Source organism: Mytilus californianus, unplaced genomic scaffold (assembly GCF_021869535.1).
Source record: "Mytilus californianus isolate M0D057914Y unplaced genomic scaffold, xbMytCali1.0.p SCAF_6, whole genome shotgun sequence".
Lineage (NCBI taxonomy): Eukaryota > Metazoa > Mollusca > Bivalvia > Mytilida > Mytilidae > Mytilus > Mytilus californianus.
In genome coordinates this window covers 28,397,931-28,465,275 of record NW_026262712.1, presented here as the reverse complement: position 1 = coordinate 28,465,275, position 67,345 = coordinate 28,397,931, and the positions used below count along the sequence as shown (strand labels likewise).

The window sequence follows — 67,345 nt, the reverse complement described above, 5'->3', positions numbered from 1 at the left end:
TACCTCTGCTGAGTCAAACAAAGTTTTACGAGGTGAGTCTTTTTCTTCTATGGGATATCCATCCTATTTGCAGGGTCGCCATATTAAAAATATATGCGTTTATTTTTAAATATAATTTACCTCGTTAATATAGTTATAAATGTTAAATTAAATTCATTTAGTGTATTTTGACATTTTGATACGGTCCCTCTATTTTTTTAGTCAGTGTAGGTATCGGTGTCGGTATAAGTGTCCGTGTAGATGACTTTTCGAAAATGTCTTTTAGAAGAGTTGTAGACTGAAACAACTTAGAAGAAAACATTGTCACAGGGAATCTGCAATGTACCAAAGTCGTGCTGATTATAAGGTGCACATTTATACACTTTATACTCTATATACACAGGTCATAATCATACCTGAACTTCGTCATTGTACAGGGATTGACAATACTTAATTCAATCACTGACCAAAACAAAATACAAACAAGTAGTTTACGGTTGTAGCAAGAAAACCAGGACGGGTTCAAACAGAAAGATTTTGAAAGCAGAGAAAACTGTGCACCTTACAATCAGCATGACTTTATCAGATGACAATACTAATACTAAAAATCCAGGCTAAAAATATGGCATAGGTACTTTAATTCAGTCACGGACCCGCGATGTCGCGGGTGTGTTCTAGTATATTACAAAAAAAATATAAAGGATTTTCACAGTTAGCACCCCTTATTTCATCACGTTAAATGTTCTTTTATGATACACACAATTGTTTAATTCTATAGCTTATTGAACTAAAACAGTAATAGAATATTAAACAAATGAAATGCAAATGAAAACAAAATAAAGTTTGTTCTTCATTATAAGTATAAATGCAAAATATAAAATGTTGAAATATCGCAAATTATGTAATTTTAAATGCTATAAATTGTCCATGTCTATAAATTTTACACAAATTGTACTAATACCTAAAGAAGGTTATCTGAAGGTAAAGGTACACAGTAGTGTCCTCTCCTATGGCAATACACAGGCCAGACGGAATAGGATTTTCTGATAATACACCCGGAGAGGTATGTCCGAATTGGTGTACATCAGATTCACTGGGTAAGTAGAAGAATGAGAGTGACAGAGCAAGTGTGTGAATTAAAGAGTAAGTGGTGCGTGAGTAAATAAAAGATTAAGTGGTACGTGAGTGAATGAAAGAGTAAGTGATGTGTTAGAGAATGAGAAGGTAAGTGATGCGTGAGTGAATGTAAGAGTAAGTGGTGCGTGAGTGAATGAAAGATTAAGTGATGTGTTAGAGAATGAGAGAGTAAGTGATGCGTGAGTGAATGAAAGAGTAAGTGGTGCGTGAGTGAATGAAAGAGTATGTGGTGCGTGAGTGAATGAATGAGTAAGTGTAGTGTGAGTGAATGAAAGAGTAAGTAAATGAAAGAGTAAGTGGTGCGTGAGTGAATGAAATAGTAAGTGGTGTGTTAGTGAATGAAAGAGTAAGTGGTGCGTGAGTGAATGAAAGAGTAAGTGGTGCGTGAGTGAATGAAAGATTAAGTGATGTGTTAGAGAATGAGAGGGTAAGTGATGCGTGAGTGAATGAAAGAGTAAGTGGTGCGTGAGTGAATGTAAGAGTAAGTGGTGCGTGAGTGAATGAAAGATTAAGTGATGTGTTAGAGAATGAGAGGGTAAGTGATGCGTGAGTGAATGAAAGAGTAAGTGGTGCGTGAGTGAATGAAAGAGTATGTGGTGCGTGAGTGAATGAAAGAGTATGTGGTGCGTGAGTGAATGAATGAGTAAGTGTAGTGTGAGTGAATGAAAGAGTAAGTGAATGAAAGAGTAAGTGGTGCGTGAGTGAATGAAAGAGTAAGTGGTGCGTGAGTGAATGAAAGAGTAAGTGGTGTGTTAGTGAATGAAAGAGTAAGTGGTGCGTGAGTGAATGAAAGAGTAAGTAGTGCGTTAGTGAATGAAAGAGTAAGTGGTGCGTGAGTAAATGAAAGAGTAAGTAGTGCGTGAGTGAATGAAAGAGTAAGTAGTGCGTGAGTGAATGAAAGAGTAAGTGGTGCGTGAGTAAATGAATGAGAATGAGAGAGTATGTGATGCGTATGAGAATGAGAGAACAAGGTTGCGTGAGTGAAGAGTCGAGTGCACCTGCCACGGGCGGGGTTCGAACCTACAACCTCAGTGTTGACAGGCTAGTGATATAAATATAACAATTGCATTATAAAATTATATATTATTAATTTACCAAATACAGAAGTTTCATTTAACCCAAAATTATGCCTTAAATCAATTACATTGTATTGTATTTGGAGAGTTCAGTTGTTTTTTTTACGTTACCTATAAACAAGCCAGTTAAAGAAAGATCAAACAATTGATTTTTTTAAAGTAAAAAGGTCGGCTGTATTTGGCATTTTTTTCATTAGAATACATTCGATATTTTTTCTAGGTATATATAGTCTTCTCTATCATATAAGGTTCTTCCCACTTTGTTGAAAGAATATGTTTAAGTGTTCCTGCAGAAAAAAAATTGGAATTTCCACATTCGGAAGAACAATTTGTGCGGGAATTCTACATTCGGATCGGAAAAACAATTTGAGTGGGAATTGTCAGAATGTTTTACTTTCTGGGTGTGTGTATGGTTCACTAAATTTTTAAAGGAAAGTTCACATCGCAGTACGTGTGCCTTTAATACAATTAAAATTAAATCCTTTAATTGCTCCCGTTCTGATATGTCGCGCATCAATGTATCTGTATCTGTAACGGCATTGAGTATAATATTATTTCACTTAATAAAGGTAACTAATTATTTATTATATATTTTTTGGTTTTTATTGCTGTCATCTGTTTAAAATAGAATACCGTTTTTATTATGAAAGTTTTTTAATACATACCAACATTTTCTCCACCGAAGATCGTCTAAATCATGACAGGGAAATTCATTCAAACTGAAAATCAGAAAAATAATTAGCATTAATTTTCAGCAACCAGCTCCTCCCATCCCCCATCACATTAACTGTGATGTCGTGGTACTCCACTTTATTCATAATTACATGGTTCAAGTGTCCATCTGAAGATATACCGTCGTTTGGGCGGGTTTTTTTTCTAATCAAGATATATACAAAGTCAATCACGGAAGCTTTTTTTTAATTGGGACGAAAAAATTTACATAATATATAAAACGGGACTAAACTATATATATAGCTTTGATTGTTTTAATTTCGATCCCATTAATATCGGTCATTTTATAAGGCACAATGATTAAAATACCAAACTATCGGTTTTGAAGATAAAAATTTGAAATGTAGACACTGCAATAGTCAAAAATATTTGAATAACAGAGTCCGGATTGGGAGAAGGAGGGCCGAGTCTTCATTTCTGTACTCTTTGATATTTGGGTCTTTTTCTCCATTGTTTATAACTATCTATTCTTCATGTTTTTCTTTTTCCTTATTCCTTATTTTTTTTGTCCATAACTCTTTATTCATTAAACCCTACGCAGACCCTAATAGAGTAAAACAATACAATGAAATATTGTTTCAACGTATGGAATATGCTCGCAGTTCCTGGAAGCTAGCTCAATGTAATTAATTTAATAAAAGTATTCTTTCTTTCACTGCTATATGAAGCCTCTGTACCTTCAAGAAAACTTAGGTAGCAGCGTCAATAATAGTGCCGAAAAAACGATCCTAAAAAACGAATTGCAATCTTCAAATTCAAAAAGTCTTCACATATATACCTCCCACATGGATGAAGCTATCCACCGTTGCACACCCAGATACATGGCATATTTAAATTTCTAATCACAATTCGGGGAATGACGACAAACAAACGCAAAACGAACTTATTCTTATCCTTTTGGTCGTGTAAAATCTTTTGCATGCGAAACTATATACACCCAGATGGAACACATACAAGCAACTGTAATGATATTATCTTATTTTCTTGTTTAAATTACGAAGGTGTATGTCCATAGAAATAACCCAGATAATATATATTACTAATCTAGCTGTGCAAATCGCCAAACAATCAAAGACGAATGTTTTTGCTGGCAAGAACTATGTACATATTAATAATCAATTATATATCAATAAACTAATAGAAACATAGTATCCGTGTTTATCATATATAAAAGAGAATTTTCGTTCTTGTCTCGTCTTTTCTTCTTGTGTAATGTATTAAAAATTAATAGGGGTTGTTTTTTAAATGTATATTATACACTTATTCTGCCATTATTGTGTTGGTAACAAATATTATGATTTCCAAATAAATTTTTTCATCGTTTAAAAAATTAAATTATAATATTCTATAAGAGAAAAATCTGTTCTCCTACTTTAAAGAAATGCATACTCTTTGGTCGGGTTGTTGTCTCTTTGACACATTCCCCAATTTTCAATTCTCAATTTTATTGCTAAGAACATCTCAATGAAATAGACATTGAATATTGTATGCAATTGATATTGGTATAACATCTTCGAGAACCTCATGATTTTATGACAAGTTTGACAAGAGCTTGTCGTATTGTTAGGGAACTTGCCAGGAGAGTGGAAATATAAAAAAAATTCAATTGTCCAAGAACAAAGTACTATACGAAATTTAATTGCTTTGGAATTTTTTGTTGTTGTCCCTACTGGTTGTGCTATTACAGAAATAACTTGTCCAGTACATGAAGTTTGAACATATTTATTCCGGGAAAGTTTTGGACAGGCCGGACATATATATGGTATTTCAACATCCCTGAGTTACTTGAAATTGTTATTAGTCAATGGAATTGGTCTTTGTGCTTCATAATCATGATAATATATGATAAGGTTTACAACTGAGAATACTTACATTTGTAATGCTATAATTAGTATTAAATAATAATTTAATAATGTTGGGTTTTAATGGCAAATGAGTAATGATGAAGTGTATTCAAGTAAAGAGAAATTTTGTTAATTTGCATTTTTTTATTATTAGAATATCGGAAGTGACAAGTTAGAATATCGGAAGTGAGGGTTTGCATGGGGTTTACAGAATAAACAAGAATGGGCAAAAAGTGCAGAATAAAGACCCAACAAAAGCATAGAGATAAAAGGTTAATAGAGAAGGAATAGTGGAAAAAAATGCAAAAAAAAAAAAAAGAAAAAGAAAAGAACAGAGAATAATGGTTTGCTTAAATATAAAGATTAGCAAATAATGAGCAAACAAAAAAATAAATAAATAAAGAATGGAGACAAAAGATATGAAACATTAAAGAATATAGATAAAAGGTTGTCAAAGCAAAACTTGGGACAAGCGGAAGTACATGTAAAAATCCAGTTGGTTAGTCTACTATATATTTATTTCAAAAGATTTTTTTCTAAATAAAATTTAATATTTAAGAAAAATACAGGACATCGATATTAATTTGAGACTCTTGAAAGAGTAGACAATGTTTCAAAATCGATAATTTATTTCGAGTTTTTAAGTGGAATTTAAATTTTAACCCAAACAAATTCAAGATTATGATAGTAGGTTAGCGCTTAGATAAAACTATAAGAAATGGCACCAAGAAAATGAGCATTTTGGCGATAAATATCTTGGAGTTTATATTACACGCTCTTTGACTTTTGCTTACCATAGCACAAACTCAATTATATGACTAAGCTACTTAATGAGCACGAATCTTTTAATAGTATATCTTTTGGGGATGCTCTCTTGAAATCGGTTATCCGACCATCTTTTCCGCTTCAAGTCACCAAATACTTGATACATGGCAATATAAAACGGATAAACTGATTTTTAATGCTAGATGAATATTCCAAAATCTGGTCTTTTCCTGGACTTGGGATGGGAGCCAATAAACGATTTTCTTGACAGACAAAGGGTGTCTTATTTTGCTAGTATTCAAGGCATAGACACAAGAAAATTATGTCGAATTGTATTTGAACATCTAAAGTTCCTAACGCTTCAAAGGGGGTGGGAATATTCACAATATATGATCAATTTGTTTCATATGTTTGGTCTGGATCACTTTTACAACTCGAATATATTTAAACAGTTCCTTGGAAGGTTTGTTCGTAGAAGGGAATATCAAGTAATAAATAATAAAAGCAGTCGAGATGTTTTCTCTAAATTTAATTTTGCACAAGGACTGCAGCAATATCCGTCGAACTTGCTAGACTTTAAGTCTGCAAGACGAAAATTGTTAACACGAACAAACTGTTTACCTGTGAACCTAGTCTTATAAAGGATGAATCTTAGCGAGAGTCCCACTTGCCAAATGTGTTTATGTAAATCTGACGAATCTGTTGAACACTTCGTACTTGAGTGTTCTGGATTTTCTTCTTTTTCTGACAAAAGTTCAACATCGTATACAGAGTGTGGCGCTCTCCTTACAAGATGTTTTGGATACGAAATCTACGTATCGACCGGACGTGGAAGCGTATAAATTTCTATTTTTATACACAAGTTAAAATTTAGGTCTAGATGAACAGTGGCGGATTCAAAGGGATGTAGAGTGCGTACAACGCCCTTTGACCGCCCCAAAATGAAAATATCATGTTTCTCAGGATTCATATGACTGCTTAGCATAAAATCTTCCAAAACATTTTTTCGGCGCTATATATTCACTTTCCTCGATTTACGCCCCCTTTCATAAATCCTAGATTTGCCCATGTTGAGGATCTCTTACAACATGTATATGTTTTCTTTTATTCGCTAGCTGATGACGTTTTTAGAGCAATACAATTGACAAGGAAAGGCTATGTAATGAACTTCAATGACTAGTTCGAGTGGATTTCCAGACAATGCTCTCATAATATTGTGTTTTTCTAGAAGTTTTATATGAACCTAGGTATTTAACACCTACTCGGTATCTCGTCTATTATTAATTTGCTCTTGCACTTTGAGAACCGTATACAACGAGAACGTCTTTTGATGATTTCCGAAACTCTCATAATTAATAATTTACAAAGCGTTAACTCCTTCAAAATGTACAAATACACACTATTGATCAAAGACCCTCTAACAGATTCTTAAGTGTTTATCTGTTGCGCATCTCTGTTGTTTTTGGACAGAATTTGAGGCATCTTCTCATCAATTGCAATTAACTTTGGGAATGGTTCTGATCACGTGACAGCACGTGCGTAATATCAATACAGTAGCAGAAGATAATTCTCTCTACACACATTACTACGATTTCATTACACAACAGAGCACATTTTATACTTCATTGCACTGGATTCTACGACATGGGACCAATTTTATGATAAAAAATAGAGGTAGGTTTATTTTTTATTGATTTAATTTACTGTACGAGAACATTACACGCTCCGGTCGTCAGTCTGACTTTTCTTATCTCGTAATCGTTTTTATGAATGGCATTCCATCAGATGGAATTTAATATAAGAAGTAGTGATCTACATGAATCGCACTCGCGTAGAGTGAAAGAACTATAAATTTCTATCACTTCCTGGAGAATACTTAAATTATGATACAAATCCTTTTTAAATAACCCCTGAACAATTTCATAGAAGTGAAGTATGAAAACAAATAAACTCAAGTGAAAATTACACATTAATAGTTTCTTTATGTTTATGAGTTAACAAATATAGAGAGCACTTTTAAAACACGATACATGTTTGGCTGTCTTTATAGGCATAACGTCTTGATAACATGTTTTTCGCTGTAATCAGATACTGATGTCAAATATTCATTAGGACATTATATTCCAAATTGAATCATCGAAATAAAGTGATCGTAATATGAGTTAAAGAACAAAACTATATCACATAGAAACAAAACAGATAATACATATTGCAACAGTTGACGGCATCAAGTAGACGTCAGACCGTTAATATAGCTTTTACATGTGAGGACGTGTGACACTTTGTTTCAGAATCTAATGTATACATATAAAACAAAAACAAAAATTCAAGAAAGTGGTCTAACTAGCTATTTCGGAATCCTTATAAAATTTGCACGTCTTTTTTATTTCATAATGTAAAAGAGAAAAACAATTATGCCGATAGAAAGTTATTTTTAATAAACTAAAATCCTCGCAGAGTTGAATATTGCAATAAGTACAAATGTAGATGTGGTATGAAGGTCTCGTAATCTTGGTAAACAACTATCCATCCCAGACCAAAGGACATGCATGAATGTCTTTATTACTAAAACCACTGACAACAAATGTATGTCAATAACCATATTTCGGCTAGGACCTGTGAATGTGAGTTTGAACATGCGAAGAACTTCTCAATACATGATGATGAATATAAAACAAGAAATGGCGCTTTGTAACTATGTATTTATACACCTTTAACTTGTCAAACTTTAAGATAGGTGTGTTCCTGATTATGGATGACGGTTAATCAAGAAAAGCAAGCGGACACACAGCAAATCAGTATGTTGGATTTATATATACTGCGTTTAAAAACACCATCCAATTTGAAAGTAAGGATAAGGTGGCTCGATTGTATTAAATGTCGTACCGACTGTGCCAAATGTTGAACATTGAGTGCCTTAAGATGAAAATTGATGTGGTGTCGTAAAATGAGTTGTTTTGTCGATTAAGAATGTTGGATCATTTGCTTTTTGTTTTAAAATAAATATTGAAGTACATGTAAATTGTTTTTTCTCTCACTTGTTTCGATTATGTAATCGAACAAGTTCGTACCATCCATATGTGTTTTAAGTTCGAAACGTGAAATCGAATCTGATACTGTACAACATCTTCGCTAGCCAAGGGTTACGATCTAGTCCCCTCCTCTCCACGTGCATGACGTATAGAAGAGAGGACTGAATCGTAACCCTTGGCTAGCGAAGATGCTGTACAACAACTTGTCAACTAAAACTACAGACAGTATTTCAGCTCTTTTACATAAGAATTCATTAACATGAAGTGAGTTTTAATTTATAAAAAAAAAAATAATTATGAATTTTCAATGGTATTTAAAACATGGTGTAACCTGATAAAACATTGATAATAAGACTATCATCCCATGTATAATAGAACTGTAGAACTCGCATTAAAATATCATATTTCATAATAATATAATAATTTCGGTAATGACCCATTATATGATTGCTAGATTCAGACAAGTCATTCTTGCATGCGTTTGCTTTGAGCCTTAATAGAGGGTATGTTGGGGGTTTACCGAATAGAGAATACCTGGCAAAAACAGTATAGAGAAAAAGAATTAAAAAATGGGGGAATAATGCGAAACAAAATGAAAGATATAGAAAAATTACCAATAAATACAAATTAAAAAAAAAAATAAAAATAAATAAATAAATAAAATAAATTTAATCCAGACCCTCAAAACGTTTCACTTTTATCATTATGATTATGATAAAAGAATAGATAAATAAGAACTGAATCTAAACATGTTCATTTTGTAGTGAAACATATGATTCCTATCAGAAATCTATCCATTTAGCCTTCCAAGCGTTTAAGCTAAAATTGTTTACATGTTATTTGCATAAGAACTATTCAACTAATGGCAACATTCCAAAGTGGAAATTAACTCTTAAAAGACGGTGAAATTACATGTAAAAAAATTGGGGAATGCATTTTAAGGTAAAGTAGTGATTATGTCCAGTTGAAAAAGGTCAAACAATGTCCGCAGCTGTTAAACTGGATTATAGACCCCCTTAACATAAAGTTGTCCATATTTTGAGTAGTAGTTGATATTCGTTTCTATGATTTTGATATAATTTGTCCCAAAGGACTCGAAACTACACTGTAAAATTCTTAATGGGATAGAGCAGGTGCCATTTCTAAAATTTGCATGTATTGTCTAACAGAAATGCATTACGAAACAACTATGTCCTCGGGCTTTGTGTACTGTCATAGAAGGACGAAGTTATACGAATAAGACCGTTTATTGCCGGTGAAGCCTGTATATAAATTCTGATGATCAAACATTCAAGAAGCACTCATTAAAATTTATATACTTTTCTACATGTATATACATTGTATCTATATCAGACTTACAGCTATACAGCTGGTAACAAAGAAAACTATAAGTAAAAAATGTGTGAAAAGAACTGGATTGAATTATCTGCATTAATATGCATGGTTACATCCCCTGTGTGATTTTATTCTCATATTAATTCAATTATACTGTTAACATTGATTGTTTACAAAGCGTTTAAAAACACCATTGCAAGATAGTCAGCAAGTTATAGTAAATCAGCACGTGTGTATTATGAGGGTCTGATTGAGTTTTACAGAATAGAGAATAATGGATAAATACTACACAAAAATGGGCCCCAAAATAATAAAGAATTACAGAGAAAAATATGCTCCAAAAATAGAGAATAATGGGGATGCTAAATTATAAAGAATAGAGAATTATGGGCAACAAATATAAAGAATAGAGAAAAAACGACCTAAAAATTTGAAGAATACAGAAATGAAGGACCCCCTCCAGACCCTCTATTAACGTGTCATCATTCAGTCTTAAGATTGAGTGAGACACAATGGTCCGTCATTGTTTTACACATGGTCTATTTAGTTCAATTTCATATTGAACATCAGATAACCTTTGAAGGTCATAAATCAACTAACGAATAGCACATGGAATTATCGTAATATCGTCCCATGATCCTGGATAAGCCAATAAAATTAACGCAATTTTCGTATCACAATCAGTCCAGTGTGCGGTCAGGAGCCGGTAATCTTTGGTTGTCGTTTGTTGCTGTATTCCAATCTCCACATCTCCTTTTTTAAATTAAGGCAGACAATGGAAAGTGTAAAATTTTACCTGGAGTTTGAGTACATTAAAAATAAAATTTACTGTAGTTTCTATTAAACGAATAATACACTTTAAATAGTAAGTTCACACTGCTTGTATCAGTTTATGTATTAGATGTATGCTTCTCATATCCGAGGGGCGTTAGTCCCGAAGATATGAGACGACTTCATACAATTTACATAGAAGTAGTATATAAGTATCTTATCTTTTCTCTTGTTCTAAAATGAGCAATTACATGTAGTTTTTTTTTAAACAGGAAAAAAGTGTCATTATCTCAAATTTTCCAGATGCAGTTACACTTGCAGAAGATAATTTATAGTTATGGATTTGGGAAGAAATCTTAAATTGCGTCTTTTTTTCTGTCATCCTATAATAATTTATACCTCACCACTGCTTTTGTATGGCAATATTATTTAATCGCTGTACTGTCTTGTGTTCTTCTGGTTCAACTGTCAAAATCCGAATTTTTTGCTTATAACATGTATAAATGGTAAAATTTCTATGTAATTGCATTGATACACCTTGAGGGCGTTTACACTAAGATATAATGGTCAATGCAGAATGATAGTTTTCAATAATTTAGGAGGGGGTCTTTCAGCGATTTGACCATATGTTATTGAAAAGCGTGATAAATGCAGGGTATCTAATTTCATTTAACGACATCTTTGTCATGTTGGTGTAAGTAAATAAAAGATCGATATATTAGAAATTAACGACACGTATTTCACAGAGTGAGGGGATAGGGTTGATTGAGGCATGTTTAATGTTTATGTGCCAAAGAAAAAATTAAGGCTATGGGACAGCAACCTTAAGGATGTTCGCTCCTCTTGTTTTTGAATTTTTGCCAGATATTCGGAATCCTCTGGTTTTATCCATGTAGTGATATTAAAAATTTTGCCCACTAACATCTAATTTTCTTTCCATAATTTGATTACATATAGTTGAAAATGTCATCTTTGAAAATCTTATAAAATCCTTGTTATTTTTTCATAGTTTTTTAAAAGAGAAAAGTGGACAATGTTAAAAGTATAAAAAATCTAGAGAGCATCATTTCCCGCCAAATTTTCAATGGCTTATATCTCAAGATCAAGCACACGGACTCTTCCTTTGTTTATGATATACTATCAATTTATAACAGTCTTTTAAAAAAGCTTGTTATTTTGAAACAGAGTAGCGAACGTCCTTAAACAAAATAATGTTAATCTACGATAAATATATTTAATTTGATATACATGTATTGACTGACATGTATTTGTTGTGCATTCATTTAACTTGTTTGACCGATTTTCTAATCTGGTATTCGTTAAACATGTTTCTTTATCGTGAAATTTAAATTCATCACTTACTGTCTATTAAGAACTTAAAAAAACAGTTAGTTGCAGCTTAGGATATATGAAAATAGAATATCGACAAATCTTCTACTGTTCTTAATTATGTTGCATTAGATTAGAGGGGTACACATTACTGTTCGACTGGTAAAAACTATCCGCTCCGATAAAAACTATGTAATTACAACAAACTGTGTTTCACCATTGTATTGTCTCACAGCGGCGGCCGTAGAGTTAATTGTCTTGAGCTTCTTCTTTATGAAGAACAAATTAAATCATATACAGATGTTCAAAATTCAATTGAACCTTTTTTACTGCGCAATTTTTCTTCGTGTAGCATAAACATGCTGGATTGATGATAGACATGTGGTAATCAAATTCCTTTAATACTTCATTTTGAAGTTTTCATGTACCTTGATCGATTACCAAATATTTAGAATTCTCCAGAAAACCACACTGGTAGTCACACGGTAGTGCTTTTTAGGTACGCTGTCGTAAAAATGCATAATGCACGTTGTTATTGTAAATACCTATTTGATTTTTATAATTTTTGTGGTTAATGTATTTATAAAAAGATTGGCAGCTGGGTGTTGTTAATAAATTTCAAATTTTATAGAGGTTGTAGAAGCGATTAAACAAATTTTCTGATAAAACAATCATCAATTGAAAATCATGGCTGTCGCATTCTTTTTGGGTACAATATCTGAACGAATTTCAAACACAAAACAGTTCAGTTAACATGGTTAAAGTGAAAGGAGGTTTGTCATTAAATTACTTGTTTAACCATGCACTCACCTGGTTATAAAGCGGTTATCATATTTTCACGTTGAAATCAGAAAAAATATCTGATGATGATGGATAGCTGCTATAACGTCCAGCGGCAAATTGATATGCTTATTCATGACGAGAACATGTTAATGTAATATGAATATTTACCCTGCTTTGTACAAGACCAACACGCTGAGCCGGATTTTTAACGTGCTAGTTCACAAGGTAACAGTCCGCAGGAAGACATGTCACCTTACCCGGACACATCATTCTGACTCCGAGCCGACCCGTCTTTGCTCTTGCTCCTTAATGCCGCGTGCGTAGCGGAGAAGCAGCAAATACCAATTTTAAAGTTTTTAGTTTGACCCGGCCGGGGTTCGATACCGCGATCTCCCGCACTCGAGGCGAGCACGCTACCGCGAGACCACCGAGGCGGTTAGAAAAAATATCTTGATACATGTTAAAGCGCAAGCTCAATCGTATATACATGTGTATCTACAGCTGGATAATGACTGATTAAGTCGACAAAACAAATGACTTTAACATAATTATTTACTGCAATATAGTTACATATTAGTGTTACATCTTACAAGCTAGACTTGGTATTTGTCATGGCTTAACCATGTTGATTTAGTTGACGAGGGGAACAACTTTTATTATACTGCAATAAAGCCTTATAGCAATTAAAAATTTGAGACCGGGCAATAGAAGTCATATGTTCTAATAATATTTGTTTTTTTTTCAACGATGGTCGACATTTCAGTTACTTGCAAAATCAGAGTATAGAAAAAATAGTAACTGTTGATTTTTTTTTAGAAAAAGAGAATTTTAGTTCACACTATTACATATGTTAAAATATAGACAATATTAGAAAAGGACATTAGAAGCCTTTCGATGAACTTCGCCACTTCAAATCTATTTGTATTAGAGAATTTATAAGAAGTAGTGGATTCGTAAACGATAATCAACGAGAGACGTTAGAATATAAATTAATTTCGCTTGACAATGGTTTCCTCAAAAAAATCCTACGGTTAGAACAATAGACTGACGTCCGAAAAATAGGTTCATTTTATTTTTAGTGTCTATTTCTTTGTTTACAGATTATTAAATGGTAGTTATAGATGGTATTAGAATATGACTAGTCAGCGTGTTATTGTAGATGAAACTGAACCAACAGGTGGTAAGTATGATAACTCCTCAAGGGAAGTAACTCAGTTCCGACTGTGCAAGACCCTCATTGGTAGTCAAAGTCGTTAAATACCCCTTAGTAGCCGTGGAATATATATTTATTTGGATTTAAGAGGGTTAAGCATTTTAATAAAGGAGTAGATAAGCAATCATTTGAATACAGGATGTGAGGTATACATCAAAAGACAGCAGTTCAACAACAAAAAATCAAAAGACACCCAGAAGTCAACACATGGTCTTTAACAAAAGGCAATGGTGTATTAACAATATGTCAACCTCTAACTCGACATACGTCTAGAAAAGTTTTGAAATCGTCAAAGGTCTGGGAAGTTTTTGATATAGCCATAAGTATAGAAAAATTTTGAAATCGCCATAAATCTAGAAAAGTTTTGATATCGCCATAAGTCTAGAACAGTTTTGAAATCGCCAAACATCTAGGAAAGTTTTGTTATCGCCATAAATCTAGAAAAACAGCGAATAAAAACCGAGAATATCACAGATATGCCATAACACCAAACTCAAAAGACATAAAAGAGGTCAACACATGGTCTCTTTAACAAAAGGCAATAATGAAAATAATAATATATCAGCCTCTAGATCGCCATAAGTCTAGAAAATTTTTAATATTACCATGAGTCTAGAAAAGTTTCGAATGAAAACAGAGACTTTCAAAAATATGCCATCAACATCAGAATACCCCACACAAAATTAAGGAATGACAAAATTGATGGCACGTGACAGGCAAATGATCAGCTTCAAAATCTTCTTGCAATCTCTTCATCATTTCATACGCAAAAAAACTTGAATGAGACAGGAAGCCATTTAAGAACAAACTACCTGTAGCATACTAATTGATGTTTTAGGAGGAACATTATGTAAACAATTTGACCAATCGATTGAACATTTCAGGTGATGAACCACCGTTTGAACCTCGTTACGTCACAGTGAAGAAATCAAAATGGGTGACTGATGAATATGATATTCATAATAATCTGCTGGGAAGGTAAGAGATTCTTGCCCTTTTGAGAACCGTATTGTAAACATTTATTATCCAATGGTATGTCGTAAATCTTTTGTTTTCCTCGACCAATTTACGGTCAATGGTAACCATGCATGGTAAACAAGAAATTGTTTGATAATGTTATGGTGTATTTATTCCCGAGATACTTTGGGATGAAGAACATCAATAAAAGTGTCGTCACTTTGCTTTGGGCTGTGTTTAGTTCGTGTTTTGAATTTATACACCATAAACCTTTTTTCAATCATTTTGTGATAGCATCCATTGCTGTATATTCACAACAAAATTACAATAATTACAATTAGGAAAAACCAATCCAGCTTATTAACTTTATTTGATCAAATCTGATGTTGCAAAGAAGAAAAATAGAGAAAACATGTTACAAGGCTTCCCTTGACAAGATGAAAAGTTTTTTCTTTGCAATATTTCTGTCTAAATGCTTAACTCATCCGGGTCGTGTGGTCAATTATGGACGAGATCCCTCCACTTTATATGAGGGTCTGGATGGTTTACAGAATAGAGAATATAATGGGCAAAATGCAAATAAAGGGCAAAAGATGATGAATTGAGAAAATAGGTAATAATAATAAAAAATAGAGAATAAATGGATACAAAAAAATATAGAACGGAGAATAACTATTACAGGCAAAATAGATAAAATATAAATAATACCAAAATGGTCTAAAAATTAAAGAATATAACTACTATTCTAGTAATGAGTAGAGCTAGTTTTAATTTGCAATACCCTTTCAGTAAACAAAAAGTAAATTACGAAGCACATCACGTGGTGTTTAAGGGTTCAGTGTGTACCGCGTGACACACGACCAGACGTCTATAGAATGTATAAATGTGAGCGCGAAAATTCCAAACAAAAGTGACATTTTGAGAATCTCAATAATTGACGCATAAATATATTCTTATGAAATGCTGCCAGGATATGTATAAATTCCTCTTGTTATTAGCTTTTTCTATTTTTTTCCCAATTAGTCATGACAGTTCATGCAAAATCGGTCATTGGCCCAGACACAAGCATGTCGAAATTGGATAGCGAGGGAGGTAAAGGCCTATTGGTACTCTGGCACATTCCGTCCAGACTTCAGATGGATTAATCGGAAGTACTTTTAAAATACCACAAACTCTGACGAGGTTTCTGACTTTGTATGATACATATACATTCGACTGTATATTGATAAACGTTCGAATATTGTTTTAATCATTCAATTTTACGCTTATGTTTAAACGTATAGTTTCTTTCATTTCCTAACTTTTGGATTTGTTGTCTAATGAAATCAACAGTACTTAAACGCGGACCGCGATGAGAACCCCAGTTGAATAATATAACGGTCGCTCACAATAGAAGCGGCATACAGGGAGAATATAAACGTCTAATACCTATACGTTTATCGCCTATTGTTATCTGTCAACATGACGTTTTTGTATTTATAAAGTAGAAAGGTCGATAGCAAGATCAAAAAATATAACAAGTTGTCGTCGGCTATTTACGTTAAATTAAATACATAATTCGATACTAAGTCGACCCAGAAGCCAATTCGATTATGATTTATTTACAATCGCATTTTAGTAATCTGTTTTTCTCAAACATATATTGAAGCCCCCGTCGAGACAGAGGGGGCTTTAAGTGTTAACCTTGTTCGTCCGTACGTCCGTCCCAAAATTAGTTTCCGTTCTCTAACTTTAGTTTGCCTAAACCAAATGTTATGAAACTTATACACAATGCTTATTGCCATAAAACACAGACCAAACGGAATTTTGGTGGCGTCATTTTTACAGTTCTCTAGTTAATTCCCGTTATATGCAATCGTATATCTTGTCGTATAAGGTACACATATTTTGCTATTTGGAGAAAAAAGAAAACATCAACCTAATTATATATTACTGTAGTTAATATTTTCTGTTGAAACTCGACCTTCGTGAAAATCTCATTGATTTCGTAAGTCATGCAAAGTGGCCATGTGGACATATTATGGAACGCCAAAACTGTCTTTTTATGTTCATTTTCATTATAAGATGTCCATTTGCCATTCATTATATGATGTGCAAAAACCTTTATTTGCTGCATATTTTATCATGGTAAAATCGCATCATATAATGGCGAATGCACATCACAAGAAAGTTTTGACGTTCCATAATATACACTAGAATTCTAAGGGAAAAGTCAGCAAAACAGATTTAAAAAAGAAAAACAACAACGTAATTGGTTTACCGAAAATAACTTTATAAAATGACCGTTCTAATTCCCTATATTTCCAAGAAGTTTTTTATTGGTTGACGAGTAAGCTAGGTTGTAGAAATTTTGACGATTTTGTATTTCCATGAAGAAATTGATTTGCAGCAAATAGAAGTGCTAATCAATTTTATTCGTGATTTTTTTATTTACATTTCTCTACATGCTTAATAATCGAAACGTTTATATATGTAGAGTTTAATGAGAACAATTTAATGCAGGATATTGAATTTTTAACCGGATTTTCGAAAGAAAAATCGGTTATTGATTTGTGGATGTACGGCGGGCGGGCAAGCGGGCGGTTTCCAAACAGTGTCCGTTCATTAACATGAAAACGCTTTGACGAAATCTTTTCTTATTTAGACATGTTGTTTCCTGTTACTAAATGAAGGTCAAGTTCAATTTTCACGATTTTAGCTGTTCTCGTTGTTGAGTTGTAGACCTTTTGTAGCAAAAGTGATTCTTATTATTTGATTATTTGATTTATTTATTTTGAGTTATTTCCCTTTGAACAGAAATGGTGTAATTAATAAGTTTATATTTTTTTAATTTTGGAAATAATAAGATGACGTTAAATTTATATACACAAACTTAAATAAAATTCACCTTTTAAGAACTGGCGGTATATCAAATGAATTTAATACAACTGCAATCGAGATCATTTGGGTGTACCTTCTTATTGCAGCTGGTATTTGTTGGAATTTAACATTGCGAAATATTGATTTTTGTTAAAAGATTCAGATGCGGATCCAGGATTTTGAAAAAGGGGGGCCCGCGGGTCCCCAGACTAGACAAAATGTGTAGTGGAACCAGTAAAAAGTCTAGGTTTACCATAAATAAAGCTCCATAAGGGGGACCGGAACCGGGCACCCCCCTAAATCCGCACCTTAGATTACCATTAAGGACGACATACTTCACTTTATAGATTTGTGCACAATTTAACTGCAAATGAATTAAAAACAAAATAACAGAAAGTTCATGGCTAGCCTGCTGTTGAAACCAAGATCTTTTGAGTGTAAGAAAATTATACAAATCTGTGTTATACATGTACAAAATGCCTGATAATTATATAATTATGACCTAGATGAGTGACTTAGTGTTTTTTGATGATTCATCGTAAAACACTTCCTAGATCCCGCTAGCTCACTAACAAGACTCATATTTCTGCGTCACTGTTAATTATTTAATATTGATAATACAATAATTATATCATGCTTTTGTTTTCATTTGGAAATAATAAAGGTAATAGAACATACATGTCTTAAGACTTCATGAGGGTACCTCACTAAGTCACATGGTCACGTTTAAATATTGCCTCGGGTCACCAGGTCACTTCTTATTTTCAAATATAACATTTAAAAGAAACGGTTTTGAATATTTTCAAAGGACGTCACGGTCCTTTTTATTGAGACTTCAGGTAGTAAGGTCGGTTGCAAAATCCTCCGAAGCGGATTTTACAATGTTGGAGCCACATACTTAGGATAAAATGTTTCACAAACAGAATAATCATTGTTTCCACAGTCACACTGGGTTCAAATTACTAAAGTGGTTTCTTAACAGATTTGAATGCCAAATATGGTCTCCATTTTTCACGTCAAACTATGAAAGACAAAAGCTTTTAGTCCCGAGTCCGTTGTTTAGAAAAGTGTTTACATACTTTTAATATTTAATACTTCTAAATGGCTTAGGTGTGATTAACCGACAACTACACTATCAATCTGTTTATAATGCACTATGAACGGAGAAAATTGACATTTATCAACAAGAATTTTATATCTACCTCAAACCGTAATGAGTGTAAATGATTGATTGATTAAATGAAGGTGTTAAACGCCACTTTCAGCTCACTTGGTAATATCAGCGTCAAGATTTTTTGATGGAGGAAGCCGGGTTGAAGAATACATAGGAGTTAAAGAATGTAAACAACACTTCAATACATTTCATGCATCCTATGTCCGTTTCTGGATTTAATTTCATCAGGAACGTTCAAAGCCGAATATTTGAAAGCCAAGGATGTATAAGAATCGAAACAGTTAAAAACCTATATGACTAAAAAGGACCTAAAAGCAAAAGCCAATCCATCTACGGTCAACTTTACCTTAGAGAGTAATATATAATAACAAATAAATGTGCAGTAATAATTTTGGAATTCATGGGATCTTCTTTACATTATAAAACGGGACAGTTTCGTAGATTCCACGAAGAAAGAATTATAGTCATTACTTGATGATTTAAACCAGGTTAAAATGTTTCCAATATAACTGTTGGGTATTGTTTAATCTTGCATATGTACTGTAACCTTGTCCTCTCTCTTTAAATGTTACTCAGTCGACAAGGGTGCATTCGATACATTTAGAGACACTAAAGTGTGTTTCGGTGTAAATACGTTTACAGATGTTATCCTTTAGTTTGATTATACCTCTTAGAAAAGTTCAAGAAAATATTGGATGTTTAAGTGTGCAATGTCATTAACAAATCATATTTATACCTGGTCGTTATCAATGAGAAACTGCACACGTACTTGGCTGCATTTTATTAATAACAACATGCTGTATCTTAAATAACATTAGCGGTACCAAATGTTTTGCACCAGATGCTCATTTCGATAATCTATGTTTCATCAGATATGCTTGAGGCCAAAATATTTGAAAATCAAAAACCTAGTATAAACGTTGAAAGAACCGAAAACAAACAAACATGATTAACACGTAGAGTCAAAATCCGGACAAGGACTCAGAGCTATATGTGGCACGGTAGTATTTACATTCCAGAATTCAGGTTGCTCATTTGTGTACCCTACTTAAGTCAATGTATCGGAACAAAAAATACAGTATCTACTGAACATACTTCCCCAAACTGAGGGAGGAATCAAGTGTAGAAAAATATGAAATGATTTTACATACAGGTGAAAATGAATTTTTGAGAATTTTTTTTAATTTTGTATTCACTGCCAGATAAAAGACATAAAAGCACCAATGGCCTTAGGCTTATAAAGATAGCAAAAAAAGTAAACGGTCATCATACATATTCAAATTAATTTTTGAATATTATAATGAAAGTACTTCAGTTAACCGTGTATGTAGAATTTTGGGCAGTGTTAGAAAGTGGTGAAAATTCTGAAAAGGCTATCATAAATCCGTATGGGCCAAAAATACTACCGTGCCACCTATATACACGAGGGAAAACATTCATTAGTTTAAAAATGATTTCCAAATTTTATCATACTATTAACAATAAATTTCAATATTAAATTACATGATATGGAAAACGATCGTTGCAGCTTTCAATATATTTCTGAACATTTTCATAAATTCTCATTATGATTGTTTATCCTCAAAACTAAAATCGGTGACAAACGCGTTTATTTCGGGTTTCTTATAGTCAGCTTTCCATTCATATGTACACCTAGGAAGTGGTCAGCTCGGTGGAAGAGGGAAGCTCGTCTTTCTGTGTACTTTTGTGATCTACAAATTGTAGCAGTTACAAATCAGATTTTGTATTTTCGGACTTGCTTAAACATACCACTGTTGTTTATATTCATATAAAATAATAACACACACACACACTCTCTCTCTCTCTCTCTCTCTCTCTCTATCTCTCTCTCTCTCTCTCTCTCTCTCTCTCTCTCTATATATATATATATATATGCATATGTAATATTTGCCACAGGACATTAAACAATCACCCGTTCGAAAATTCAGTGTGAATATTGTAATGACATTAGAATCAAATACAATCCGAAAGTCGTCGATCAACAATTTGATCACCTCGATCACGTCTTGATATTAAATTTTGGATCACTTACACATTATTTCAGAAGGCCTCAACATATATCTTTAACACATTTAATTTTTTTAAAGCTGAAAGGATCCAAACTTATATAAAATATCGTATTTTAAGACGGGGAAAAGTAAAAAAAATAATTAGTTATAGCAATGAAAGATGAACAAAACAAAATAGCAATGAATTAAATGCTAACGTGCAGTAAAAAAAATCAACTTCACAAATAAAACAAATCTGTTAATAAAATTATTCCAATATTCTAGCATTGATTGATTGATTGATTTTTGGTGTTTAAGGCGACTTTCAGCACTATTGGCTATTTCGTGGCTGTTAGGTTTTTATTGGTGTAGGAAGCCGTAGTGCCCGGAGAGAACTACTGACCTTCGGCAGGTAAACCTGCAATGCTAATAAAACAAGATTGGAGTCGAACTCGCAACCTCAACATTGACGAGTAGATGAACTACTTATGAGACCACTTCTCTACCGAGGCCTCCTAGTACACTAGAACTGATATGTAGTTTTTTTACCCACGGCTTTATAAAAACAAAGATTCTTAAGAGTGCACATGTTGCTTGATAAAATGGTACAAGAAATAGTAAATTCATCATTCAACGTACAGTTTGCCGATGATTTCATTATAGAACATAATTGACCTGATTGTAAAGATCTTTCTAGCACATACTCAATTTGTTTTAATGATATAATCATAACGTAGATGAAATATTGCTAATAATTGATGATATAATTGTAAAACCTTGCATCTATATTTATAATAAACGAAAGAGAAACATTACAGCGTTATAGCTAAATCTCAAATAGTCTATTTTCATATTACCGACTTTTGACTCCGGATTATATAATTTGTCGACAGGTTACGTTGGACATCATGGTACCAAGTCAGGTAAGAGAAAGCTAAAGAAGTAAAACCAAGCTTTCAATCGGTACAATTTTGGGGGGAAATTACCTGGTTAATATTTTTTTTTTCACTACAAAATCATCGGAAAACAGTAAATTTTCCCCTCAAATTACACCGATTATATGTTTGATTTTACTTATTTTGGTTGCTCTTACTTGACCGAGTACCATGATGTCCAAGGTAACCAGTCGACAAATTATATAATCCGGAGTCAAAAGTCGGTAATATGAAAAAAGTCTAATGATGATAAATGTCTCGTAAAGAGAATAGCACTTTTCCTGTCCAACTTGCAAAAAAATACAGCAAGTTATGATAATGCATAGCATTTTGTTTGACATACTTATTTAAAAAAACAGTATACACAGGCGTAATGAGGATCTGGATGGGGTTTACATAATAAAGAGTAATGGTCAAAAAGTGCAGAATAAAGGGGAAAGAATAGAAGAAAAAAAAGATAGAGAAAAATGAAAAAAAAAATAAGCATAGAGAATAATGGAATGTTATAAATTAAAAGATAAAGAATATGGAACAATGGGCAAACAATATAAATCAAATCGGGTAAATTATATTTTTAAAGAAATTAGCCATATTATCAATCTCAGATTTTGATAAAAAGTTAACACACTGGAGAAAGAATAAGTAATATAAAAATAAGCAGATGTGGTAAATTCCTTTAAACAACCATGACTCTTTCTCAACATGTACCGCAGGTGGTTTAAAAATCAAATTTCAGTCTTCACAAATTGAAACAAGCTTACATAAACTGTGATGATACAGTTCCTCGGACTATTCATGCAACAGAATGAACACGAGAGGAATAAAGTTTCCAATTTTAAATTCCCGAATTATAAACCTACCTGGAGAATTTAGGCAAAATTTAAAGGTTCCATCCATGAAAGTGTCGTTTTCTCGAAATGAATTATTATTAATCTTGTTCTTTAAAGCATTGACATGCAGTATAAACATAGATAACAGTCTGCATGGTCTGTGGATTGCGGAGGTTTCAAAATTTGGATTTATAACATTGCAGGTTACAAGAGCGCAATTATTTGTTTACATTTTACCGGCAAGTTTTTTACCCAAAAATGGTACTCAGAATAGAATCCTGTACGGCTTCTGATTGGATGATACAGAATTGGAATTACTTTTAATCGAAAGCTTATCCAATTAGGTTTAAAAAATCCAGAAAATCAATTTCACATTTTGCAAAGTATAGAAAATATCTTCCATTTCTGCACGTCGGGGCCATTAAAAATATGCCTTTTTCATTAAGCGAAAAAATAGGCGATCTTTTTCAACTGCATTTTAAGTCAATTTTTGCCGCATGACGATGTATATTTTTTTGGTTGTAATGCAACACTGGCATTTCGAGTAACAGGAACTGCTACCCGTTTTCCCCTAGTTTGTGTAGTCTTCGAGAAAAAAAACGGAACACCACTGATACCCTATGGAAAATGCATTACGAATAATTGCGCTCTGGTAACCTGCATGACCATCTAACATTTCTAAACTATAAACTATTCCAAGAAGGTCTGATGAGAAGTAGCGATGAAAATTTGGCCAATTTACCTTGTATTTTATTTTAGATACGGTAAAAATTTGGAATTTGTTGAAACATATAGGAATTTGAACATTAAAGAGTTTTTATGGTAAACTTGAAAAATTTGAAAACAATTTGACATATATCTATTTTGTACATTAAACAGTCAGGTCCATGATGGAAAACCATCCTTTAATTAGGATGTTAAATCCATCCACAAGAAACATTTCACATTTTGTTAAAAATGTTACTGTACTCTACAGTTTAAAACAGTTTTTATTTGATATTGCAAATTTACATATTTTGCAAAATTTTGCTTAAGAACATCCATAGATACATGTAACTGATAGACTTTTATCAATAGCTTTCTGGGTTAATTGAGAAGAAGTGACAAATAGTTTGATCTAGGTTTTTATATTTTAAATTTGATGACAACTTTTTCATTTTTTAACGCACTTTGTCGCTTTGCTTTCTAAAGAATTAACGATGTGGTTTGGTAGTTATTCCATATTTATATTTTAGGATAAATAATCAGAATTTTCCCAACTTTCGGAATTGCAGTTTTAATCCATCTTGGAGCCTTTATGATTGGTTTATACGTTCATAAATGTGTTAGAAAACCAAAGAGGACACATGCAACTGTAATTTTTTTAATTCTTACTGTAGTATATTGAGAGACTTCTTGGAAAAAAAATGCTGGTGTAAAAAAAAATCAGATTAAGTTTGATTAAGTACAACTTTCTGGGTCAGTATTTCACGAGAGTTTGGGTAAGGTTTACAGACTAGTGAATATAATGTGCCTTAAAATAAATAAAATAAAATAAGAAATACTAAAGAATAGAGAAAAATAGCCTAAATAATTAGTGAATAGAGAAAAATTGCCTTAATAATAAGAGAATAGATAAAAATTGCCTAAATAATTAAAAGAAAATATAAATGAAGACCCCCAGACATAATCCAGACACTCTTAAATAGGATGTCCTACAATGTAGTTGGGGAAAATAGTCTGTAAAATTCAGAACATGCCAAAACAATTCCAACAGTTTTGTTTTTACTTTTAATTTACATGTGTTTTATTCTTTTGATTTACCTAACATTTTATTCAGAGGGAAGTTTGGCGAAGTCAAACCATGCCGTGAAAAGCGTTCTGGGCGCCAGTTAGCAGCTAAGTTTATAGAATTTAGTGGACCACAAGAACGGAAAGATGTTACAAACGAGGTGGAGGTCATGAGAAGTCTCCAGCACCCAAGACTATTACAGATTTATGACGCATTTGAAAATAAAAGCGCATTTTGTATTGTCACAGAGTTGTAAGTACTATTTTCTAAAATGTAAACATACTATTAGTATTACACTGGAAACAGAGTTGTTAGTACTATATTTTATGTTTTACTGCCAGCATTCTGTTGGTATTACACTGAATTTAAAAACACCAATAATAATTTGATAAAAGCTGGTCGAATATAACACACATTTGTACTTTTCGCCACGGCTCTCTCGGTTTGGTTGCAATTGAATTTTCAGATTTTCTTTCAAACCGTGTTGAGTTAATTTTCAAAATAGATGTCCTGCCATTCTTTGAATCTATATAGTCCCTCGTTTCCATGGCAATGTAAAGAAGGCAAAAAGTACCATTTTGTTATATATGATCTGTAATATGATGATTAATCTATATTGTATCTTATACTTTGCGAATTTCAAATTGATGGTGTGTGGAAATATAAAGAATAGAGAATGATGGGCAAAAATATAAAGAATAGAGAAAAATAGCTTAAAACATTAACGAATACAGAATTGGAGGACCTCTCATCATGATCTAGACCTTCTTATATCATTTGTACTTCTACTTACTAAGCGTTAACAACAGAGGTAATGAACGCATATTACAATAGATAGCAATGAACAATATTGTTCTCACATTTTTCTTATATTTGTATTAGACTAATTGATATGCCAAAGCTGTTGATTAGCCTCTGCTGTTTGATGGATATATCTTAACAATGGCAGGTGGAAAGTTGCTCGAGAGAGTATGAGGGTCTGGAATGGGGTCCTTCATTTCTTTAATTTTTAAAGTAATTTTTCTCTATTTTTTTTAATTTTTGGCCATTATTCTCGATTCTTCATTCGTTTGGCCTATTTGTCGCTATTCTTTCATTCTTTCGGTCCATTTTTCTGTAGATTTGGTCCATTATTCAATTAACCCCATCCAGACCCCCGAGTATTGTTTTATAGTGGTACTGCCAAAGTTTTGATTATACAGTATTGTTTGATTTATGTTTCTTTAGAATTACAGGTGGAGAACTGTTTGAGCGAGTTATCAACGATGATTTCGTGTTGACAGAAAAAGCATCTGTGATGTTCATGCGCCAGATTTGTGACGGCGTTAGTTTTATGCATTCCAGACACATTCTTCATTTAGATATGAAGGTTAGCTATGACGTAAAACTTTTAAAACTAGTTAAGTTAACATTTATGTAGTTGTATTACAGTCATGGTCTGTTGTTTGAAGGCCAATCTGTGTCTTAAAGGCGGATACATTATTGAATTAGTTTCTACGTTACGTTACCCAAGACATTGGCTACCGAAAAAATGTAAACAATCTGTAGATATGCACATGTCTTCATGTACGACTACATCTCGTTTAAAACTGAACAGTGAAAGTTTATATTTGTACGGAAGCCTTTATGGGCCATGCTAATTTACTTTTTACAATTTGATATAACAAATTATCAATTTGATTTAACAGATTATCAATTTGGTATAACAGATTATAATTATTTGATATAACAATTTATGAATTTGATATAACAAGAAAGAAAATTTGATATGTCAAATTACTTATGCATGGATTGGGGTTATCCCCCTTCTTTATTTGACATAAAGGATATATAAGTGAAACGCTTAAACTGTATAGAGATATAGACCTAAATGTTTTTTGCATTGCTCATGATGTAAAATCCTTATTCTATATATACAACGTTATTAATGTGCTCAGATGATACTCGTGTGGTCTTTTTTAACAGAAATTTGAAAGTCCACAATCATTCAAAATCTCACGCATGTTTCTTTATTTTTAATAAAAAAATCCAAATCAAAAATATATGTTGAAACAAATTTATTTAAGACAAATGCAGTGATGAATTGAAGGATGTTTAATAAATCCAGTCATGTTCCTATTGAAATTATCAAAGCAACATGCCAGGTTTTTTTTAAGAAGGAAAAGCATTTTTTTATCCTTGCATGTTCCTATGTTCCTAAAAACACCAACGTAATCTATGTATTACTGGTAAATTATTAAGCCAGGGATTTCGTTACCACAAATTACTTAAAACCTTTACTAAATTCTTCCACAGATATAAAGATTTGGTTTTGAAGTTTGGTTGTACCTATAGAAAACCTATTTCAAACGGGATTGCACATCCTCATTTTTACGGCAATATTGTTTACCGTGCCCGGAAATTTAGAAACGATCCTGGTAAACTTATTGATCCTTTAAATAAACTTATTAAAGGTTACCAATTCAACACTGTAATTAGATCATTAAATATTGTTTTTATTGGTACTAATATTGATTTTGTTATCAGTAAATTAAAAGCAAACTAAATATTATTGTTATATACATATACACATTCATGGATCTACAATCTGTCGATACCTGTATCTTGGCATTGCACAAGGTCATGTTTTTCTGTGACTGTTTATGACGTCTTTACACTAAATCCATTGGATTTTGGATGTGTACGGATTGATAATTTAGTCGTAGATGCATGATTTTTTTTTATTAGTTGTTAGTGGCTTTGAACTAGCTGTCAGTAACTACTCTCAGATCTGTACTTAGTGTCTTTTTGTTGTTTGGATGTACAACTACCCGGCCACGTCCACTTGTGTTTGTAGTATTTGTATTTTATCCATCTGATGAGTTAAGCCTCTTTCAACTGATTTTTATAGTTCGTTCTTATATTGTACTGTTACACCACTGTCCCAGGTTAGGGGGAGGGTTGGGATCCCGCTAACATGTTTAACCCCGCCACATTTTGTATGTATGTGCCTGTCCCCAGTCAGGAGCCTGTAATTCAGTGGTTGTCGTTTGTTTATGTGTTACATATTTGTTTTTCGTTCATTTTTTGTACATAAATTAGGCCGTTATAGTTTTCTCGTTTGAATTGTTTTACATTGTCATTTCGGGGCCTTTTATAGCTGACTGTGCGGTATGGGCTTTGCTCATTGTTGAAGGCCGTACGGTGACCTATAGTTGTTAATTTCTGTGTCATTTGGTCTCTTGTGGAGAGTTGTCTCATTGGCAATCATACCACATCTTCTTTTTTTTATATATACCAACATCTCAATAGAACTCTTCGTTTCGCTTTGACTTGAAAATATACAATATAAATTGATCAAAAAGTTCCCCCTTTTCTCTTTTATATTTATTCGTTCTAAGGCACCAGGTCCCATGTGCGAAATTGAGACACTAGTCCCGAAAACTGTCTCAAATAAAGGGGAAAGGAGAGGAGGGTTGGTTATAGAAACATTAAACCTGTAAATTAAGTTTTGAAAATGCATTAGATATTTGTCACTGGACGTCAGATAAACAATCAATTAATACACGAAATGCACCAGTTCGGGTTATGCAACTTTTTATTAATCATTATTATGATAAAATCATACTATTTGTAGAGAAATTCACAATTTGTTATATCAAATTAATAATTTGTTATATCAAATAAATAATTTATTATATCAAGTTAATAGTTTGTTATATCAAATTAATAATTTGTTATATCAAATTGATAATCTGTTATATGAAATAAATAATTTGTTATATCAAAATTGAAAATCTGTTATATCAAATTGATAATTTGTTTTATCAAATTGATAATTTGTTATATTAAATTGATAATTTGTTATATCAAATTGATAATTTGTTATATCAAATTGTAAAAAGTGAATTAACATGGCCCTAAAAGGCTTCCGTAATATTTGTGCATTCTTGAATTTAACCTCGATACTAAAAAGTCTATTTTTTTCAATTTCCAATCGTTATCTTTAATTTAGAAAACAATTCGACATTGTTTAAGTACAGACAGCGAAAGGACCCCAAAATGACCTGTGCCCATGACACTGATTTTAATGTTTACGTTTTCTCAATACTTGTATCGAAGCAGGAAACCAGTAGATGACATTTGTATACAGCACAACTGAGGACCTGTTATTTGTACAGTGATTGGTTGATAGGATAATCTAGTAGATTATAATCTTGACCACTCGTTCACACCATAAGAGGGATAATGCCACCATTGTTTTTACCCTATAAGCCCTTGTCAAATTGTCATTTTTTCGAGAAAAAAATTGTGTAGAATTTACATTTGTTTCCAATAAATTTATACTTTTCATGAATAAGTTTTATCCTGTCCAGTACTACAGTGAGAATTCACACAAAGTTTCATTACATACTTTGAAAAATATATATATTTGGCATGTTGTCTAAAATAATGACTTACATTGTAATATGCTCATTGTGAGCCGAATTAATGGAAATTTTTCCTTTTCTTCTTTTGTGATATATGATCCTCGGCAGTCAATGTTTAATTTATTTAAAGGTTGTTTAGAATTAGCCCGATTTTTGAGGGTATGGATGGGGTTTACAGAATAGAGAATAATGGTTAAAAAGTTTAAAGAATAAAGAAAAACGGCCTAAAAAATTAAAGAATACAGAAAGGGCCCCCATCCAGACCCACATTTTGAGCTTGACACATTGTATAGGCACTAGTCTGCTGTTGAAAGTCAAGAAGTGCAAGCTAGCCGTCTTTTTTAATCCTTTTGGGGTGATGGCGGTGGGGGGTGGGGGGTAGGGGGGGTGGGGGGTGGGGGGAGGTGGTGGCAATAGGTCTTAGTAGTTTATCTAGAGTGATCACTACCTTGTCAACACTGGGTTGTTATGAGCTGGAACCTCGCACATGACAATATATCTGTCATGTTTATTGACTAGGATTTTCAAGTTGTCTTGTCGAAGATCGGTATTTATATCTGTGAACCCCGACTTCCTCCATTAACAAGACTGGTCGGTTTGATATAGCCAACAATTAATCAATCGATATAAATTATTGTGTTGTGGTGGTGCATCATTAACGGTTTGCCTACATTTCCGTTTATGCATAGACAAGAAAGGGTTCTTCTTTTAAAAGCAATCAAAAACACTGAAATAAAATAATCCTTAATGCCTAAAATACAATAAAATCGTGCGTGAAAACAGTTTTATAACGTCTCAAATTAGAACTCCTGTCAAAATTAATTCATGTAAGTTTCTAATATCCAAGTTAATATAATTTAAGTATTGTCGTTTCTTTAACTTCCAGCTGAAAGCAATTTGGCAGATAGAAAACATGTGTCATTTTTTCATATCGCATGTATCAAAGCAACCCAAACTTAGAGAAAACAAGCTGTCATTGTTAATTTATCGTGATGGCAATTACCAGACTATCCAATGTTTAAGAAATATCAATTATGAAGAATCAACACTTAAGAAGTGGTAGTAGTTGTCTGTCTACTCATCAGGAAATAGATATCACTTTCTGATTGTACTAATATAAAACATATGGTGTTGATAATGTTTTAATTACTAACGAAGAATGTTAATTATATTGCACTATTTTATCACCTACGTTTATATGCGTTAGGCAATGGAACGAACGTTTTATCTTATACTATTTTATGACCTGCGTTTATATGTGTTAGACAATGGAACGAACGTTCTAACTTGTACTATTTTATGACCTAAGTTTATGCGTAAGGCAATGGAACGAACGTTTTAACTTGTACTATTTTATGACCTACGTTTATATGTGTTAGGCAATGGAACGAACGTTCTAACTTGTACTATTTTATGACCTAAGTTTATATGCGTTAGGCAATGGAACGAACGTTTTAACTTGTACTATTTTATGACCAAAGTTTATATGCGTTAGGCAATGGAACGAACGTGTTATCTTGTACTATTTTATGACCTAAGTTTATATGCGTTAGGCAATGGAACGAACGTTTTATCTTGTACTATTTTATGACCTAAGTTTATGCGTTAGGCAATGGAACGAACGTTTTATCTTGTACTATTTTATGACCTACGTTTATATGTGATAGGCAATGGAACGAACGTTTAAGATACATGTGTGGTTTATTAAACACCTTTGATATTAAAGTGCATGCCTCCTACATAATTATATTAACTCCTACCATTATATTTCTTGTCACTTTCTTGAGTACAAATTGTGCAAGATAACACTAATGTTTTTTTTAGGTTTCTCTAATTGCGGGCCACTATACGTGCCGAGAAGGGTTGGTTGTTGGTCGACTTCCACCTTTGCCGATCACCTCTGACTATTACAACAGCACTAAACATTCGGAATTCAATTCGATCATTTGCAAATCAAAAGTTACATTGTAACTCAATACAATGCAATTACGTGCAACTCCATTAACTGCCACACAAATAAATGTACTGACCGACTTTAGAAACGCAACACTAGATTATTCTTCTTAATTCCCATTTTTAAATATGCAATTTTTGTTGAACAAACGTATGAACAGAAATTTCTTTCGTTACTTCATTGTTTAAAAACAAGTTGTATTGATTGCGTCATATGTAATGTTCAAATCATGTGGTAAACACTGAAACCCTGGTTTTCTCCTTACCAATGGATGTGTCATCGTCGAAAGCAAGACTGCCTCTAACCAACGCCAAAATGATTGTCAGAAAGGTCAATCAATTCTGTTCGGCATGTGTTGGGTCCTGTTTTGAACCGTCTGATTTCGCATTTGTTCCACCCATTACAGTGTGTTTTGGCAATTATGCAGTTGAAACTTTAGGGCTCTAAAATTTTTTCTGCAGTCGATTCTTTCGAATTTCAGTTTATGGGAAACATTTATGGCATGAATCTGTGTGCAATGGCATTCGGCAATTCGATTTGCAGTTGACGTTGCAGCCGTAAACATGTCACGCAAATGACGTTGCGTAATCAAATTCCATTGACGTTGCATTGTCAAGTGCTACATGTTGATCTGGTCATTGATGGTCATCAACAAATCACATCTGCCTGTATCGTTGTCGGAAGGACCGTAAGACAAGTTTTTGACGTTAAATTGTCTGGTTGGAGCACGTTCACGTTTTCCTGTTTGCAATATTCTTATGGGCTGATTCACTTTTTTATTCCTCAGTCTTGGTAATATGGAGATGCAAAATTTTTAAACTGATTTAAGTGTGGCCATGGATTGAAAAAACTGTTTCACGAAGAAAAAAAAAATGAAAAATCTGTTATGGGTTCCAAATTTCGCTTTAAGAAATTCGTGCGACTTCAATAATCCGGTATGATTATAACAACAGGTTAGTCAGATGTTGTTTTTTTCTAAAGAGAAAGAAGTATGATAAGCATGAATAGTAGTTGTATGAGGATCAAATATGATTTGGTAAAAAAAAATCATGTTGCGTTTTTAAAGTCAGTCAGTGGGACAAAGATGCTCGCGCTTGTAAATATTCAAGAAGAATGTGTTAATGGGACAAAGATGATTACGCTTGTAAATATACAAGAAGAATGTGTCCATGGGACAAAGATGCTTACGCTTGTTAATATACAAGAAGAATGTGTCCATGGGACAAAGATGCTTACGCTTGTAAATATACAAGAAGAATGTGTCCATGGGACAAAGATGCTTACGCTTGTAAATATTCAAGAAGAATGTGTCCATGGGACAAAGATGCTTACGCTTGTAAATATTCAAGAAGAATGTGTCCATGGGACAAAGATGCCTACGCTTGTAAATATACAAGAAGAAAGTGTCCATGGGACAAAGATGATTACGCTTGTTAATATACAAGAAGAATGTGTCCATGGGACAAAGATGCTTACGCTTGTTAATATACAAGAAGAATGTGTCCATTGGACAAAGATGCTTACGCTTGTAAATATTCAAGAAGAATGTGTCCATGGGACAAAGATGCTCACGCTTGTAAATATTCAAGAAGAATGTGTCCATGGGACAAAGATGCTCGCGCTTGTAAATATTCAAGAAGAATGTGTCCATGGAACAAAGATGCTCACGCTTGTAAATATACAAGAAGAATGTGTCCATGGGATAAAGATGCTTACGCTTGTTAATATACAAGAAGCATGTTCCATGGGACAAAGATGCTTACGCTTGTTAATATACACGAAGCAATGTACTAATACAAACCTATGGACGTTTTTTTTTCTTTGCAACTGAATGATACAGCAAATTTGGCAATTCAAGATCGGCGAAAGTGATGCCACCCAAATTCGAACTTGATCTGTGTGTGGTGGTAATAAGCATTGTGAATACGTTTCATGACATTTGGTCAAAAGTAAACTGAAGTTAGAGTGCGCGGAAACGGCAAATTAGGATTTTTTTCCATTTATAAAGAGACATAACTCGAAAACAGTGAAAATGACGCCACCCAATTCCGAACTTTGATCTGTATTTGGTGGTAAAAATCATTGTGTATAAGTCTTATAACTTTTGGTTGAGGCAAACTAAAGTTAGAGAACTGAAACCAGTTACGGGACGTTTGGATTTACGAAACGGACAAGGGTAAACCTTAATGTCCATTCGCCTAGCGACGAGGGCATACAAATGTAGAAACACAAATCCAAACCCAAAAGACAACTTTCTCGATTTCAATTACTAGATATAAGAAGATGTGGTATGAGTGCCAATGAGACAACTCTCCATCCAAGTCAAAATCTATAAAAGTAAACCATTATAGGTCAAAGTACGGTCTTCAACATTGAGCCTTGGCTCACCCCGAACAGCAAGCTATAAAGGGCCCCAAAAATTACTAGTGTAAAACCATTCAAACGGGAAAACCAACTGTCTAATCTATATAAAAAAAACGAGAAACGAAAACCGCTTATGGACCACATCAACAAACGACAACTACTAAACATCAGATTCCTGTTTACTAACACTTTCGTTGAAAGCTGCAAACATTTCACAAGGATGTAAAATGTCTTATACTCAGGTTGAATGAAAAAGTTGGCTGATTCTACCATTACCTACAAAAAAATGTTGACATTGAAAGATTTTTTCCCGAACGAAGGCCTTGCTTTCAAAGGCATTCACCTCTACCTGTTTCCGTGTATGGTATGATATGAAGTTGATATCCAATCCAAAGAGAAACGGACACCACATTTCCCTTTTTTAAATAGAACATAATGAAAAAAATAACTTTGAATTCACATCAACTACCGTGGAATGTTTTGATTTTGTATTCATATTTCATTTCAGCCTGAAAACATTCTTTGTTTATCAAGACAAGGGAACAGAATAAAAATTATAGATTTTGGATTGGCACGGAAGTACAATCCGAAAAGCGAATTGAAAATTCTGTTTGGTACTCCTGAGTTCATGGCTCCAGAAGTTGTAAACTTTGACCCTGTTTACCCAGCAACGGATATGTGGAGTATTGGTGTGATATGTTACATATTGTAAGTTTAAGATAAAGTGTTCGCTGGAAAATAATAAAATTATCAGGAAAAACTAAGTGCTATACAGTTATGAAAGCCGAAGTAAGATTAATATACATAAAATTGTATTAAGAGGGCATGTAAAATATCAAATATCATCCGACTACAGCTTTTTCCGACATTTAAAACTTTGGAAAAAAAAAAAACATTTTATGAATTATTAAAGACCAACGCTTAGGTCTAACAGTCCCCAAGCAACGATATTAAAACAGTTGTTTCTACCTATAGATTCGTTTTCGTCAGCAAATAGGAAACTATACTTCATAACAAAATAGAGGCTTACCGATGTGTTCGATTAAGTTAAACCTGAAAGTTTTTGGAAGCAAGGAAAACCAAAATGTTTAAACTAAAACTAGACCGAAGTTTTGGCCTAAAACTGAAAAAAAAACCTTTTACTCTTTAAATCATTCATGTATCAAGCCATTATCATTTTATACCATTATCTGACATCAAAATGTATTAAAACACGTAGTATCAAACTGAAAGTACAAAAACGTGTACTTTACACCGATAATGCATTTAAACGATTTTGATAAAAAAAGAAAAATGTAAATTCCTAACATTCCGCTACAACATAATATTTTGTACATTTTGAACTCATTATTTGTAAATTAATATCATAAAAGACATACCCTAATTTATTTGACTACAATTATGTTATTTATTTGCTAAACAAATTTAACGACTAAAACAGAGATGTGAATACATGTAGATCATATGATGTAAAAAGGTCTTTTCAAACCGGCACTAGGATGCGTCTTGAACTGGCGGTGATGTGTGTACTTTTGTTCCGTGTTGAAGGTACTATTGTAACTACTGCACTAAATATTTCATCTTATTTAAACCCGTTCCACATACTCTCTAGTCTGCGAAACATTCACATTTGTGACGGGCATGCAGGGATCGATAATTTGGTCTAAATCCATCTTATCTTTTTGCCAAAATTTAATGTCAAAATCTAGAAATCGTTTAATGAGAAAATTTACAATCGATTGAAAATGGCACTTATCCACTTTTGTCGAGCATTTCATTTATCAATTTAATTTACCGAAAGTTAGAATTAATTTAAAAAATTTTTTTTTCTATTTCAATCATCTAATCTTAACTGACATTTCAATAACACATATGTAAGCATTGATAGCTTATCCTTTTCAACAGAAATAAAGAGTTTTAATTCAATTAGAATGTCTATACCTAGGTTTTAAAATCTGAAAATAAAAGTAATTATATTGAAGGAATTTTGAACCTGCACACGAACATGGAATTATAAATTCGTTACTCATTTGCATTTTGATCATGGCATCTCATTCCATCCAGACGTGGATTCGTATCTATAATACATCTCGTATTTATACATCCGGTATTTATACATTCCGTATCAATACATCCCGTATTTATACTTCCCGTATTTATACATTCCGTATTTAAACAACTAACAGACCCAAAAGGACGGACCACTAGCATGCATGTAAGATTTACTGCCGGACAAGAGAAGTCCGGATAACCACAATTTTACCCAATGCAAGTCGCCCTTGAAATGACGAAACTTAAAAAGGTATGAATTTTAGCAGCAATAAAAGAATATCATTTTTTTTTTCTGTCACGTGTTTTAGATTATCAGGATTATCTCCCTTCCAAGGAACAACAGAACCAGAAACGCTGTGTAATATAACGACAGCGAAATGGGACTTTAGTGCAGAAGAGTTCGAGTGTATATCAAGCGATGCTAAAGATTTTATATCAAACCTTTTAGTGAAAGACCCAAGGTATGCAATTATATTTTATGTTTATGACAAGATTGAAATATACTATTGAATGTTCCATATGTGTGAACCATAAAACTGAGGCATCGACCATTCATCTTTTAAAAGGGGGAGCATGTTTGTTTTCCTCTCAGATCTTTGATAAAAAACAAACAATTACATACAGAAACAAGACTGTAAAAAAAAAACCAAAAAAAAAAACACGTTATTTTTATTCTTTATTGATACTTATTTTCAATCGATATAAACTATTTTGTCACTGCTGTTTTATTTCTAATTCAACAATGTATATAAAACCATGCAACCCACAAATTATGAAATGTCGGTGCCTTATTATTATTGTAAATTTTGAAATATGAATTCAAAAAGAATGTTTTCCTTAATTGTATATACTTGAACTCAAGACTACACATATAATTGATAAGGAATATAAGTTTTATTGTCTTCAAAACAACTATCACATATGAATTCGAACTACGGTAACATCATGTTGAGTGCCAGTATGGATGAATCAAGATGTATAGTTTAAAATCTGTGTATTTGTATAAACAATTGTTCATGAATGTCAAGATACCTTATATTTCTTTAAAAAATAAAAATATACTAACGAAGTCAAAGTCATAGGTTGAAGAAGGAGAAATAACGACATGCATATGTCCAAAAGAAAAAAAAGGGCAGCATTATAATTACACAAGAATTCGCAAAACGCTTTAAAAGAGAGGCGAAAGATACCAAAGGGATTCAAACTCATAAGTCGAAAATAAACTGACAACGTCATGGCTAAAAATGAAAAAGACCAACAGACAACTAAAACCAGTTGTTGGCATGATACGGGTTATGTTCTTCTCATATATTTTATGATGGTATGATACTAAACCCCTAACGGGAGGGATTATACCTGATTTTAATATGATGAAGACATAATCTTTCAATCAGTTTAATTGAGGTCTGGAGCTAGCATGTCAGTAATTGCTAGTAGTCCTTTGTTAAATTATGTATCATTGTCATTTTGCTTAGTTTATTTTGTTACCTATTCTGACATCGGACTCGGACTTCTTTTAAACTGAGTTTTACCGTGCGTATTTCTATGTGTTTCTTTATTCTACATTGGCTAGAGGTATAGGGGGAGGGTTGAGATCTCACTTGTATTTTTTTTTTAATTTTAGTTCCTTTGTATGTTTTGGAGTTTAGTGTGACGTCCTTTTTCACTGAACCAGTACACAATTTTATTTAGGGGCCAGCTGAGGACCACCTCCGGGTGCGGGATTTTCTCGCTGCGTTGAAGACCCATTGGTGGCCTTCGGCTGTTATCTGCTCTTTGGACGGGTTGTTGTCTCTTTGACATATTCCTCATTTCCATTCTCAGTTTTAAACAATAGTACACAAAACACAACATAGAAAACTAAAGACTGAGCAACACGAACCCCACCAAAAACTAAGTCTAAATAAAATGGTTACCAAGACCGGGTAAGAACACAAGTGCTACGGAAGGTTAAACAGTTCCCGTGGTGTGGTAGTAAACGTATAGATACGAGATCTTATATTTTGTACCAATAGAAAATTATACGAACTAGTTTCCTCTTCAAATTAATTACATACAGCCCCTTACATTGATTGTATACAGTCCCTTACATTGATTGTATACAGCCCCTTATATTAATTGTATACAGCACCATACATTGATTGTTTACAACGCCTTACATTGATTGTATACAGCCCCTTACATTACTTGTATACAGTTCCTTATACTAATTGTCTACATCCCCTTACATTGATTGTATACAGACCCTTACATTGATTGTATACAGCCCCTTACATTGATTGTATACATACCCTTACATTGATTGTATACAACGCCTTACATTAATTGTATACAGACCCTTACATTGATTGTCTACAGCCCCCTTACATTTATTGTATACAGCCCCTTACATTGATTGTATACAGCCCTTAACATTGATTGTGTACAGCCCCTTACATTGATTGTATACAGCCCCTTACATTGATTGCATACATCCCCTTACATTGATTGTATACAGCCCCTTACATTGATTGTATACATCCCCTTACATTGATTGTCTACATCTTCTTACATTGATTGTATACAGCGCCTTACATTGATAGTGTACAAACCCTTACATTGATTGTCTACAGACCCTTACATTGATTGTATACAGCCCCTTACATTGATTATATACATCCCCTTACATTGATTGTATACTGCGCCTTACATTGATTGTATACAGACCCTTACATTGATTGTCTACATCCCCTTACATTGATTGTCTACATCCCCTTACATTGATTGTATACAGTGCCTTACATTGATTGTATACAGACCCTAGCATTGATTGTATACAGACCCTTACATTGATTGTATACAGACCCTTCCATTGATTGTATACAGCCCATTACATTGATTGTGTACAGCCCCTTACATTGATTGTCTACAGACCCTTACATTGATTGTATACAGACCCTTACATTGATTGTATACAGCGCCTTACATTGAATTTGTACAGCCCTTACATTGATTGTAAACATCCCCTTACATTGATTGTATACAGACCCTCACATGTACATTGATTGTATACATCCCCTTACGTTGATTGTATACAGCCCCTTACATTGATTGTATACAGACCCTTACATTGATTGTCTACAGAGCCTTACGTTGATTGTATACAGCCCTGTACATTGATTGTATACATCCCCTTACATTGATTATAAACATCTCCTTACATTGATTGTATACAGCCCCTTACATTGATTGTATACATCTCCTTACATTGATTGTAAACACCCCCTTACATTGATTTTGTACAGCCCCTTAAAATGATTGTATACAGACCCTTACATTTATTGTATATAGACCCTTACATTGATTGTCTACAGCCCCTTACATTGATTTTGTACAGCCCCTTACATTGATTGTAAACATTCCCTAACATTGATTGTATACATACCCTCACATGTACATTGATTGTATACATCCCCTTACGTTGATTGTATACAGCCCGTTACGTTGATGGTATACAGCCCCCTTACATTGATTGTGTACAGCCCCTTACATTGATTGTAAACATCCCCTTACATTGATTGTATACAGACCCTCACATGTACATTGATTGTATACATCCCCTTACGTTGATTGTATACAGCCCCTTACATTGATTGTATACAGACCCTTACATTGATTGTCTACAGAGCCTTACGTTGATTGTATACAGACTCTTACATTGATTGTCTACAGACCCTTACATTGATTGTATAAACCCCTTACGTTGATTGTATACAGCCCCTTACATTGATTGTATACAGCTCCTTACATTGATTGTAAACATCCCCTTACATTGATTGTCTACAGCCCCTTACTTTGATTGTCTACAGATCCTTACATTGATTGTCTACAGACCCTTACATTAATTGTATACAGCGCCTTACATTGAATTTGTACAGCCCCTTACATTGATTGTATTCATCCCCTTATATTAATTGTAAACATCCCCTTGCATTGATTGTGTACAGACCCATACACTGATTGTGTACAAATCCTTACATTGATTGTATACAGACCCTTACATTGATTGTATACAGCCCCTTACATTGATTTTGTACAGCCCGTTACATTGATTGTATACAGACCCTTACATTGATTGTGTACTGCGCCTTACATTGATTGTATACAGACCCTTACATTGATTGTATACAGCCCCTTACATTGATTGTATACAGACCCTTACGTTGATTGTATACAGCCCCCTTACATTGATTGTGTACAGCCCCTTACATTGATTGAAAACATTCCCTTACATTGACTGTATACAGACCCTCATATGTACATTGATTGTATACATCCCCTTACGTTGATTGTATACAGCCCCTTACATTGATTGTATACAGACCCTTACATTGATTGTATACAGCCCGTTACGTTGATTGTATACAGCCCCCTTACATTGATTGTGTACAGCCCCTTACATTGATTGTAAACATCCCCTTACATTGATTGTATACAGACCCTCACATGTACATTGATTGTATACATCCCCTTACGTTGATTGTATACAGCACCTTACATTGATTGTATACAGACCCTTACATTGATTGTCTACAGAGCCTTACGTTGATTGTATACAGACCCTTACATTGATTGTCTACAGACCCTTACATGGATTGTATAAACCCCTTACGTTGATTGTATACAGCCCCTTATATTGATTGTATACAGCTCCTTACATTGATTGTGTACCGCCACTTACATTGATTGTATACAGCCCCTTACATTGATTGTATAAACCCCTTACGTTGATTGTATACAGCCCCTTACATTGATTGTATACACCTCCTTACATTGATTGTGTACATCGCCTTACATTGATTGTATACAGCCTCTTACATTGATTGTATACAGCCCCTTACATTGATGGTATACAGTTCCTTACATTGATTGTAGACAGCCCCTTACATTGATTGTATACAGCCCCTTACATTGATTGTAAACATCCCCTTACATTGATTGTCTACAGACCCTTACATTGATTGTATACAGCCCCTTACATTGATTGTGTACAGCCCCTTACATTGATTGTGTATAGACCCTTACATTGATTGTATACAGCCCCTTACATTGATTGTATACAACCCCTTACATTGATTGTATACAGCCCCTTACATTGATTGTATACATTCCCTTACATTGATTGTATACAGCCCCTTACATTGATTGTATACAGACCATTACATTGATTGTATACAGCCCCTTACGTTGATTGTATACAGAACCTTACATTGATTGTGTACAGACCCTTACATTGATTGTGTACAGCCCCTTACATTGATTGTGTACAGGCTCTTACATTGATTGTGTACAGCCCCTTACATTGATTGTGTACAGACCCTTACATTGATTGTGTACAGCCCCCCTACATTAATTGTGTACAGACCCTTACATTGATTATGTTTAGACCTTTACATTGATTGTGTACACAATAACTTTTGAAACAAATACAAATAAACTGAGAATCTGTCCATGGGACACAGATAATGCCCCCGGTTATTATTAGCATACTCATCATATTTGGAAAATTTGTTTTAATTGAAAACTCTTTAAAAATGAAGTCGGATTTGTTGATCAGACATCGTCAGGTAATTGGAAAACAGTCATATTGAGAGTAAAATTTATCTCATTAAATTTCTTATCGTTTTAACAATTACAAACGCAAATTCAGTTTTAACGCTACGTGTAATGTGTATCAAAACAAAACATAAAAAAAAAACAATCAGAAGTAATATTATCAATTCTTCAAAAAAGGCGACGTGTTTATCAGATCTTTAATTCTTCAAGTGATTACATGCAGTGTACTTATTTATTTATCTTCCATATCTTGTTTACTTATATCAATACATTTCGCATGATTAATGACATTGAAGTTACAAGGTAAATAAGTAATGTTCTTGTTAAGACAAAGAACTTATAATTTCCTCCGGCGCCTGTTGAATCAAAATGAAAAAATAATACAAATTAACTTATGTTTCATAACTTATTTATTTGCAAATATTTGTTATCGTGTTTTTTTTCTGTTTATCAACTTAATGTGAGAAATTTTAGAACCAAAGATGTTATGTATATAAAAATAAGGAGATGAGGTATGATTGCTAATGAGACAACTATCCAGCAAAGTTCAAATAAAGTGGATGTTAGCAATTATAGGCAACCCGAAACCGTACGGCCTTCAACAATGGGAAAACCCCATACCGTATAGTCGGCTATAAAAGGTCCCGACATGAAAATTATATAACAATTCAATTGAGAAAAACTAACGGCCAAATTTATAACAAAAAACAAAACCAACGACAACCACTGAACTACAGGCTCTTGACTTGGGACAGGCACATAAAGAATGTGGCGGGGTTAAACATGTTTGCACTGAAAGATGCATCAAAACAACTTAGTAACCAGTTGCATATGTTAAACACGGCTGGTTTATTGTTTATAGGGCGATACGTTGATTGATTGTTTGTTAGTGTTTACCGCCTCTTTCAGCACTCTGAGGTGGTTAGTTTTTATTCGCGGAGGAACCACCGATCTTCGGCAGGAAAAACTGGCAATCCTAGTCATATATGGTCGGAGTCGAACGCACCTGCCGCGAGCTGTAGGATGATACAATATTGTGAGACAACACACAATAGAATAAAAAGACAGAAAAAAAGACAGATATGTTAACACTAGAACGTATGAATTTGGCAAAACAATTTGTATTATACAGTGAATTTATACATGTATATAATTAAGAACCATAATTATCAAATTTTATACTTTCTTGCAGTAAAAGAATGACTTGTCGGGAGTGCCTTGATCATAAATGGTTGCGGGTTAGTATTTTCACTTTCTTGGCTTCAGAGATAACATGTTTGACATCGTAGTCATGATTGCTTTATTTGGGGATTGTTTTTTTTGTGTGTGTTAGTCTGTAATCATGACGTATAATGTATTCAAGCTTTCGTACGCGTCAGAATAAAGAATTAAATTTGACAAAAAGAATATTTTCAGGTGAAATATGTGAGTGGTTTTTAGTTGTTATTATTCAAGAAAGCACAAATCTCCGTTGCCAAGGGGGAAAATTAGTCTGTAGTGAACTTTGAAGGCCAACTTTGGCCAAACGAACAGCAAATCGAAATGACGCAATTTTGTAACTCATTGCAGAAAGGACAACAAAATTAACACATATTTGTTCTCATTTATTCATATCACACTCCATTCATTGTGATACAAGCAATATCTCGTCTTGCGGAAAACAGATACCAGAAAACGCCCATAAGATAACTTAATTTTCATTGAACGTACAATAAATCTTCTCATTACCCTACGGCGAATTAATGTCCAGTCGGCAATATTGGATCATTTTCAGGGCGAGAATATGTTGATGTGATATGAATATGCACTTGCTATAAACTAGTCAGACACCTTAGCTGATCCGGGTACTTCACACGCTAATGCTTTGTAAGTTTGCATTTATATTTATTTATTTATTTATTCATTTATTTATATTGAAAATTTCCAAATATGAGCCGCTTCCATTTATATTGGAGTACATTGATTTTCGCTATTACACCTAGATAACCGTGTATATATGGAAAATAAAAAGGTTTAAAGTTTATGGTTTAAACCAGGCACCCACAAATGTACGACTACTGATATACCTGTTATTGATGCATGGTCGTGATACATGTAAAAATGAAAAAGAAATTGCGGTTCTAAACATCCTACTAACATATAAGTTAACTTTTGGAACGATACTTCCATGATCAACTTGTCAACTGATCAACTATCTACTTATATAAATAAGGGGAAAGTGTCAGTGCCACATTTACATAAATACCAATGGTACCATGTCAAGAAAGTCATTATCTTCAGGAATTTATTGTGCATTTTGCTGTGTTAGAAATAAGATGATGTGGTATGATTGCCAATGAGACAACTTTCCACAAGAGACCAAATGACACAGAAATTAACAACTATAGGTCACCGTACGGCAATGAGTAAAACCCATACCGCATAGTCAGCTACATACGCCGTTTGTTTATTCCACATTGGCTAGAGGTATAGATCATACAAAACATGTGTTACCCTGCCGCATTTTTGTGCCTGTCCCAAGTCAGGAATCTTTTTAGTCTTGTATGTTTTTTTTTGTTTTTCTTTTGGTTCATTTATATGTTTTGAGTTTAGTGTGGCGTCCATTTTTGCTAAAAGATACATTATTGTTAGGGGCCAGCTGAAGCCCGCCTACGGGTGCGGGATTTTCTCGCTGTGTTGAAGACCCATTGGTGGCCTTGGGCTGTTTTCTGCTTTTTGGTCGAGTTGTTGTCTCTTTGACACATCCCCCGTTTCTATTCTCAATTTTATTAAACTAAACCTTTTACCTAATAGAAGTTAAGGTCAGACGGACTTGTTTTAGTCTGTTCTTAAGTGATCACTGTGATATTTCAGAAACAGATTCAAAGGGCCACTAAAGCTGTACAGAGGACCCTGTCTACTAAACGTTTAAGAAAGTTTGTTTACCGCAGAAAATGGCAGGTAATAATTTATGGCATCTTGGTCTTGCTATTCAACAAGACATTTGGAAAAAAAAAAAAAAAAAATGATTTTTTGAATACTAGTATCATTTTTTTTTTATTTGTAAAACAAACCATTACATTGTACATTGACCGACCGTAAAGGTACCATTCAACTTCTTAAATGAATCTATTAAGTCTATTTTGTAAACATCTAACAAAGTGTTTCGAAATTTTATTTGCAATTTTTTCCTGTGATTATCCAAAACTACCAATTTCTTCACTAATTTCAGCTCAATTCGCTGACGTAAAATAGAATTCAACAAAAAAAATAAAATGGAAAAAACGGATCCACAAATGCAATAAAATTCAAGAAGGAAACAGTTTTTGTCAAAAAGGAATGTCAGACATTCTTGGAATCTTACATTTACTTAAGCGATCATTTGACTGAATAGTCATTAGTTCACTTACTCCAATCTTAATTGACAAGAATTGTCAGTTTTCCTATCGAATGTCGGTGGTTTTCTCCGAGCACTCCGGCTTCCTCCACCAATAAAAACTGGCCGCCACGAAAAAGCCCAAATGTGGCGCTTAAAAGTGGCGTTAAAACACCAAAAAATCAATCAATCAATCATTCGTTCACTTTTAGAGAATTTACATCGAAAATTCGCGCCATATTGTCTTACTTTTACGTTTGCTGCTCAGTGTGAAACAAATCGTATTGTCTCCCTTTGAACATGATTGTGACTGTTATATTAAACAATGTTCTTGAATACCAATGCTACTGTACCAGATGAGCATTTGGACAGTTAGGGTAATTTCAGTGATGCTTGTGACCAATATATTTTAAAGTCCGAAACCTAATACAAACGTTGACGAGGTGACAAAACTAAAAGTGACCAAATTAAAGCCAAACCTGGATAAGGAACCAAACTTTAAAATACAAATGTTTAGATAAATATAGATTCTACCACTGCATCGAGTGTGATACGATACTTATCCACTCGACACAGTTAAGGTTTCCAATTTAAAACGCGAGGCTCGCCGAGCGTTTTAAATATTTAAAATTTAACTGTCGAGAGTGGATAAATATCGTATTACACGAGATTTGGTGGTGGAATCTGTTTCTCTAATGAATTTCAAACAATACGCAGGCAAATTTATTCCTTCTTTTCGAATGATCTGCAAAAAGATGTGTTCTTTCTATGTGACGTCATCAGGCATGGTCGCCTTTTTTCATGCCGTCACAATAGGAAATTCAGAGGAAAGCAAGAAAATTAGACGTCATAATCAGATTTTAACCAATGAAGAACTGAGATCAAACGAACCACACGTTGATTAAATTTTTTTTATACAATGGGTGCAGAAATGGATAAATTGACGAAGAATTAGAGAAACAAGAATACGATTTTAAAACCAGCGTAAGCTACGATTATATTTTCTAGTATGTAGAATACATTGAAGACCCATATGTGGCCTTCGGCTGTTGTCTGCTCTTTTGTCGAGTTGTTGTCTCTTTGACATATTCCCCATTTCCATTCTCAATTTTATTACTTATTGATTGGTTGATTGATTGATATTGATTGATGTTTCTGCTCTTTGGTCGGGTAGTTGTCTCTTTGACACATTCCCCATTTCCATTCTCAATGTTTTACTAGAATAATGAGTTAACTTGCGTGGTTTAATTTTTAATTATTCAATTAACGTGAAAAATGCATCAGTTTTGTAATGAAAGGGGAATAATTATAAGCATAATCCCGATAAAATTAACACTATTTTTTCAAGAAGGTACTATTAAATTCGATATATTAAAAGCTATGAAAAAATATTGGGAAGATGTAAGTTCGTTAAACACAGTAACAAATCATATTAGCCTTATGGTCTTATAAGATAAGACTAATCTCAGCCCTTGGTTTGCATGAGAAAGAATTCCTCATAAAACAATTGATTGGTTGATTGATTGATGTTTGCTTTACGTCCAGTGGCAAATATTTCCAGCATGTTCACGACGAGACAAAATTAAAAAAATTAATAAAACAGGTATGGGTTCTGTAAGGTATTAACGGCGGGAAATGTGGACTGCCTCTTGAAAATGAGGGCATATTGGACAGGGACCGAAAATTTGCCTTTCACCAGCCCACCTACGGATCCTCAGACAATTGTTACAATGGTTCGTAAGCGCGAAGAGGGCGTGGTACTCTCTTTTCACGAGGCATCAGAATAAACGTCCACTTTTCGACCGGACATGGGTGCCTATTTATACATCCCACATAGCCACACGGACATCTTACTTTGGCAAGAGTTTTGCTACCGATCAGAAGACCAAGGTGGCCATAATTCTTAACTCGGGTCACCCTTATGGTTCATAAAGTCAACCGCAGAAGGCCATTCAAATATAGGGTTGAAGACCTTTTTCTGATGACAAAACAGTTTTTAAATACATTTTGTTGTAATTAGGAAAAATGCTGTTTCTTTTAATTTCTTTTCCCTCCAAGTCTGTATGGCTTTACAGTGCATCATAATTACTTTATTTTATACTTTAATTTCGGAGAAAGACAAAACAGTATTATCCAAATAATTTTGAACTACACAGTTTATGCTATCGAATTCCATCAGGGCGTATAAATCGTAAAAATAGTTATGAACTTATTTCATGCAATTTATGAAAAATCTTTTTATGCATTGAAAAAACAAAGGTTGAACCAGTTAGAAGACAGCATTATATTTTTGTTCTGGCCACTTCGTAATATTTTTGTAATGTTTTAAGATGGCCATTAATGTCTATTTTTACCTTTGTTTACGCGCTGAATTGTCAGACAGTTTGATTTAATATCTTTTTCATGCTTCTCAGGAGAAATCAGAGAGTGATAATGATGACAATTTACATTGCTATAAACTTCTATTCAATTTTCTTTTTAGAGAGCTGTCAATGCAATGCTTGCGTTGAAAAGAATGGGTGTAGACTTAGTCTGATTGATTGAGACATCGTTCATAATACTGTAAGCATAATTCAACCTTTTTTCATTTTCGACCTTAGAGTGTCCTTGAATTAAAAGATGATGTTTTCACTTGTCAGTGTCTACAGCCTTCATTTTGTTTATCTTACTAGATATGTACGCGTCTTTATTATAATAAAGAAGACGCGGGGTTTACGTCAATGAAAAGAGCCAGATTACGTCTGACTCAATGAAAAGTGCCAGTTTGCGTTATTGAAACGTGGCAATATAATTACCTAACAGCGCCATAAACCCCAAAAGACATCAAGATATCAACATTCGATTTTCCAATAAAGGACAAGCTTCCATGTCATATTTTTAATTGTAAGTTATAAATTCGAAACAAATTTGGATTGAAATTTAAGATTTGCCAAAAAGATTTAGCCTAGGATCCTCACTCACTGCAACAAACTTACCGACTTGAAGAGGAGATTTGGCCTGAACCCCAGGCTAGTAAACTTTAGGCTTGCAACATACGGGTATCTGAGTTTTTTTTAAATTCGATGATAGATACGACACCAAGATTTAACAAAAACAAACTTATCAAACCTTATAAGGCCTTTATTCTTAAGCAACTTTGGAGATGTAATGTCGAGTTTACACGTCGATTAAGTCACGTTAAAGTAACCTTTAATTCCAAGTAAATGGAATGATGCCTATAATAGCATCAATTTGTACGGCAGGCTAGTTTATTATTTTGTTGTTTATAGTTTTTGTATGTTGTGTTTTTCTTCCAATCTGGATTGATTGTTTTACAAATTTTATTACAAGCGAAAAATACATGAAGCAAAAAAAAAAAAAAAAAAAATAATGGCAAAATATTAACACGTTGTGAAGTCATGATTATTCCTTTGTAAACATGATTTCTTTTGTTTTATTTTTTTCAGTATTATTTAAATACAGGAAGTGGACACATATTTCACATATACCATGTGATATGCACGTGAAAAGTGTATCCGACATCTACGACGTACACGGTATACTGAACACTATAATTATTTGAATGTGAATCTGTGAAAAAGGGACCTTTAATTGGACTGATTGTGACTGGAAATATATCGATGTGTTGTGATGTATAAAAGATTTTGAAATAAATATTAATGCAAAAACGTTCAAAGGTAGTTGCATTATCTCTATACTTTAGTTCCATGATCGTCTGTTTTACCGTGTCCACTTTCATTTTACACAGAAACGTCACGTGATTACACCAGGAATCTTTGCAGTGTCGGGATCAGTACCGGATCGTCTGCACGAAAACATGGACGATTTCACCTTATGGTAGGTTTTCACCAGGGCGAAGAAGTCAAACTAGAATAGCGTGGTCGACTTTTTAGGTGGAAATCTAAATTTAAATCATAAAATTTGCATAATTCGCCTGTGTAAAAATCTAGGCATGTGCATAGAAAAATGTCACGTGATACGATTTTTTCAATCTCCACATTGAAACATCAACTATCTTCTATTGTTTAGTTTTGTCTCTTCTTCACAGAGCTACGAGATTTGAGTCCTTCTTATTAGAGGGTTTCCAAAACAATTGAAGAGCTATATAATTGACTTCTCTCATTTTAAAATTAACAAATTAAAGTATATACAATGCCTGTACCAAGTCAGAAATATGACAGTTGTTTTTCATTCGTTTGATGTGTTTGAGCTTTTGATTTTGCCATTTATTAAGGGACTTTCCCTTTTGAATTTTCCTTGGAGTTCGGTATTTTTGTTATTTTTAGGAAATATATACTATAATAAATGTAGGGGATCCTGCAGACCGCCAAAGGGATCCTGCAGACCGTCCAGGGGATCCTGTAGAACGCCCTGTAGTATATACATGAAAAACAAATAACAGTCGATCCTATAGAACGTCCTATTGTAGATATATAATGTTCAGACATCAGGGGATCCTGTAGAACGCCCTATAGTATATACAGACCTTCTAAAATTCAAACTGACCACACGCACGATACACGCACGCACGATACACGCACGGTGAATGCACGATACACGCACGGTGAATGCACGATACACGATACACGCACGATGAGCGATGAGCGTTACACGGAGGATTAACGAAAAATGAATGATGAATGATGAACGCACGATACACGCACGATGCACGATGAATGATGAACACACGATACACGCACGATACACGCACGGTGAATGATTCATTGACGAATGAACGATAAGCGCTTAATACACGGTTCTCAAAGCCATTTTATTTGGAATTGCATTTAAAATTGATGTATGATAATGAAAATTTATAAGGGTATACAAATTTTAGATATCTCGCTTTCTGTGTTGATTGGTCGACAGTTTTACTAAATACTCCATGTATTAAATAAATTAATTGTAGTATAGTATTTCCAATATCAATGAGTGTTGTCAAATTATAAAACTCATCGATTTTATAATTCTACTTAATATAAATAATTTATAAATTGCTACGTTTTAAAGAGTGGCGATTCCAGCCATTTTTAAAAAGAGTGTTCTCAAGCCAGGATAAAAGGGGTGGTTTTAACCATATGTCCCCATTCAAATGCATTGACCCCCCCCCCTTCTTTTTATCTGTCTAAATTTGTAACCTTAACTAATTAATTATCATATGTTTACCTTCCGAAATTTAGGAAATATTTGTATGTTTCGAAGTTTAGTATGATGTCCATTATCACTGAACTAAAATTCATTTTTGTTTAGGGACCAGCTGAAAAACGCCTTCGGTGCGGGATTTTCTACCCATTGGTGGCCTTCGACTGTTTTCTGCCTGTACGTCTAAACACTGCTAAGGACTTATAATATGCCACTAAGAACTAGAAAGGACGTGTTACTTGTACTCTATTTTCATACTATGGTAGAGATAGATAGATTTTTATTACATAAATTCCAATTTTTAAAGAAAAAGAATCACCATTAAATGAGTAGTTGAACAATATTTGGAACGTGCCGGTTTTTCCTTGATATTGCCGAAAATCAGTGATCCGACTGACACGAGCGAACTTACATAACAACTGATTAAACAATCATAATCTCTTTTTTTTTACTGAATTTACAATGTTCCTTATATTATCAGAATCGTATGAGTTAATTTAGAGCAAAATATATAATTTGTCAGAAAAATCTGATTCGTACAAATTAATAAGAAATAGCTAAGAAAATGAAATTTACCAAATAATGAGAAAATTTAAACATTTGTAATACCAAATACTTCATAATATACTTCTGAAACGACTTTTCGTCCTGAATATGCATGAAATGTTTGCCACTGGACGTTTAAACAACCACTGAATAATCAATCAATCAAATTTCGCTCTCAGTAAAAATAAATTAAACAATATAAGCCACAATTGTATCCATCACTTGGTGTCTGTTGTTGGTTTGTACAGTAAACATACTGAATCTTTTAATATTCCTTATACAATTTCAAGTATGTAAAAAATTTATACATATTTTCAAACATCCTGGCACATCAAATTTCTAGGAGGTGAGATTCTCGGGGTTTTACCTGAAACTCTTTGGGAAATGCAATTTTTAATTCCAACTCCAATTCCAAACTGTAAAAGATATCCCAAGGTTTTTTAAAATGCATTTCTAATTTGATAAGGAGATTTGAAAAAAAACGATCTCAATGGTAGTTGAAATTATTCAGTGCAATCATTTTGTGTCCGCCGTTGTCTTTCATACATATCAATTGGTGTATCCACTGTTTGCTGTTCGTTATCTGTTGTTTATGGCAGTCAGGCCGCACGATCGGTCTCCAAATTTAAGCCCCCACTTAGGTAAATTAATGATCATTCATAAGGGGGGGGGGGGGCTTTTTTCTCGGGACAAACATTATTTTCCTTCCTTAAAAACAACTTAATAATTTTCTATATTTTTCATTTAATCATAAGCCGATGAATATTAAATGATTTTTAAAAAATTAAAAAAATATTTTTATTCTAATATATCTAAATATCTGGATTATTTTCTTATCCAAATAATAATTTTTTCATTTTTTTAAGGAAAAAGTGTTATCAGTTATGGCCCCCTCATTTTAGACATGACATTTTGCTTGATACTGTATGAAGATTATTCGTTGCAACTTTTATAAGGAATTACCGACTTTTTTTTAACTAGATAAATATACAACAAAAATACCGTTTTTTCTTCTTGTATCAATTTCTTTTCACAAAAATTAAATATTAACAAAGAATTGTTACACAAATGTAGAGCCCAATTTTATAACGAAGATATTCCTAATCTCTTTACCGAAATCCGCATATCTTTATCTTTTGAAACAAAAAAGTTAACTAAGGATGTCTGTTCAAAGGACAAAAATGTCCAAGAAACCGAAATTTTATAAGTAAAATTTTTAATGTAGAATAATTCAAACCCATTTGTCTTTTAAATTTAGCACATGAAGATATAATTTTTATTACATATACAAATTGATTTTGTAAAAATTAGCTTGTATATATGTGAACTTTTGTAAAAAAAAATCAGTGTGGTTCTAAAACTGTATCGCATGCCCATAATTGTCCTAAAGCTAAATGTCATCGTCAGATTATGAGGGTCTGAATAGGGACTCATTATTTCTGTATTCTATCATTTTAGGCATTTTTTTCTAATCGTTATACCTTTTGTCGATCATTCTTTATTCCATATATTCTAGTACCTCATCATTTTATTTTCTATATATTTGTCTGGTTATTTTTTGTATTCTTTATTTTTTGGTCAATAATTTTCTATTCTATAAACCCCCATCCACACCCTCATGTATAATGGAAGACGATAAACATTTTAGTATACATACCACCCGTTGTCACTTTCACCTGACATACAAACCACAAATTGTTATTTTTACCTGGACACGGGACTTATATAATTACGTAATAATAACGGATATAGTAAATTCAGTAGAATATAACCTGTATCAACGCACTGGCTTGTTAAATGAATATTGATCTGACAACTGTTTATCATATTTTTAGTTATTTTAAAATTGAGAATGGAAATGATGAATATGTCAAAGAGACAACAACCCGAAAAGAGCAGATGACAGCCGAAGGCCACCATATTTGATAAGGTTTTAGTTTCTAATGAGACAGTAACCATCGTATTTTCAGAAAATCTCTAAACGGATAATGAGAGTTTAGCGACCTTGACTGGCTATACAGCCCAAGCACGGTCGGTCTCTAAAAGTTGCCGAATTTAAGAGCCTATATCAAGAAATAGGCTTTACCTAGCTTTAGGTGTTTAAAAAATATCCATTTAAGAACCAAATGAGGCTTCTTTATATTTATACCAAAATTGAGTTCAAGGCACACAAAGTGCAACATGCGAGAAGAGGTTTCATTTCCCTTATTTATTTTTTATTGAAGTGAGTAATCTTTTGAGATTACTTCACGGAAATATATTTTAAATGAAAAGGTGCAACTGGATGCATCCCTAAAAAACAAATTTAAATATATATATATTACCTGAAGATCTGTAAAAGCAGTGAAAGCGCTAGTAAAAGTGATGAATTGAAACCGTTATTATCTTTTATTAATTTTCTTATATGTTAGCAGCATACGGATTCTACTTAACTTTTATTTATATATATATAATTTAAATTTGTTTGTTATATATATATATATAAAATGACGGATATTCGTCAATCAGACAGCAATCCAACATAAACACGAGTAAGTTACCTGACATCTAGAATAAGAGGTTTAAGCATACCCCGCGCTGGTCAACTTTCTGAGTTGTGGGTAAAATTCAATATACATGTAGGACTGTGAAACGGGAAATATACGAAAGATTTGCTTTTACGTACGATGAAGTGTCATTCCCTCAATACATACGGGTCCACCGTGAAACTATTCTTATGATTATATAACAGTAAATGAGGATCTCATTAGAGGAACAAATGAAGTAAAGATACATGTTGAAGCAAGAATAATTTCCACATGCAAAACATCAAATAGGACGGTCTCTAAATTAGTACGCGGCAACTTTAACTATTACATTCATAGACAATAACACTAGTAAATGTTTTATATACTGACATTGAAACAAATATACTGCTCATAATTATTGCACATCTGTAGACTTTAATCTAGGTATCCCGCGTTATATAAACCATCGCAAACCATCGAACAGCTCATCGCACTTCGGCGCAGACCAGCGCACTTCGCGCGTGGCCATCAAACTTTATGATCTCCATTGCACCTCCGAGTCATACACACATATATATTCCGATTTTCTAATAATGGTTTTTATTATTTTAATTCCCGTAGGTATTGCCCAAAGAAATAGGGTTTATTTAAGGGTTTACACATCTTCATAGCTAAAATATTTTAATACTTATATCACGAACAGATATCTATGACAAACATTTCTTAAATTGTCAGTATATAAATTTAGATTTTTTTAAGAAACGTAGGTTTCAGCTACAGCAGACTAAATTTGCTTTTGATGGATTGAAGGCTTATGTAAAAATAAGAAAATGTGATATAATTGCTAGTGAGTCAAGAAAGTTCAAATCAAGAGGAATGCTAGCAGTTACATCTATACGACCTTCAATAATGAAAAAATACGGGAACTGTAAAGTCGGTTATTAAAGGCCCCGCCCCGACATGAAAAAAATATGAAACAATTCAATTGAGCAAACTAACGGCCTTCTTTATTTCAAAGCTACATGTATCTTGCCACAAAAAAAGCCCAAATACATGTATATAACAGAATTGATGTTACGAAAACCACTGAACGACGTGCTTTTGACTTTGGAGAGACACATAAATACACAGAATGTTGTGAATGTGTATAGGCCCTTTATTGGTCATATATATAGCTCTACACTCCTATCTATTTTATACATTCTTTGGCTTTCAAATATTTAGCATTGAGCGTTCCTAGTGAAAGTAAATCCAGAAAAGCGTTATAGATGCATGAAATTTATAAAGTGTTGTTTTGTGAGGGGATCAAAACGTAGGGATCGATGTTAATGTCTATTTTATATGTGCAATAATATCGGCCTTCTAACTTTAGTGAAACTATGCAGTTGTTCAGTGACGGATCCAGGGGGAGGGTTCAGGGGGTTGGAAACCCCCTTTTTTTAGACGATCAATGCATTTGAATTGGGGACATAGTAGTTGGAACCCCCTCCCCCCCTTTTGCCCTGGGTTGGGAACCCCCCTTTTTAAAATGGCTGGATCCGCCCCTGTTGTTTCATGTATTTGATATGCAAATTATCACAAAACTAAAAGGATAAGATGGATGAATTAATAGTTGATCGTTTAACGTCCAGTGGCATATATTATAGATTCATTATTAGGTGGAGTACAATAATTATGATATAATGATGAACATTGGCAATCATACCACAACTTCTTTTTTATAAGAACGTACATGTGTAGATTTTCGTCTTTTACTGTAAACGACAGTGTCCCCGGGAGTCAAAGCCGAAATCAAACTTGTGTAAATTTCTGAAACATACATTTCATTATTTAACCCAATGTAAAGCAAAACAAATGATACCGTTTTGAGCTATAAAACCAAGGCAACCCTTTATACTAGTCAAAAGTTGCTGGATCGTGATAGATGCATACGAAACTTCAATTAATTGTTTGTATTTTTCAATCTTTTATATCCGATAAAGATGAACACAAAATCTATCGGATAAAAACTACCGATTTTTCTATAAGATAAAATTTATCCTTATTGGAGTCAAATTTGTCATATGGATTCATAAAGGACAAAAAAATGTCCTCAGTAACGGAACAAAAAATACCCCCATGGTAAAATAATCTGCATTCTTTAATACAAAGTACTATTGTGAATCATTTTTTCGGATATTAATCTTTTAGACATACATTAAAAACGGTGTCCTTGATATTCAACCATGAACACAATGAAAAGTGAATCTGTGAAAGTGTTCCATGTTTATTCCATTTAAATACAGACTTGTTATGATAATACAATATATTTAACTATTTTATCAAAAAATTTAAATAAAAAAGAATATCTTAAACTCGTAAACACAATTTCAAGTTTAAAAAGTTCCTCAATTTAAAATCCTTCTTGAGGAATACGGGATATATTTGCGTGATCTTATACTTGTTTAATTAAAAAAATGCCTTCAAATACATATGTTTATTTGTATTCAATTTTCCACAAAACATATTTAGCTTATTTTAAATGAAAATAAAGAACAGAGAATAAAAACACTGTTGAAGAGAAAATACATATTCGTGTTAAATTCGCCTCAGTTTAATTTGTTAATTCAAGTTTGACATCTAAAATCTTAATCCGCAATCCACATTTACCCGACAATCTTGTATATTGTATTTTCTCAATGGAATAACCTTACCTGCACGTGACCATCAGAAACGAAGACAAAAATTATATTTGTAATGGTATTTATCAAAACTTAAATGTTTGAATATTTAGTAGAATATGAATTTGCCAAATAAGCGAAGAATTATAATCTTGCATTGTTCAACATTGGAGAAATGACTCAAGCTGAACATTAATCATGTTAATACTGATTCAATATTTTATTATAGTCTCACCACATACAAACATAAAATGAGAATCATAGAAATAAACATAAAACATTAAAACATTTGCATTGTATGTACCAATCTTAAAAAGAATAATGAGAGACTTTTAAGACACAATATATTTACTCATTTACATTTAAAATTTACAGTGTCCACCTGTACTATATGAAAATAAAACATTTTTTCTTTGAGAACTAGGAAATAAAATGCCGTTTCTTTTCAATGAAATATTGTTGATGTTTTTGGCAACTATAGCAGCAACATTGCCGTTATTAAATAAAAATATAAATTTTTCGCTATCTGATAATTAAAGGTTAAAATGTTCATTAAAATGTTTAGCTTAATGTATCATAATTTGTCTTAAATCTACATATAATGGGCATTTTAAAATGACATGAAGTTCATCTTCAATAGTAGAGCTACAACACATGTCATCTCGTGGACTTCTTTTCTTTCATACTTTCCAGTTTCTATTTTTAGTGGAGCTACCCAACATCTAAAATCTAAATTTTGCAAAAGCACTGTTGTTTTCAATTGGCGGAATATTTTTTAACAAATAACAGTTGGCCAACAGTATATTTTTAAGCCCTTTTCGCTCAGTTGAATAGAAATTCCAATTTTAACTGTTCTGTCGTAGAAATGTCATCATGTTATTGTTTGTACATAGAACATGTATCATTATATTAAAATGTGTCAGTCCCAGCCAAGATTCACTGAATAACCACGAAATGTTTACAGATGATAAATAAATTTTACACAAAAATTCATGAATCTGTATGAACGTTATGTACGATGAAGTTAATAAAGTGTTCACAAGAAAGTAAGTATGAATGTAAATTTTATTTAAAGTCGGAACATATATATACACTTTAACCGTGAGATAAAATATAAGCTTTGATGAGCTCTATAACCCACTATCATATAAAAACCGCAATGAATGAACGTTACCCGATTAGAGATGAACGTTTGACAAATGCACGTTATCTGATGTACACAGTTACATACACGATTGACGAACGCACGATACACGGTTAAGAATGAATGATTGATGAACGCACGATACACGCACCATACACGATTAAGAATACACGATGCACGCACGTTACACGGAAAATACACGGAACGATGAATGATGAGCGCACGATTGGTACACGCACGATACACGCACGATACACGCACGCAACACGCACGATACACGATGAACGCACGGAATAATGGTCAGTTTGAATTTTAGAAGGTCTGTACATGAAAAACAAACAACAGGGGATCCTATAGAACGTCTTATAGTAGATATATAATGTTGAGAAAACAGGGGATCCTGCCGACCGCCCAAGGGATCCTGAAAGCCCTATAGTATATACATGAAAAACAAACATCAGTCGATCCTATAAAACGTCCTATAGTAGATATATAATGTTCAGACAACAGGGAATCCTATAAACTGCCCAAGGGATCCAATAGAAAGCCCTATAGTATATACATTATGAACAAACAACAGGGGAACCTATAGAAGGTCCTATCTCAGATGCATAATTTTTAAACAACAATGGATCCTGTAGACCGTCCAGGGGATCCTGTAGAACGCCCTGTAGTATATACATGAAAAACAAATAACAGTCGATCCTATAGAACGTCCTATAGTAGATATATAATGTTCAGACAACAGGGGATCCTGTAGAACACCCTATAGTATATACATGAAAAACAAACAACAGGGGATCCTATAGAACGTCTTATAGTAGATATATAATGTTGAGAAAACAGGAGATCCTACCGACCGGCCGAGGGATCCTGAAACTCCTATAGTAAATACATGAAAAACAAACAACAGGGGAACATATAGAAGATCCTATCTCAGATGCATAATTTTTAAACAACAGGGGATCCTGTAGACCGTCCAGGGGATCCTGTAGAACGCCCTATAGTATATACATGAAAAACAAACAACAGGGGGTCCTAAAGAACGTCTTATAGTAGATATATGATATTGAGAAAACAGGGGATCCTGCAGACCGCCCAAGGGCATCCTATAGAACGTTAAATAGTAGAAACATCATCAACAAAGAACAGGGCATCCTATAGAACGTTAAATAGTAGAAACATCATCAACAAAGAACAGGGCATCCTATAGAACGTTAAATAGTAGAAACATCATCAACAAACAACAGGGGATCCTATAGAACGTTAAATAGAAGAAACATCATAAACAAACAACAGGGCATCCTATAGAACGTTAAATAGTAGAAACATCATAAACAAACAACAGGGCATCCTATAGATCGTTAAATAGTAGAAACATCATCAACAAACAACAGGGCATCCTATAGAACGTTAAATAGTAGAAACATCATACACAAAGAACAGGGCATCCTATAGAACGTTAAATAGTAGAAACATCATCAACAAACAACAGGGGATCCTATAGAACGTTAAATAGTAGAAACATCATAAACAAACAACAGGGGATCCTATAGAACGTTAAATAGTAGAAACATCATACACAAAGAACAGGGCATCCTATAGAACGTTAAATAGTAGAAACATCATCAACAAAGAACAGAGCATCCTATAGAACGTTAAATAGTAGAAACATCATACACAAAGAACAGGGCATCCTATAGAACGTTAAATAGTAGAAACATCATAAACAAACAACAGGGCATCCTATAGATCGTTAAATAGTAGAAACTTCATCAACAAACAACAGGGCATCCTATAGAACGTTAAATAGTAGAAACATCATAAACAAACAACAGGGCATCCTATAAAACGTTAAATAGTGGAAACATCATCAACAAACAACAGGGGATCCTATAGAAGGTCCTATCTTAGATGCATAATTTTCAAACAACAGGGGATCTTGTAGGCCGCCCAGGGGATCCTGTAGAAAGCCCTATAGTATATACATGAAAAACAAACAACAGAAGATCCTTTAGAACATCCTATAGTAGATATATAATGTTCAGACATCAGGGTATCCTGTAGGCCGCCCAGGGGATCCTGTAGAAAGCCCTATAGTATATACATGAAAAACAAACAACAGGGGATCCTATAGAACTTCCTATAGTATATATATAATGTTGAGAAAACAGGGGATCCTGCAGACCGACCAAGGGATCCTATAGAAAGTCTTATAGTATATACATGATAAACAAACAACATGGGAACCTATAGAAGGTCCTGTCTTAGATGCATAATTTTCAAACAAGAGGGGATCCTGCAGACCGCCCAAGGGATCCTATAGAACGCCTTATATACATGATATACAAACAACAGGGGAACCTATAGAAGGTCCTATCTTAGATGCATAATTTTCAAACAACAGGGGATCCTGTAGAACGCCCTATAGTATAAAAATGAAAAACAATCAACAGGGGATCTTGTAGAACGTCCTATAGTAGATATATAATGTTCAGACAACAGGGGGTCTTTGATTTCTGTTTTCTTTAAATTTTGATGGCATTTTACCTTATCATTGAAAATAGCGCGTATTCTGTAAATTTGTCTTGAACAAGATTTTACTATTAAATTTGTCTGCAGTTAAATGATTTCTTTATTTAGCATATCGTTCCTTTCTGTAATCAGTATTGTAATATCCAAGTTTTTTATTTTCCACAGTTATTCTTTATAATGTTGCCTCCCATAATTCTCTTTTCTTATAGTTGCTCATTTTCTCTATTCATTATGTTTGGGGGGCCATTATGTTCTTTTCTGTAAATTTTATCTAGACCCTCTTAGAATTAGACCTTGACATATTGCATACTAAATGTTGACCACTAAATGTCTTTTGATTATTTGCGTCGCTTGGTTGCTGTCTTACTGACGTATAATCATTATGGCTCCATTTATTTATATGATAAAAAGTATCTTAAGCATTGTGGTTAATATTTGGTTGTTAAACAATTACCGATGGTTTTATTCTCTATTTTACAATATCACTGAGGTTTCTTTTATGAAAATGAGATCCAAGATAAGTGCGGATAAAATGGAAAGACGTCCTGGAAAGACCGATATTGCTTCTAAGTATAGACTTGTTCTAGAAAACACTATCAGAACTAAAACGGCATTATATGGGATAATATGAATGTCCTTTTTCTAATAAGAAAATGTGGTATAATTGCAAAAGAGGCAACTATCCACCAAAGCTCTATTGACCTTCAACAATGCGAAAAACCCACACCGGATAGTCAGCTATAAAAGGTTGACTTACCTGGTTGACAAACAACCTAAATATGTCTTATCTATAGACCTACTTATGACAAAGTCAGTGCCTATATTTACATAATAAGAACATGTAATAGCTTAGTTATTGAACTTTCCGTGCTAATTTAACATGTCATAACTGAACATGTGGAACTCTAAATAGGTGCAACTAAACTAAACTTAAGCACTGGTTCTGTGATACTATGGTAAATGATACAAATGTTCACCATTTTCTGCTCTTTTGTCTGGTTGTTGCTTCTTTGACACATTCCCCTTTTCATTCTCTATTCTATTTCCAAGACTAAAATATCAATCAATACACATCCAACGGATTTAGTGTAAAGAGTCCATAAACAGTCTGAGAAAAGCAAGACCTTTTGCAATGACACACTATAAGTATCTGTATCGACAGGATGTAGGATCATAAGTGTTTAGTTTGAATACATTTTATTTGCATTAAATGAGACACAAGTTAGTCAAACTTATACTCCTAAACAGTTTGTAACAATAGATTATATCTACAAAAATGCATACAAACAATACAATACATTATACATATTAGATTAAGATATGCAAAAATGATAATGTGTGAATAGTTGTACAAAGTAGGTATATGTTCCGGCCCATATGAGTATTTGGACCGTACGCAATTGGTCATGACCATATGAGTATATACTCGTTTGGTTATTAACGGGCCGGACCATATGAGTATTTAGACCATATAGGTATTTTTCGTATAAATTTTAATTTCCTTAACAGACACAGCTCGTTCTCTGAACCAAAATCGGCACAACTTATTAACTGAAATCCTTTATCTTTGTTACATATTGTCTGAACCTTGGTATATTTGTTAATTGTCTTGCCCTCACTATCTCGAGTCAGTTTTAAGCACCTTTATGCTGTTGACAGTTTCGTCCGTACGTGAAACCACAGGTGTATAGGGCATGGACATTTTTTTCTCCAGGTGTATAGTATATAAATAACACATGGCTGAGAGGGTGATAGAGCAGATTGTTACCTCGAGAAAACATTGTCAACTGAGGCGAAGCCAAGGTTTGACAATGTCTTTTCAATGGGGTAACAAACTGCTCTATCACCCTCTCAGATATGTGTTATTGTCCCCCGCATAACGCGTTGCGGGGGACATGGAAATACCGGGCGTCCGTCCGTGTATCCGTCTGTGTGTCCGTCCGTCCGGTCATGTTAGCGCTTCACAGGTACAATTCTTGCCAGATTTTTATAAAACTTATACTATAGGTTAATATCAGAAATATCTCGGGCAAGTTCTATAATGAAGCCGATCGACTTTTTTTAAAAGAGTTATGCACCTTGGAAATATTAAATTTATTGAAAATGGCCTCGTTAGCGCTCTCACGGGTACAATTCTTGCCAGATTTTTATAAAACTTATACTATAGGTTAATATCGTTAGCGCTCTCACGGGTACAATTCTTGCCAGATTTTTATAAAACTTATACTATAGGTTAATATCAGCAATATCTCGTAAAAGTTCTATAATGGTGGCCGATCGACTTTTTTTAAAAGAGTTATGACCTTTTGAAAATATAAAATATGTGCAACGCGGGGGACATCGGAACTCTGTTCTTATATTTAATTTATTATACTTAATGTTCTGTTATTACTGTCTATTAAATTTCAAATTCAAAGTAATAAACTATGACGTCTTGTATATAACAATTATCATTATTCATTAAAGCGAACACTTGAGCAAGCGTCTCCGTGAAGGGTAATAGAGTATTTGCCATGGGATAGAGTAAATTGTCTCCCTCGTATTAACCAATCAAAATCTGGCATTTTGACGAAGTATAATAATTAGATTGTCTTTAATTTCTTCTAATTTCCAGTTATTTTCACTTAACTGATGTGTTCATACTCTTATTCATATGATTTTATAATAACAGTGGTTTCTTCATAACAGAGGGGAAGCATGTATAAACTACTGTACTTGTAAATCGTATATTATTTCATGATAACGTATCATTATATTTTTATATATGGTAAGCATTCCACATTACATTTTTCCCATTTTGGTAAATTTTTTTTCATGATAAGATGGTGTTCAACACAGGATAGGTGCACAGCGCTGAAGTACGTTCATTATTCATTTTTCATTTTTCAAAATTCAATAATGAATAATGAAATAGTTCACTATTCACTATTCAGTGTTAAGTGATGAATAATGAATAATGAAATAGTTTATGCTTCATTATTCAAGTTGAAGCGGTGAATAGTAAAATAAAAAAAAAAAAAATGACTGTGACACTATAGCTATATCCCGTATTTCTAAATTAGTCTTTTTGGTGTTGTCTAACAAATATTCAAATTGATATCAAAAAAATAAATAAAAACACTCTTTAAATTTTAATTTGATTTATTTATCTGGTTCTTAGTTTCGGAGGATAAACTAGTGGGGTTTCCTAACTATTTTTAACAGAAATTCCTTGGTTCAATGTATGGACGACCTGAATACCAAAACATAAGTGCCTTTATTTTGAATACTTCTTTTTACGTACAATGTTGCTAGATAATTATTGATAAATACTTGAAAAAGACAATATTACTTGAGTTGTTACTGCTTAGAATCATATAATACAAAAGACATATCAAGTTGAAATTTTGACAAAGCTTTGATATGCACTCTTGAAATACTACGAGATACTTAGTATTTCAGTTTGGTTTTTTGGCATGTTTAATTTAAAATTCAACATTTCAATAATTTTCCGGAAAAATCACAACTTCCAATCAAGCGAGTAGAGATATTTTCACCCACTTCAAGTTATTTACAAGGTTGGAGGTTAAATTGTGTCTACTAAGTTCAACTTTAACCCCTAAATTAGAGGATGTCTTTTTTGTACCTAGAATATATCTAAAGAAATAACTACGAACCTTTCAAAGGGAGTCCTGTCCATATATGGAAATTATAAATATCTTTGTTTAGGATTTTGGGATTTTAATTTGCCTTTAGCTTTATAATAAGAATAATATGTATCCATGTATAATATTTCTACACTATATGCCTGGGAATTAGTTTTTTTCCCAGGGTTTTATTCATTCTTTGATTTAAGATACTGCTAAATACTTTGGATATACAGTTGAATGTGGAAATTACTCTATAATTACTCGGATTGCATTTGTCACCTGATGTATGTACTAAAGTTATATACGCAGAATTTCATTGAGAGGCGAAAGATACCAAAAGGGAATTCAAACTCGTAAGTCGAAAACAAACTGACAACGCCATGGCAAATAACGAAAAACAACAAATATAAACAACAGTACACAAAACACAATATAGAAAATTAACGACTGAGCAACTCGCACCCCACCAAAAACCGGGAGTAGTTGGATAGTATCCTGTGGTTAACATTTAAGATTAAGTAAATTGACGTCTGGGTTGAAATAAATAGTATCTTCTATATATTTTAAGTTGTTTAAATTATTTACTTTTTCCTATATTTTTGAAAATATTATATTGTGCTTTCACTGTTCCTTGACAGATCTTTTAAATCTTCATCTCCACAAATATTTTTGTTGTCTTGTGATCTTAGTTTTTTCAAGTTCCAGTATTCTCGCGGATTCTTATTCAGTGAATCTGAAAGTTTGAGTTTCGTTTTTGGGATGTACAAGTAACCGTCCACGTCTACTCTGTGTTTTTGTTAGATATATTTCTATTTGTATCCATCTGATGAGTTAAGCCTTTTTCAATTGATTTTTATAGTTTGTTCTTATGTTGTACTGTTACACCACTGTCCCAGGTTAGGGGAGGGTTGAGCGCTCACAAACATGTTTAACCCCGCCACATTATTTATGTGCCTGTCCCAAGTCAGGAGCCTGTAGTTCAGTGGTTGTCCTTGGTTCATGTTTGTCATATTTGTTTTTCGTAAATTGGTTTGTTATAGATTAGGCCGTTAGTTTTCTAAATTGAATTGTTTCATATTTTTCATGTCGGGGCCTTTTATAGCCGACCATACGGTATGGGTTTTTCTTATGGTTGAAGGCCGTACTGTTGCCTATAATTGCTTACATCAACTTCATTTGAACTTTGGTTGATAGTTGTCTCATTGGTAATCATACCACATCTCCTTATTTTTATATAGAATTTCTTTTAATATTCTATTGTTTTATGTATTCCTTAGATGTATTTTTTTTATGTATTCCTTATATGTTTTGTTTTAAATGCGTTTCCTTAATATATGTATGTGTTTTAAATATGTTATTCAAAACTATTATATACAATATATTGTTTGAAAGTCGGATATTAAAACAAAAAATGAAAATATCCCTTCATATGGGGTACGGACACTGGGACGGGCATATCTATGCTTCTGTGAAGGTCGAAATACAATAAAACTTTTACATTTTACGTTCCTCGATATCATGTTTCTATGAAGATGCGTGTGTGCTGTAATAAGTTTGCATCTAATAAGATATTAAAGAAATCAAGATTTAAGTTTGTCATAATAGAAGATCGGTAGGTAATTGCAAATTGTGTTAAAGGATATAAATGAAAACGAAAATTGAATTGCCTGATTTGACGAATGACTTGACGAAATTGAGGGATTCACGAACACGCATTATCACTGTTGTATCAATCAGATGTTTAAATTTTCTTTAAACAAGCTGGTAATATTACTAGATACGAATTCTAAATTCTTCGTAATGAAAGTACATACACATATGTATGCTATTTGGATTTATATGTTTAGATTTTTATAGTGAATGTATTCCAAAGTCTTATTTTCGATAATTGGAACAGTCTAGTTTTCAAAATGTTAATTAGAAATATAGTACCAGCTACATGTCTTACTTTTACCTTTGTTATATCTATGTTCATTTCATTTTATTTCCATTACAGAAACAAGGGGGAACTTTAAAATATTCTATCTTAATGTTATTCATTTCTTTTTCAAAGAAATTAGGACATTGAGTTCCTTTGGTTCTTTTGCTATTTGGTGCTTTATATAAATTAAAATTTAACTTTGTGCTTTGTTTAAGAAAAGTAAGTGATTATCATCTATATATGTTTTAAAGGCAAATGGCAGACGACACGGTACCAAAGACTATAGCAGTATAAATTTTGATTTATAGTTCAGAAATTTCTTGTTAAACTGACTTCATTATAAACTTAAATCAAAGTACTAACGTACTGTTAACTCGGATGAACCTAAGAGCTAATGGCTTGCGAATAAATCATGCAGATGTCCATTTCCATGTAGACTAAAAGAAGAAATTGCAGTTGCTTTCTTACGTCGAGTGTGAAAAATTTCAGCCACATTTAAGACAAATATAACATTTAATCAATTGGCTAGGTTCCATGGTCACAGAGGATCGAAAGAGATAATGCATTCAATGAATGTTCTCATTTCAATCAGACCTGATTGTGTATAAAACAGTCAAACAGACACCCTTTCCCAATACGCGACTGGAGAAGTTTAAGTGACTATAATTCTATACTCATGTGCCCCTTTCTTGTGTAAACAGTATGCGTTGGTTGTCCCTTTTCCTTAAATTTTCACAGCGTAGACCTTTCATATTTTCAACAGTCTTTTTTGTTCTAGTGTTAGATAGTTCTAATTTTAAAAGCAAGACATCATTTATTTTCTAAATCATGCCATGATCCAACCAATGCATAACGTTTTAAATTCATGTATTTTACCCAATTTTTATAATAGTAATTGTTTTATTTATCTTGATGCATTGTTCGAAAGATGTAAATCACAGATACCTAATATTTAGGTTCTTTATACTAAATCAGTAGTGGATCAGCGAACTATTAAAAAGGAGAAGCGGTTACGTGTAGATTAAGGGAGGAGGAAGGCGCCAAACCTTATATTATACTGTTTTATACATTCAACACTCATAAGACGAAGAAAAATGACAACGTCATGGCAAAAACAAAGACACAGAAAAGAAAAACATGTCCACAAAACACTACATAAAAACTTGAGCAACACGAACCCCACCAGAACCTGGGGGTGGGGGTGGGGGTGTCTCATGTGCTCCGGAAGGGTAAGCAGAATTAGCAGATCCTTCTCCACTATTTCTAGGCTTTAAAATCTTAACATAGTTGAGAACTAAATGGAATCTGATGTTCAGTAGTTTTCGTTTGTTGATGTGGTTCATAAGCGTTTCTCGTTTCTCGTTTTTGTCGAGCCTTCAACTTTAGTCGAAAAAGCGAGACATAGCGATCCTACATTCCGTCGGCGTCGGCGTCGTCGTCGTCGTCGGCGTCGTCGTCGTCGTCGGCGGCGTCCACCAATATTCACTCTGTGGTTAAAGTTTTTGAAATTTTAATAACTTTCTTTAACTATCCTGGATTTCTACCAAACTTGGACAGAAGATTGTTTATGATCATAAGATAGTATCCAGAAGTAAATTTTGTAAAAAAAAAATTCCTGTTTTTCAGTATTTTACTTGTAAATGGACTTAGTTTTTCTGCCGGGAAACATTACATTCACTCTGTGGTTAAAGTTTTTAAAATTTTAATAACTTTCTTAAACTATCCTGAATTTGTACCAAACTTGGACAGAAGCTTGTTTATGATCATAAGATAGTATCCAGAAGTAAATTTTGTAAAAAATAAATCCTGTTTATCCGTATTTTACTTATGATGAACTTAGTTTTTCTGCCAGTTAACATTACATTCACTCTGTGGTTAAAGTTTTTAAAATTTTATAACTTTCTTAAACTATCCTGGATTTGTACCAAACTTGGACAGAAGCTTGTTTATGATCAAAAGCTAGTATCTAGAAGGAAATTTTGTAAAAATTTATTTCCTGTTTTTCCGTATATTACTTATAAATGGACTTAGTTTTTCTTCCAGTTAACATTACATACAGTCTGCAGTTAAAGTTTTTAAAACATTTATTAGATTCAAAAACCATCCTGGATTTTTACCAAACTTGGATAGAAGCTTCTTACAATCAAAAAAAAGTATCTAGAGGAAAATTTTTAATAATTGTTTCCCCATTTTTGTTGAGCCTGCGACTAACAGCAAAAGAAGGCGAGACACTGGGTTCCGCGGAACCCTTACGAATTTTTTATTCATTTTCACTTGTTCAAGGGTTGGCTTAGGTATTGACACATGGTCACCTCGACTTATCCCGTTCGGCTGCTAAACTCATGAAGTTCATTTTAAATCAAACTTATCAGCTGGTATAATAATTTGCCGTATTGCGAAAGTTTGTCAGTATGAAGCATGTGCAGTGTAATAAAAAATTAAATTGTTTTATTTAAGGATCGTTTGTTTGAGTTTAGAAATCTAAAAATTGGTTTCCTCTGAGTTGTTATTTTATTACAAATTATAAAATCCGCAAGTTAAATCTGTTAAATTTCCTTGTGCAAATGTCTACAGACTGACATCCAATCAATAGAGATTTATTGCGAAAAAAAAAATTGATAATAATAGTTATGATAAAACACCTATAAAAGATTTACATTTAACGTGGATCGTCCTGAATATGCATGAAATATTTGCCACTGGACTTTAAGCAACCAACAATCAATCAATCATTTAACGTGGAATGGTGAGCCATAGTTATTCCTTGACTGAAAAGTAGGATTTAGATATACTTAGCCCACCCAAAAAAGAAGAAATTCCATAAGTATATCAGGAAAATAACTGTCATAGGTTCTTGCGAGAAAAAGTAACAAAATGAATAAAAACTTAGAAAATGGATTATCGTGTGAAAAACTGTATTGTTACGTTACTGTCGAAGGAACATTTATCCAAATTCCATTCTTATTGCTCTCGGAAAAAAATGTGCCATTTTGTTATAAGA

General features: G+C 33.3%; 1 protein-coding gene across 1 annotated transcript; it reads left to right on the top strand.

Moving 5' to 3' along the window:
• The first annotated feature begins 7,042 nt into the window (after positions 1–7,042).
• On the top strand, positions 7,043–47,936 carry LOC127704936 (myosin light chain kinase 3-like). The gene is made up of 11 exons (XM_052209175.1): positions 7,043–7,207; positions 13,884–13,963; positions 14,881–14,974; positions 24,580–24,783; positions 25,759–25,900; positions 33,767–33,966; positions 35,619–35,771; positions 42,098–42,143; positions 43,759–43,845; positions 46,743–46,822; positions 47,707–47,936. The coding sequence occupies exons 2-10, from the start codon at positions 13,918–13,920 to the stop codon at positions 46,794–46,796; spliced, it is 1,026 nt and encodes a 341-aa protein (XP_052065135.1). The 5' UTR covers positions 7,043–7,207; positions 13,884–13,917; the 3' UTR covers positions 46,797–46,822; positions 47,707–47,936.
• Positions 47,937–67,345: the final 19,409 nt, after the last annotated feature.

What these genes read in the sequence shown, in the direction of transcription:
- LOC127704936 (XM_052209175.1), top strand. Translation starts at nt 13,918, where the DNA reads ATGACTAGTCAGCGTGTTATTGTAGATGAAACTGAACCAACAGGTG. An exon ending in CATAATAATCTGCTGGGAAG is followed by an intron (nt 14,975 to 24,579) that starts GTAAGAGATTCT and finishes CATTTTATTCAG; the next exon opens with AGGGAAGTTTGGCGAAGTCA. An exon ending in GGTGTGATATGTTACATATT is followed by an intron (nt 33,967 to 35,618) that starts GTAAGTTTAAGA and finishes CACGTGTTTTAG; the next exon opens with ATTATCAGGATTATCTCCCT.